Genomic DNA, 69,521 nt, shown 5'->3' with positions numbered 1-69,521 from the left:
AGACAAAGAAGGACATTTCATATTAGAAATCCATCAAGAGGAAGTCTCAATAATGAACATCTATGCCCCGAATACAGGGACACCCTCATATGTAAAACAAACACTTCTAAAGATTAAATCACACATAAAACCCTACACACTAATAATGGAGACTTCAATGCTCCACTTTCACCACTGGACAATTGTCATATGAACGCAATCATAAGTAGCTTTCAAACATAAAGCAAAGAAAAACCAGCCCACTAATCACAATCTCAGAGAACCTAGACAACAATGAGGACCCTAAGAGAGACATACATGAATCTAATCTACATGGGAAGTAGAAAAAGACAAGATCTACTGAGTAAATTTGGAGTATGGGGACCATGGGAAATGGTTTAAGGGGAGGGGAGAGGAAGGAAGGAAGTAAAGAAAAATGTATAGCTCAATAAAGTCAATTTAAAAAGATTTAAAAGAAAAAAAGGAAATGCTACAAATAAACCATAACTGTGTTCTTCAGATTCCTGACACTTTTAGTCATCAAGAAAAAGCAATGAGAGCTCCCACAAGAGCCAGGTTGCGCTGGCAGTACAGCCCAGAAAGCAGGCATTTAAAAATAACCAGGGCTTTTTTCCTGCTATGGCTGAATCAGGAAAATCTCTCATAAAGGAGCTGCGGCATGCCACCAGTAAACAGCAAGACGCTGTGTTAAACTCTGTGTTCTTGTGTCTAGAATTCCTTTTCAAACTCTCTCAGGTTTTAAGTGGATTTAGCTGGCCATGTGGGTACCAATATGTAGGAGGAAAAGGTGGTGGAGGCAGGATGTCCATTGCGTTCTGAAGTAGAGCTAAGAGCTAATAGCTGGCTGCTTTGCTTTTCTGATCTTCAGCTGGAGCCCCAATATTTATCCCTGGATTATTATTATTTGTGCTACAACTGGCAACCAACTTTTAGGACTTTACAACCACCAGCACAGGCCAGAATGTTATCATTTTGCTGACTTTCCCTGTCACCTGGGTACCCTGTCCCTTTAAGAGACAAGCTCCACCTACCCCCCAATCATCCCAACCCACCCCCACTCCCCCACTTCCCACCCCCACTCCACTTCTTGCCAAGGCAAGCTGATCTCCTGCCTTCTCTGCTCCTCACTCTTTCTTTCTTTCCCTCTTCTAAAGAGGTAATTACTGCCTCTCTCCCTTCCCCCCTTCTTCTCTCTACCCTCTCTTTCCTCTTTCTCTGACCCCCTTCTCTCTCCCCCCATCTCCTTTCCCCTCCATAACCCCTTACTCTCAGACCATTCCCAATACCCACTAAATAAACTCTATATCCCAGCTCTCTCCATGGCCTATCTGTCTGTCTCACACCCACCAGGGAACCTGCCAGGGTTGGACCACTGAATGTCCTTCACTGGTCCAGCTAAGGACTTCTAGGGACCCTGTAACCTCTATCCTTCAATATGGTTGCTTCTTCTCTACTAACTACATCAAATGCTAAGCTTGTCCAGAAACACCGCAGCGGACATACTGAGAAATGGTATCTTGAAATGTATGTGGCATCTGCATAAAATTAACTGTCAACTATGTGGCACATAACCTAGGACGGAATCACAATTATGATGTCCCTAAGGAAACAAGTGTGGACTGCCTCGGATCCATTGTTCAAATTTCTCCAGGAAATGACTAGCAATGGGTAGAAAATTAATAAACAGTTTTATTCAGGGAGATTCACAGACTTTGCTTCCTCAGGTGGAAGCATTGTTGAGCAATAATTTACCAAAGGCCGGGCAAACATTCCAAAGCATTATGAAATGATGAGAGTGAGCTGGGCGTGGTGGTGCACACCTTTGATCCCAGGATTTGGGAGGCAGAGGTGGGTGGATCTATGAGTTCAAGGCCAGCCTGGTCTACAAAGTGAGTTCCAAAGAATGAAAGTATGAAATGAAACTGCTGTGCTGGCCACCAGGTGCCTATGTAATTGAGACAGTGGTGAACGTTATTTACTGTGGTCACCAACAGATTAAATGATTCTACTGGAAGAACAAAGGATAATATGAAGTACTAAACTAATTTTACCTTGAACATTTACTTGTTGAATTATACAATTAAAATGTTCCAGAGAACAATTAGTTAAGAGATGATCATGATCCTGGCTAGAAGATTTTAAGTTATTGAAATCCATATATCTAAAGCATGAAGATGACTAGACAAAGTGTCCTAGGATTATATTAATCGCACCTGCACAAAGAAGTGAGTATCTATACAAATCAAACGAGAGTCTGGAATGAGACAAACACCTGCCTGCAAACTGAACAACTTGTTTCCGTGCCGCTAAGAGGGCTCGCTCTGCTGCGGGAAAACTTGGAGCCTCCTGAAGCTCATTCTAAGTGTGATTTTAAATCTCTTCAGGTGGATATCACGCAGATGAAGGATTGGTGAGTCATGAATCTGACAAATGTTCCAATTATTGCACAAATTCACCAACTGTTGTCACCCATTGTATGTGAACCACTCTGCAGGGAATACGCTAGAATCTTGCAGGTTAGTCGCTGTTCCACTAACTAATGCTTTGTCATGGTTCTACAGGCTAAGTGACTGGATGCTCACTTTGGGGCTATGACTTCCCTAGTCACGGGCAACAGACTAGGTTTCCTATTCCAGGGATGTTTTTCCTCTTGTTGAGCAGGCCTTAAGTCCAATGAGAAAACTGTTGGTTACCATCAAGGTATGTATACCACTACTGCACCGTAAGGGTTGCCACAACATGGCGGCCATTGCTGTGGTTCACAGGCATCACAGCTGAGGGCTACTGTTGCCTGCCTCCTTTGGTAGCTTACATGGTACCTTCTTCCACCATGAAAGGGAATTCTCAGAGGGAGGGTTTCATGTCAGATCCACAGCCTCTGGGCCCTGTGTCTGAAGTATGTAGCATCTTCAGCAATAGGAGAGGGCAACCAATGCCAGTGTTATAGCCTATAATGTTCTGACAGACTCTCGGACAGCCCTGACCCGCAACTCAAAAAGAGGGTTGCTCATGACTGGTGTGAGTTTTGTTCAGCAGCTTTTGGCTCTTGGAGACAGCATTGTCAGCCCAGAGAAACTTCATTTTAGATCTGAGCGGGAGAAGCCTGAGCTAGGGAAGTTTGCAAAAGGGGGTGAAGAAGAACCAGGCGGGGTATGGATCCCTTCAAACGCTCTGACTTGGAGATCTCAAGCCAAAGGAGGTCATCTGGAGTGTTGAAGTAGAGCATGTACAAATGACTCCTGGTCAGAAAGACTGGATTCTTCTTAGCAGAAACACTCATTTCTGGGGGAGGCTGGCTGGGGCATATCTGAAATGAAATGTTCATGCTACAATTCTATGCCTATCCAAAGAATGCTGATATAAATGGTATGAAAAGACACCTGAAATTATGAAAGCATGAAGAAATTTATTTCACAGCGGCTCATAGAAATAGGGGATTAACCATGTTTTTCCCCATCCCTGGTGACCCAGACAGGAAACTCCAGAGGCATCAGGGACAGAGGAGACAGGGTCCTGGTGACACATGGATATTACTGTTCCATACTAATGCGGGGCAGAGAGGATTCCGGCTTCCTCCTGGAGACTCCCCAGGCCTGGGTCCTCACCCCTGAGACCCGTATAAAGCCCGAGCAGTGCTAGAGCATAGGCGATCCCAAGCCACCAAAGGCTCCCTTTGAGCTCCACAGAGCCTCCTGCAGCTGCCTGGTGAGAGGCTATCAGATGGCCTCAGGAAGTCCAACCCCTGCTTATCCAACCAGAATCCTTGCAAAACTCTGCCAGGTCAAGAGGCAGTCTTTGGAGGCAGCAGAGATAGCTAACAGTGTAACAGCCAGGGCCAGGGTAGTCCAGGGCTAACAGTGGTACCTGACATAGTCCAGAGAGACCTCATACATCAGCATCTCTAGATTAGTAGCTCGCTAGAAGGCCCAGGCTGAGCTCTGAGTCCCAACTTTTCATGACATCACAGCAACTGACAGGTAAGACTGTCGGTCAAGTGGGTGCAGACAGCCACACTAGAAGGGCACTTTGCTGAAGGAAACTTAAGGCTTTAAAGGGCTTGAAAGGGCCAAGACTGGGTGAAAGAAAAGAAGACCCAAAACACTCTGGGGTCAGCAAGGGGACAGAAATAAGAAGAAAGTGCCAGGGCTACAGGAAGCTCAAAGTTGCCAGAGCCCCAGGTCCCTCATCCCACCTCTTGCCCTGTTAAGGCTCTACTTATTCCCCCACGTGGCCCATCTTGAAAACAGAGGTCTTGAAATGAAGCTGCTACTCTTCATGTAGGCAGAGATCTTCTTCAGTCCCTGAGAGTTAGAAAAAAAAAAGAAAACCAAGATTTAGGTTTGCTCAGGCCCAGAGAGGGCAATCAACTTCCTCTTGCTCATACTGCTAGTCATTAGCACACATTTGGGATCAGCCTGGCCTCTGTCTCTCCAATGCTGTACTCTCTCCTGGCACTCCCTTCCTGCCCTCCCTAACAGGCCTTATCACACCATCTATACAGACCTGCTCATTGCACACATAAACTCTATATTTCCTGAATAGGAATCTGGATGGAAAGGGGAATGGCTGGCAGATAACCCCTATCTTATCTAGTGACTTGGTAAAACCGGGGTCAAAGTTTATAGATTATAGTAGACCAGAAAAGTAAAGCCAGGCTTGCCCTAATCATTCCCTAAGGAGAAGGTCAACTTTTTGCACCTTGTATTGAGCCTCAACCAATCCTGTCTCCAGTCGTGATAGAGGGACCAGGGTCAATGACAGTTACATGTGCTATTTGTCTTCTACCAAGAGAGCGAGCCTCCAGAAAATCTCTAAAGAGTTCAGATGTCCGGAGCTGCCTATGATCAAGAGACCAAGTTCACACTGAGCCTAAAGCTGCAGCCTTCAACACTCCCCAGCCTCTTCCTCTCAAACTCACGCAGTTCAGACCAAATGACAAGAACTGGCTGAGAAATCACATCACTTGGTAAGGAATGAGACAGGAAAATGAGTTCCAGACTGAAAAGCCCATTGGACCTAGGTCTCCAACCCCCAATTTCTAATACAGAAGATGGCATAGATATCAAACAAGTAGTCTCCAGCGAAACAGGACTCCCCAGCACCCTGGTGGTACCACACACACACACACACACACACATCCCAGTCTGGTTTGCCTGATATTATCTAATACACATGGTCCCCAGGAGGGTCTAAGAACCACCTTTTCCTTTAATATTGGGCATAACTTATGCCTCATACAGAAATCAGGAAACAGAAAAATAAAGTGGCGAATCTCACAAAAGGAACAGCTGGGATCACCATCTTGCCTTTGTGTAGGATGGTCAGACCCAGCATGCTACTATAATTAAAATAATAATTAAAAAAAAAAGGAACAGCTGGACACTCAAAAGGAAAAAATGAAAGGCCTGAGGGAGGAGAGCCCATGACACACACCTTAGGATTCAATTCTCTAACAGGAGCCTCACAAAGGTCTCGGCAAAGCATTCAGCAGACCAAGCACAAGTATCCTTTACATCCTGGTACCTCACGTAACCCAGTCTGCAGCAGCTACCCGCTGCCCTGAGGAGCAGGAGCCAACAGCAACTGCAGCCCAGTTCTACTGCTGCAGAAATCTTGAGTGGGTAGGTAACCCTCCAGAGTTTCACATTTCCTTATCTGAGCTGTGGGACAGATGACTTCCCCACCCTCGTGGAAGGCTGTAAAGATGAACTTTGACAACAGAGACCAGGTGCTGAGCACAGATTCTGGGAGAAAGAGAGCGCTCAACTCATGCTACCTGCTCTTCACTTCATCTCCAAGACCAAGAAAACATTAGGGAAAAGTTGACAGCCAAGAGGAAGGAGGATAAGGGCATCACCTCAAAGCATGCCATGAAGTCCTTCAGGTTTGGGAATGCATCCAGACACTTAGGTTCGAATATACGGTTTAGGTCCAGGATATCATAAGCAAGGAAATCCACAAAAGTTATCTGCAAAAGGCCAAGAACGAGGGGGCATGAAATTCTGTGCCCCTGGAAAAATGACAACCCCCAGCTTCTTCTCTTTTACCTTTTCACCGACAAACCATGTCTGCTTCCCCAGGAATTGTGAGAAGAGCTTCATCATCCCAGGGAGCTGCTCCAGGTATTCTCCCTTCAGTTTCTCCTGAAGCAGAAACAGCTATCACCACAGAGTTCCCTGACAGAGCGACCAGGTCAGCAGTACCAGGCATGGTCCTACATGGGGTAGGAAGCCATCTCCACTAAGATGGCCCCAGGCTTTGATTCCACATATCAACACTTATTTACCGGATTCCATGGTAGCTCATGCCACCCTACAAATGCAATGGAAAAGCCAGAGAAGAAAAGGACACTGTGCACAATGGGAAATCATCATTCCTGATGTCTAAACCCATGAGTGCCCAGAGCACTGGCAGACTCTGGGGCTGATGAGAGGAAGCACCAAAGAAGCAAGAACTGAAAGTAGGCAGAGAAGATGGGAGTTCCATATCATAGGTTCCAGAAGAATGAAATATATTTGAGTTTCCCCCATAAACTGAGGAGGATTTGAGGCTGAAGGAAAGGAGAGAAAGACCTTCAGGCTCTTCCTGGGTCACCTATAGAAAAACATGCTACCCCCCTTCCCGTGGGTGTGAAGGAAGCACTGGGAGGGGCTGGGAAGGGTTCCCTGTGAGTCTTCATCCTGGACTTCTTTTTCTGATCCATTGAGTGTACTTGTATTTAATGGACAGCAATGATGAGGGCCTAAGCAGAGGGCATAGGTGCAGAACACTTGGGAAACATGACGTCACTATCTAGGGTTTCGGTGGACCCTCCAGTTTGCCCCTGCATGATCCAGAAAGCCCCAGTCCTGTCTCTCTCTCTCCAAGCCCTGCCCAGAGACTCAGAACTAAAAAAAAGGTACCAGGGCTGGAGAGATGGCTCAGTGGTTAAGAGCATTGCCTGCTCTTCCAAAGGTCCTGAGTTCAATTCCCAGCAACCACATGGTGGCTCACAACCATCTGTAATGAGGTCTGGTACCTTCTTCTGGCCTTCAGGAATACACACAGACAGAACATTGTATACATAATAAATAAATAAATAAATATTTAAAAAAAATAAAAAAATAAGAAAAAGGTACCAAAAAGCCCAGTTCCATCTGCATTTCTGGTGAGCATTGCAGCTTCCTCTCCTGTTTCTGCCAGCAGCCCAAGTCCCTGTCTAAGCATTCAGCTCTTGATCATATCTGGGCACAAGCACAGCTTATAGTGGAGACATCATCACCCCGCACCTACAATCTATGTAATCTCCCTGCTTTCTTTTTGGCACATGACTCCTTTGGCCTCAATCTCTGGGAGTGGAGAGTCCACCCAGGAGTTGCTTTGCTCAAATAAACCTATTCTAGGACTTTTTCAATTCAGCTTGATCTGGTTTACTGTGTTGGCAGGGAAACCTATTATGGGGGTACAGAAGATATATTTTTTTAATATTTATTTATTTATTATGCATACAATATTCTGTCTGTGTGTATGCTGCAGGCCAGAATAGGGCACCAGACCTCATTACAGATGGTTGTGAGCCACCATGTGGTTGCTGGGAATTGAACTCAGGACCTTTGGAAGAGCAGGCAATGCTCTTAACCACTGAGCCATTTTTCCAGCCCAGAAGATCTATTATTGAGAAACTTAATGTCTGCTCTGGGAAGTCTGGACTAAGACAGGTAGGGCCTAAGTAAGAGTGTTCATTTGATATTTCAGTGTACTGGGGACTGCTGGTGATAACACAGAACACATCCTGGAGAATAAGTGGCTAAGGAAATCAGAAGGTAAATAAGACCTATGCAGATGGGAATCTGAAAGAGCTGACTCCTGACCCAAACACTGTGTGACCAGCCCAGCACGGGAGCAGGATGAGACTCACAAAGTCTGGGCTGTAACAGATTCTGGCAAGGTGATTGGTGACATCCATAACCTGGTTCTCCAAAATGTCCACACGAATCTTTTCTTCCTCTGTCTCTCCACCTGCAGCACACACAGCACAGACTCATCTTTAGCCTCTCACCCCAGTCCAGACAAGGAGGTTGTCCCCCATGCCCCACCCTGCAGCCAGCCCCACTCACACAGGTTGTGCTTGCGGGCAATGTAGCGCAGGATGGCATTGCTCTGGGTGATCTTGTGGGGCCCGTCAATTAAGTAGGGCAGCTGGAAAGACAAGCAGGGACAGTCAGATGGGATATAAGGTCCCAGCCTCACTTCCCTGGGTTAGGACAGACATGTGGCCATGTGGCCTGGCATTCAGCGAGGCTAGCATGGGAAGTCCTCCATGAACACAGTGCACACTGAATGGAAGAGCTGGGACACAGCCCATCACCCTGTGCAACCACCAGGAATGGGAGCAGGAGAGCAGAAGCTCTGACCCCAAACCCCCTCAGCCAGTCAAGGAGATGAGGTGAGGACGCCATGCCTTCCCCAAACCTCCCTTCCCTGCACCTACATTGGGAAAGTCCAGGCCCAGCTTGAACTTCTCACTCAGCCATTGGCTTCTATCATAGTCAGGAGCTGTGGTTGATAAGGTTACATAAAAAGAAATCAGCCTAGTGTCCAACAAGCCTATTCCAGGAACCCAACCTCCTAAAGCAGGGAATTGCAACCCACACACTGAATCTCACAACATAAGGTACCAGGGATGACAAGTGCTTGGGGCTGTGGGTCCTACATCTCTAAAACTTACAAACGGTTCAGGCAAGTCTTCATGGGGAATGTGATCTAATTTCAACTGTAGTGGGGACCCACCCTCCATTACCAGGATTCCGTATTAAGATCAAGCCCACCCTATGGAGGTTTCTGGAAGAGGAAGATTCTAAGTCCACCTGGAGGAGCCCTGTCATGTAATGTAGGTCAGAAAAGGGCTGCTAAGCACCAATAGACAGGGGTAAGGAAGAAGTTTGACCAGAAGATGGCATTACCGCCGCCCATGACGTATCTCTTCTCCTCATAGCTTGTGTCTGTGTATTCCAGGAGCAGGCGAATAGCATGAGCCAGCTGTAGAGATAGGTCAGGAATGGGGTCTGGGGATTTCTATGTGACTTCACCTCCCGCCAAGTGAGTACACACAGGCGCACGCACCAGCAAGCACGTGTGCAGGATTCTGAGCCAGACAAGCAAAGGAATTCCTCTAGGATCCGCCCCCTCACCGCTTCCCTCATTCTAGCCCCGCGGCGATTGTTTCCACCGTCAGGTGGGCGCTCACCCCACGGATGTCCCAGTAACCCAGTGTCATCGGCATGGTGCTGGTGCTGGTGCTGTTGGTGTCAGGGATTGAGTCCACTGGTCTCCGGGATGAGCACCTTTGACTTTACTCTCCTTCTCTATGATAGCTAGGCGGGGCTGGTGCCCGGTGTGGCCCTTCCCCAACAGGTTTTGCCCCCAGCTCTAGGCCTCTTCGCCTTCCCCTACGGAAGCATAGTTAATGAGCTCCACCCCCCAAAGCCAGGAAATCATCTGTGATTCCGCCCGAAGTCCCACCCCCATCCTCCAGCCCAGGGCGTTGAAGCAGAGCGTAGGCAGAGTCGCTCACGTCCTGCTGCCCTGGGTGTGTGGCAGGGTCAGGTCACAGGGAGTCCCCAACCCGGGAGTGTTGATTAGGCACCTCATCCCTGTGGTCAAACAAGGCAGATTCCTGCAGGTTCTGCTGAGGACGGTTGTCCGGAGGTGATGTTTCTCCACTTGGCAGAGAGACGTCTCTGTTCAGAAGTACATGTGAACTGAGAGATTATTTCTATCAGAAAAATCTGATCCAAAAAAAGTTGGAAAATGCAAAATTGAAGGTTCATACATGGTCAGGATGTCTGCTTATATTATTCAAGGATTAAAACGAGTCACGTGTCTCTCAGCATGTGACCACCTGATTATAGTTACAGACCTAACACTTCCTGAAAGTTCGAAAGGTGCATAGGACCAGCGCGTGAGGAGCTCAGGGTCAGCTTCCAGCAATTGCCATCAAGAAAGAGATGCCTGAGGTGTCTATCACTGCTGTTCATAGCTGGGTATACTGTTCCCAACACCAGTTTTTGTATGTGTACAAAGACTGTGTCTGGAGGTGGGGGAAGTGGGCTCTTCTTTTGTACAGCAGGGATCACTTAGTCACTTGCATTTTGCTATGGCTTTTGGACTCCTGCACAGTCATCAAATAATAACTTTAACTCCACTGGAATTCTATGGGACTTCCTAAATATATAGGGTCCATCTTTAACCAAATGTGCTAGGTGACAGGTGACTATACCTAAAATTTTTACTACTTTTAAGACTGTATCGTGGCAATGCAATATGCTAAAAATATCTCATATTCTAAGAGACTGAGATTTTTTTCTGGCCCTCACTGCCAGAGGTAACAATGCTCCTTGAAGTCATTTTACCGCTATCCTTCTCAGCCTATTTGTGAGTTAAGCTATAAACAGGATGTTGTTTGCTTGGTTGTGGGTTTTTTTTTTGTTTGTTTGTTGTTTCTTATTTTGTTTTTAGATAGGGAGAGGGTCTCTCTACATAGTCCTGTCTTTTCTGGAACTCACTCTGTAGACCAGGCTGACCTCAGACTCACAGAATCTGCTTGCCTCTGCCTCCTGAGTGCTGAAATTAAAGATGTGTGCCACCCAATGGAAAAAAAAAAAAAAAACGGATATGTGGTACCATACCTGGTCCTATAATCTTAAAGTCTGGACTTGTCTTAGCCACTTTTCTATTGTGTGGAAACACATCATTACCAAGGCAATTTATAGAAGAAAGCGTCCTGCATGTTGGTTCACAGCAGTTTTTAAGTGATTGCTGTCCTTCCTCAGCTTCTGCTTCCTACCCATTATCAAAGGTAGAACTGTTTCTTCATGTTTCCCAATGTTTCTGATTATTTGATGTTTGTTTTTTGAGGCTTCATTATGTAGCATTGGCTAGGCAGGAACTCATTATGTAGTCTTGGGTACCCTCAACTCAGAGATCTACCTTCTGCAAAGTTTTGCTGTATGTATTTTGTTCCAGTCCCACTATGGAAGTCGACCTTTATAGAAAAGAACCCATTATTCCTCCCTGGACTTCTCCCAAATTAACTGTGCTTGCCTCATTTTTGGAGGTTTCTGGTTATCCTTACATAAGCCTGATTTCTTGGTAGATGATAGTTTAATTATCTAGAACATTCTAAGGACTGGTTGGAATCAGAGTAAGTTAGTGTGCAGAAAAAGAGGTCGGCCTCATCTCCCATGGCAGCTAAGGGAGCACAGAGGACCCCTGAAGAGTGAGTATCTTCGTTGTCATAAGAGTCTGTTACTTTGTGTCTCAAGATGGACAAAGCTCAGGGGTTGGGCTTTTGTTTTGTCTTGTTGTTTCTTAAAATTTTTAATTTTTGATTATTTAATACCTCAGTGCAAGACAGACATTATTGAATAGAATTAAATGGTTCCTGCTAAACAGGTCCAGATAGCCCCAAGGAAAGCAAACAGCTGTGACAACCAGAGTAGCCCCAATATAAATTAAAATTGATTGGCCTTGCTTATAGGCTTGTAATGACCTCAGGAGGAGCCTAAAGTTTTGTGAGACTGGAGATTGGAATGGATGATGTGAGAGAAGGTAAGTACCCAAGGGGCCTCTTAAAGGGAACTTTCCTTCCAAAGTTATTTGAAAGAAGCAGCTGTGAGATTTTTGTTGCCAGGGTCAGGTGAAGGTCACTAAGTCAGCAGTCAGCAGCAGCAGAACTTCGGAGTGACCTGGGAGAAATGCAGGGCAGTGTGACAGTCTCTTAAGTGACAGGTGGAGGGTCCATGGGGTCAGACACAGAAGAGGAAAGCTAGGAGAAGTAATGCTTTAGACTTTAGAGGGCTTCAGAGTGGAATGAAGACAAGACCTAATAGTTAGGAAAGAGCCTTGAATTCGTGTTAATCTTTATGGGGGGAGGAAGCTGTGACTCAGCATCTTCTGAAACATCCCTAGGAACCTCATTCTAAGATTTCCATGGAAGGCTGGGTGGTGGTTTGAAGAAAATGGCCTCCAAAGGGCGTGGCTCTATCAGGAGGCATGGCTTTGTTGGAGTAGGTATGGCCTTGGAGGAGGCGGGCCTTGAGGTCTCATATATGCTCAAGCATGCTCAGTGTTTGAGACCACTTCCTGCTGCCTGCAAGATGTAGGACTCTCAGCTCCTTCTCCATCAGCATGTCTGCCCGTATGCAGTCACGTCCCACCATGATGGTAATGGACGGCCCCTCTGAACTGTAAGCCACTCCCATTAAATATTTTCTTTTCTAAGAGTTGCCATGGTCATGGCATCTCTTCACAGCAATAGAAACTCAAAGACAGCTAGAAAGATGACTCAGCAATGAAGAACACTTAATTCTCTTACTGAGAACCTGGGTTCAGTTTCAAGCATCTACATCAGGTAACTCACAACCTCCTGACCAATGCCCCCTTCTGGCTGCCATCGGCACCTGCACATATGTGGTACACACATACATAGCTGTAAAGCAATAAATAAGTCTTTAAAAAGTATATGCAATTTTTAAATTTATTTATTTATTAAGGATTTCTGCCTCGTCCCCGCAACCGCTTCCCATTTCCCTCCCCCTCCCCCGATCAAGTCCCCCTCCCTCATCTGCTCGAGGAGCAATCAGGGTTCCCTGACCTGTGGGAAGCCCAAGGACTGCCCACCTCTATCCAGGTCTCATAAGGTGAGCATCCAAACTGCCTAGGCTCCCACAAAGTCAGTACGTGCAGTAGGATCAAAAACCCACTGACCTGCCATACAGGGGGGAAAAAAAAAAGTATATGCAATATAATAGCTCAGTGCTTTGGAGAAAATATGTATCCTTTGAGCTGACCAGTACTAACCTACAGATCAATACTTTGGAGGTTCATGAAATCCTTTTTATATTGGCTCAAGGGAAACTTTTCTTGGCCCTATTAGAACAGTTCCAGACTGCTGGTGATAGGTAGGTGGGATCACAGTGCTCTTAACCCCTAGTCCATCTCTCCAGCTTCTGTCATAACATTTTAAAATACAATAAAATAAAGTCAGGCCTGAGCTTTACAGGTGACTCTCTAACCAAAAAAAAAAAAAAAAAAAAGTAAAAGATTTAAGAGTGAAAGAAAAGTACAGAGAATTAACAGAACAATTTCATGAAGAAAAGCTCTAGGAATCCAGTATAAAATAACTAAGTCACATAGCATGCAAATCCAGATCCTAAGTCCATTCCTTTACTATGAAATTTTGTGACAGGTTATAGTTGATTTTCACATGTAAACTTAAAAAAAATAGTGATATACTAAAGCTTACTGTCTTTGTGTTTGAGACAGGGTCTCTGCAAGTAGCCCAGGTTGGACTCCGAGTCTCCCCCTTCTGCTAGAATTCCACAGTGTACCACCATGGCCAGCTTAAAGCTTTAAATAAGTCTTTAAGTGCACGGTTTAGTTCTGTTAACTGTAAGCGTGATGTCCTAGAGCAGATTCGTACAGCATGTTCACCCTGAGCGGCGTTCACCCTGCTAAGTAAATGTAACACGTTTTCTTTATCCATTAACCCACTGATGAGCACTTGGGTCGCTTGTTGCTTGGGCTGTGGTTGGTTGTGCTGCAATAAACAGAAGAATGGCCATATCCCTGGATGTGGGAGTGTTGGGATCATGAGGTAGGGTCTTTTTTAACTCCCCCCTTACTCTTACACCATTTTCTATTCCTGCCAACAGTATGCGGGCATTCCAGTTTCTCTGCTTGTTCTGTGGGGATAGCGGCTCTGTGAGGTGTGAGACGATACTTCACTGTGCTCTTGATTGCCTTCCCCTCGTGCCTGTTACCATCTACATCTTCTTTGGAGAGATGTCTATCGTGGTCCTTGGCAAAGATGGTTCAACAAATGCAAACCAAATGGACACGTTATGGTAACAGAATGCAAGATAGAAATCCTATGTCCTTCTATAGATATAGAAGTAGCATCTTGTAAAATTCAGCCACTCTTGTTGGAACATGGTCAAAAGACAGAGGAGTGGAGAACAATGCCTTGGGGAGCTATGAGAGAGGCTCCAGGGAAAAAGTCAGAGCCTTTACTTTGGGTGCATTGTGTTCCCTGGATTGTTCTTGCATGTGATCGTGCCTCCTGTGTTAAACACTTACATTGCATGTACAAGATGTGTTCATTGTATGTTGGATGTGGGAACATAGCTATAGAACACAGTCTGGTAAAAGGATTGCTGAGTGCTGTCCCCATTGTCTTCCCTGAATCTGCATATGGGCTCTGCCTTGCTTTTGTTCTTTCTCAGATATAATGTATAGACTGTGCCAGGCAATGGTGTTTAAACTGGTGCGTCCTGAGGACATCCTGGGAAACGGCTGCTCTGTTAATATTTACTATGTGATTATTGGCTTTTATTTACACTTTTTATCATGTTCTTCTGAACTCAAACAACCTCACCTGGATCATCGCTGTCTTTGTTTCAAGTGAGATAAAAGCACAGTGACCTTGAAGGAAGGCTGTCTGCAGCAGTGGACTGTAGTCCGTCCCATTCTTTCAGACCCTGAGGTCCCAGGTTTCAAACTACATAGTAAGGTGAAAGTCAACAACTCTCATGATTCAAAACTCAAAAACTAGATGACAAGGTTTTGAGTTTTTAATACTCATAAGTCAACTAGATATGTCAACATAATAAAAGCATATGTAAGAACCCTCCATCATAATTAGCTGTAAAAACTGGAACTTGCTAGGCGGTGGTGGCGCACGCCTTTAATTCCAGCACTCGGGAGAAAGAGGTATGCGGATCCCTGTGAGTTCGAGGCCAGCCTGGTCTACAAGAGCTAGCTCCAGGACAGTAACCAAAGCTACAGAGAAACCCTGTCTCAAAAACCAAAAAAACAAAAATACTGGAACTTTTTTCCCTCAAAGATTATACATGTGGTGTTTAACCTGCACAGGCGTCTGTGCCCACCCTGTTCTTGGTACCCAAGAAGGTCAAGAGAGGGCACTAGATACCCTGGAACGGAGTTGTGGGCAGTTGTGAGCCACCATGAGGGTACTAGAAATCAACCCTGGGTCTTCTGGCAAGAGCAACCACTGCTCTTAACCACTATGCCATCTCTCCAGCCCCTACCCCAAAGCTCATAACCAAGATAAACAATGATAACTCTTGTGGTTTCTGTTCAACACAGCGCTCAAAGTTGTGGCACAGCAACCAGGCGAGCAGGAGGAATAAAGGCACCCACATTGCAAAGAAGGAAGAAAGTTTACCTTGATTTGCAAATTTCATAATCTCTCACACAGAAAGCCTTGCTCTGTGCTTTAGTGGTAGAGCACATTCCTAGCATGTGCAGGGCCCTGAGTTCAATCCCTAACAGCAGTAAAAATAAATCATCAAGGTGTAGGAGCCCGTATGTGACTCAGCTTCCATCTGGAGTCAATTGTGACTTAAGCTTGCCTGCTCCTTCTGCATCCTTGAGGACTGTGAGAAAGTTCTAATTGAGCCCACGGGAAAGAGCATTTTGCCATTGAGAAAGAACACATTATCTACTAAGACACGGGCTGGTGAATGCCAGCTGAGGGCACATCCAGATAGAAGGAGAAATGCTTGTCCAAGGACAGGAATGGTCTTGTGATTGGATACTGACTGACTGACTGTCTCTGCGGTGCTCTGTGCTGCCTTTGCGTGTAAGCAGGCTCTGAAATAAACTCTGGACTGGTTGGTATTTTACCAACAGAACTCCCGAATCTACCCTGTGTTTTCTGTCTCAGTTTCTTTCATCTGACATTTCCTTAGCCTTAATGCCCCCCCCCCCCCCATATCCTAGCTGATTATTGGAGTGGGCTCCATCATGAAGGTCTGGAGGAATTGCTCTGCAGTTAAGAGCACAGACTGCTCTTGCAGATGACCCAAGTTTGGTTCCCAGCACCTAGGTTGAATGCCTCACAGGTGTTTCAACCGCAGCCCTGAAAGATGCAATGCCCTCTCATGTCTTCCTGCAGTCACATACATATACCCTCAGACAGGCACTCGGAATTTTTAAAATTTTGGGCAAGTTCAAAGCACATACTCTTCCAGAGGACCCAAGTTCAGTTCCCAGCACCCATATCAAGGGGCTCATGGTCATTTTCTTCTTTTTTTGTAGTGTGGGGCACTACTTCAAGGTAAGATTAGTGTAGTCCTTTATAAGAGATTATTTTTTGCTCTTCTAGCAGAATCATTTAATCTGTTGGTGACAACAGTAAATGATGTTCACCTCTGTCTCAATTACATAGGCACCTGGTGGCCAGCACAGCAGTTTTCTTCCTTCCTTCCTTCCTTCCTTCCTTCCTTTCTTCCTTTCTTCCCTCCCTCCCTCCTTTCTTTCTTTCTTTCTTTCTTTCTTTCTTTCTTGTTTGTTTTACTGTGTCCTGGAACTCACTTTGTAGACCAGGCTAGCCTTGAACTCAGATCCACCCACCTCTGCCTCCCAAATACTGGGATCAAAGGTGTGCATCACCACGCCCAGCTCACTCTCATCATTTCATAATGCTTTGGAATGTTTGCCTGTCCTCTTGGTAAATTATTGCTCAAAGAAGATCCCACCTGAGGAACCAAAGTCTGTGAATCTCCCTGAATAAAAGTGCTTATTAATTTTATACCTGTTGCTTAGTCATTTCTGGAGATTTTTGAACGATGGATCCGATGCAGTCCACACTTGTTGTTGGACCCTAGAGTCCAAACACCAAGGAGGAGTCGTCTCCCAGAGAATGTCTCTCACCACCACAGCTGATGTAAAAGCATGAGGATTTTATTAGTTCTGTCAGTCAGGGTCTTCCAGCATTTGGGAGGCTAGGAAAGACCCTGAATGGCTAGTACAGTCTACTTTTAAAGGGAAAAACCACAGAAAAATGGGGTGTCTGGGTGTTGTTCTTTAACTATTACGATTGGCTTATTCAAAAGGGCTATTACCAATAATTGCCTGGAGAGTGGTTGCCAGATCAGATGAGGTAAAGGGAAACTTCTGAGGGTCACTTTGCCTCTTCCCAGGGACTAAGTCAAAACATCAGTAACTGAGTCAACACTTAATGGTTATCTTGCCCCTATTCAGGGAGATGGAAAGTTTCCAAAATCTCAGTACGTGCATGTTTAGCTGTTATGTCCTTGGTTCCCAAGGGAGGAGGGGAAGTACTGAGAGGGTTCAGAAATGGCTTCAGAATTGTCTTAAAGTTTTACATTATTTCCTTAGGGATGTTGTAATTGTGATTCCATTCTAGGTTACGTTCCACATAGTGTGATAGTTAATTTTATGCAGATGCTACATACATTTCAAGATACCATTTCCCATTATGTCCGTTGTGGTATTTCTAGAAAAGCTTAGCATTTGATTTCGTAGAGAAGATAGTGCTCACTTGGGACTTGGCACCAGTCAATCTCTCAGGGCTTGAAAAATTCCAACACAGAAGGTGAATTTACTCCCTCATCTAGGATACAGGTTCTCTACCTTAAAACTTGGCAGAGACTATTAGCGTTTCTGCAAGTGCAATAATAGTTTCTCTGCAGTAAGAACACAGTAAGCCAGATCAAGCAGAACTGAAAAAGTAAAAGAACAGATTTAATTGAGCAAAGGAACCTCGGGTGAGTTCTTCAGTACCAGAGATTGAGGCTGGAGAAGTCTCACTCCTGAACTAAAGCAGGGAGCTCCTATATCATGTAGGTGAGAGGTGATGCTGTGTCTGGCCCATGCTGAGTTTGTACCCAAGTATGGGGAAAAGCTGAATGCTTAGGCAGGGACTTGGGCTGCTGGCAACTTCAGGGGAGGAGCTGCCGTAGATGCCAAGAATATGGAACTGGGCCTTGTGGCACCTTTTGTTTCTTAGAGATTCTCTGAATGGATAGGATCTGGAGAGAAAGAAATGGGACTTTCTGGATCATGCAGAGGTAAGCTGAAGGTTCCAATTGCACAGAGACTTACAGCATTGCCCTCCATCCAACTTGACTGAGTTACGCCACTGACTCACATGTTTTTCTGATTTGCAATTTTTCTCTCTTTCTCTAGTAAATGTATAGTGAAGAAACAATCTTTTAAATCACTAGCTGTAAGAGGCCATCCTTTAGGCAATAAGAGAAAGCAAAGGCATTCCAGACTGTAGAGAGCCCATTGGCTGACACACCTTTTTGACGGCTCTTAGATCTGCTACCATTCTTCATTTTCTAGATTTCTTTTTAACAATAAATACATGAGAATTACAGGCCTGGTTGATTCTTCAATATGCTGAGAATCTAGTTGCTCCTGTACCAGCTGTTCTAAAGCCTGCAGTTTCTCTATTGTTAAAGGTCAACCATTTTAAAGGTGGGGCTGTTGGTGCCTTTGAAATACCAGCTACATACCCAGAACTGGCATTGCTGGGTCACATGGCAATGAAGAGTGGACAAAAGCACTTGGCCTAAATACAGCCATTGTGACTTCAGACTCCATTTCACCTGTAGGATAAACTTCAACTTGAATTTTGGTTCACGTTTCCATAGAATTCCCATGGGGACTGCAGAGAAGCTGCCCAACTTCCTCTCTAAGCAACAATCCCCCAAACGTGTCTGTTCCTAACAATAAAACCTAATGACAAAAAGAACAAATGAGTCTAATTGGTTGAATGCTGTGTGAAGATGTGTCACTGTGATTGGTTTAATAAAGAACTGAATGGCCAATAGCAAGGCTGGAAAAGGTTAGGTGGGAATTCCAGGGACAGAGAGGACTCTGGGAGAAAGAAAGGTGGAGAGGAAGCAGGAGGTGCAAGTTGAAAGAGAGGCAACAATATATAACAAAACGTAGATTAATATAAAGGGATTAATTTAAGTTAGAGGAGCTAGAAGGACAAGCCCAAGCTAAGACCAGTTCGCCCCAAGAGCCTCTCAGTGTGACTCACTGTCTGGCGTTGAAACTGCCGACAAAGGAACCCCACCACTGCCAAGTGAAAACGCCCAGTCATGGCTCCTAAGTCTTAAGATCCAGTCCAGACTCTCCACAGTGGGGCTCCAGCCCCTGACAGTACAGACAGAGCTCAGACTGCTCCAGTGCCAGCTGCTGGTTCTGCCATAAACCTTGTCCTGCAGTTGCCTTAAAGTGTTGCCGCTTCAGCAGGATAGACCCTCACACTATGAGACTAGGAAATGGGGGCTGGGAGGGACACTCTTTTCCCGAGTGGCCTCTCTGAGCTGTGTTCTTGATACCTGCAGAGATAAACAGATTTTCCCAATAGACAACTCAGTAGGCCAAAGGCCTTTGATCCTCTTCCTGTTTCCTTTGTCCTCTTAAATTCATGTCATCTCTTTGGAAACTGTACCAAAGCAAACCCTCACCCCACACCCCAGTAGGCAGAATACTGACTCTTTTCTGGGTATTTTCAGTTGTTTGCTTATTTGCTTCTGCCTACTGTAAGTTCAGAGACAGGTGCCCACAGGCATCTTGGGTCTGATGCACAGTGGTTCTGACAACAATGGTAGAGACTGGGGGTGAGGATGGGGGACTAGGGACTGGGGAGGTTGGAAGAGCAGAGTTGTATAGTTGTATCCTGTTGGGCTGCTACCTAACCGCAGCCTGATCATGGGGATGCTGTAAGTACATGCCCGGACACCACTGAAGGGTATAGCAGGCCCAGGTTGGCAAACAAGGTGCTAGCAAGCTTTGCCCTTTCCCTTCCTTCTCTCTTGTAAACCATAGATCACATCAAGGTCTGTTTCCTTATTTGGACATTTTCTTGGGCCAGACCCATTCCTGAGGCTGATTACCAACATCCAGCAATCAACCCCTCCCTTTTCATTCACCTGATTACCATGCCATTAAAATATACAACCGCAGCCTAGCCCATTCTAACACAGACCTCCTCTGTTAAAATTACACCTGCAAGATCATTTACTGCTGTTTCTCTGCCAGAGTCAAAAAGCAGCCACCTTAACTTTTCTTCCCTGCTTAATAAAGAATCTCCCTGTGAAAACAGGTGTTTGTGTGCGGTTTGTGCCTAATCCAGGGTAGGGGGGGAGCCCCGGCTGTGTGGGAGTCCCCTCTGAGATACCTGTCTGAGGATAAAGACACTGTGCTACAGAAGAAATGGAAGCCAGAGTCCTTAGAGAGCATCCCTGAGAAGACAACATTCTACAAACCAGTGGTTTGCAGGGGATGAGGGAAAGGCGAGAGAGGTGAGGCTGAGGAGGTTTCCATGTTTCCCAATTTTCAGCCCCTGCACCCTCAGCTTTTTGCAGAGGAACTATGTGGATTTCCTCACCTGTAATACCTTTGACCAGCACTGTGTATTTGAGTGCCTGGACACATTCCCAAACGCAAAGGACTTCATGCCCATTTTGAAGCAGTCTCTCACTGACCCTCCTTCACTCTGAATAGTCTTTCCCTTCCCCTTTTGGACGATGCCTTCCTTGGAATGGAAATGGAGAACTGTTGGCCTTTATCGAAGGCTGGGCTTGTGTTCAAGTCTTCCATCTACTAAAAGAAGTTGGTCATTGAAGCAACCTATATCGGGGACAGCAATGCCAGTGTCATTGGACAGGTATGGAGGGTGAATGCAGCCTCCAGTGGTGCTGGGTCCTGCAGCAAATGACAGTCACTACATCCTGTTTCTTCCTTGTTCCTTATTTATGCAGCTGGCATCCCGAGGATGAGGTACTTTCTCAGCCCCTTCTTCTCATCACACTGATCCAGGATGCTCACATAGTGATTATGTGAGCAATCTGTACGCACTGTACAAACTGTCTGCACAGTGCAGGAGGACAGTGTGGGAGGCTGCAGTTCCAGGCCTCTTGGAGACAGGTAGCCCAGGAGCTATGATCTATTCCAGCTTATCTGGGCACTCAGCTGGAAAGATGGCGCACATCACAGTGTCTTTCTGTAGGGTCTTCACTAGCGGGGCTGGCGACAATAGGGTGGAACAATGGCTATACATTCCTCCACCAGGGTTCAAAGTTTAGATCTTCTGCATCAGAAGAATGACCAAGGCCACTCCGTTATCTCTGTGCTGGTTCACCTATCCCTATCCTCATTAAGTATCCGGGTGAGGTCTTTGCTCTCTTCCAAAGTATGCTGGCCTGTTACTGATGCCTTTGCCCTGCTTGGTCCCTCCTCCATGGAAATACAGGCAAGAGGGAGAAGAAATTTCCTTCTTAGAGAGTGAACTGAGAGAGCCAGGATGGAAGATCTGAGCCCTCCCTTGTAGACAGGGGTATAGACTGTTCCTGTCCAGCTGTGTGAGGAGGAGGGAAGCCCTTAGCCTCTGTGTGCTGCTCACACAGAGAAAGAGCAACTGCTTCCTTCCTAGACCAATCTTTGCAAAGACAACCTTTATACATTTTTTTTTATCTTTTGTGGGTTTTTTTAAATATTTATTTATTTATTATGTATACAATATTCTGTCTGTGTGTATGCCTGCAGGCCAGAAGACGGCACCAGACCCCATTACAGATGGTTGTGAGCCACCATGTGGTTGCTGGGAATTGAACTCAGGACCTTTAGGAAGAGCAAGCAATGCTCTTAACCTCTGAGCCATCTCTCCAGCCCAAGACAACCTTTAGAACCCAAAACAGGACTGGAAAGCCTGGAACCATATTCATAGTCATCCTGCTGGTTCTGGCCCTTAGGGACAGCCTGGTCCTTGTCCCCAGACCGGTTTCCCCTCCTTTCCATTTACCTTTACTCCATGTCTTCTTCCCCCACCTTCCCTCATCCTAGATTTTATTTTCTCTGGTCCTTGGGTTCTCTATTTCATCATCATTTTCACCTTTTATTCCTTGTATGTCCTGTATCATGACAGCCCTCTACTTAGAGGAATTTATCTGACTCCAGAACCCACAGTGCGGCCTGAGAAACCAGACCTGCCTGTGTGCTGGCCCTGGTCCTCAGAGTGAGCAACTGAGCCCTGCCTGAGCCCCAGTCCAGTCTGAACCACGTTTGTTCTGTGTCATTGGCCGTGATTCCCAGGACTGACTGTTGGGGTGGGCTTCATTTTGTTCTCCACAGGATGGCCTGGGTGATGGGATGCAGGAACTGTGGGCCATTTAAGATCACTGATGTCCCTGGTCCACGTCCCTATGTTCCTTCTCCTGGATTCTCACAGAAGAGGTTTCTTTCTTTGGACTGTTCTATCTTTGGTGTGACTGGCAGGGCTCGTCAGGTGATTGATGTTTGGGAAATGTGGAATATGAATGGATCATCCCCAGAGAAGTCTGGCCAGTCCATGCAACCAGCGGCAGGGCTTAGAGCTCTGGAAATCATCTTATACAGAGGCTCACAGCAGCACGTCCCTGCAGTGGTGCTGGAGTCCGAGTCAGAACTCTCAGCCCAGCAGCTCAATAAGAGGCTGCAGCTGCCTGAGGAGGAGCATGGCTGGGGAGGGGCCAGACTAGGGTGCTGGGCCCCAGAGCCACAGCAGATGGTCACAAAGCTGTGGGCATTTTGTATCAAGTCACCCATGAAGGACTTGGGCACACTGCAGGAGCACGTACTGAGCAGGTTCCTATGCCAGTGGCTGCATCATAGATCCTGGCCTTTGTCAGGCAGTGCCCATGACCTCCCTGTACCAGGCAGCACCTCTGGATGAGGGCCCTGATGGGTGGTGTCTTCATACTCACTGCCTGCTGCAGTTAAAAAAACAGCAAGTACAGGATTGCAGGAAGAAATGAGGAATCAAAAGATAAAGGTCAGGGGGCTGGAGAGATGGCTCAGAGGTTAAGAGCATTGCTTGCTCTTCCAAAGGTCCTGAGTTCAATTCCCAGCAGCCACATGGTGGCTCACAACCATCTGTAATGAGGTCTGGTGCCCTCTTCTGGCCTGCAGGCATACATACAGACAGAATATTGTATACATAATAAATAAATACATATTTAAAAAAAGAGAAGTTAAAAGATAAAGGTCGGAAGATAAAAGTTGATAGAAGTGAAATGTTCGTGAATCTGGTAGCCAACGTTAAATTGTAACTAAGAGACAAAGAAGAAAGGTGGCAGAGGATGGAATGAGGCCAGGAGTGGCTTTGATAAGGGCAGTGGGGAGAATAAAGTGACTGCACTGTACTACAGTGTCCATGGGTCTGGAATAGCGCTGGCAAAGGCTCCCCAGGTGGAGCCAGTACTGAGGCCTTGCAGGCCATGGTCTTTCCTGTGTAGCTCTTCCCTCTGCAGTCAGAATGGAGAAGCAACAATAAAGCCTTGTCCAGGGAGGTGCAAGTCTTCAATCCTGGTGCTCCAGAGGCCGAGGCAGGAGGGTCTCTGTGAGTTTGAGGCCAGCCTGGTCTACTGCTGTGGTATAATGCTTTGTACACTGTCAAGATCTGTCACTAGTGTTGGTTTAATACGACACTGATTAGCCAGTAGACAGGTAGGAAGAATAGATGGGGCAACTAGACTAGGAGAATTCTGGGAACAGGAAAGGCAGAGACACAGTCCTTACCCAGAGGAAGAGGAAGCAAGGTGAGAATGCCTTACTGAGAAAAGGTACCAAGCCACAAGGCTAAACATCGTAAGAATTATAAGTTAAACTGAGTTGTAAGAGGTAGTTAGTAATAATCTGCAACAATAGGCCAAAATAGTTTATAATTAATATAAACCTGTGTGTATTTCTTTGGGACTGAACAACTGTGGGACAGGGAGGGACAGAAACCTCTGTCAACATGTTGATAGGAGTTTCTCTCTTGCCTGGTCCCACAGCTGTTCAGTCTCAAAGAAACCCACAGAGGCCTACATTAATTAAAATCTGGTTGGCCTAGTAGCTTAGGCTACTTATTAACTCTTATAACTTCTATTAGCCCGTAATTCTTGTCTGTGTTAGCCACATGGCTTGGTACCTTTCATCAGCGAGGCATTCTCATCCGTGTCCTCTATGTCTGGGTGACAACTGCAGACGAATCTTTCCTCTTCCCAGAATTCTCCTCTTCTGGTTGATCCACCTCTACTTCCTGCTGGTCACCCCACCTCTACTTCCTGCCTGGCTACTGGCCAATGAGCATTTTATTAAAATACAGGTGACAGGGTACAGACCATTGTCTCACAGAATCAACATACTGTAGGACGAGTACTAATTGGTCTTAATCATAAAAACCCAGAGTCAGTTATAGAGGTTAATGCTGAAAGATCAGAGAAGCAGAACAGCCAGCCACTAGTTCTTACCTCTACTAAATCCTCTGACCAAAGGAGCAATCCTGTCTCTATGAATCCTCAGAATGAATTCCCTGAGCTCTTATGTCCTCCCACCTTATAATCCTCTCTCCACCCAGCCATATCCCTTCCTGTCTTCACCTTCCTGGTTCTGGGATTGATGGTATGGGCCACCACGGTCTGGCTCTGTTTCTGTTTGAGCTTGGATCAATCTAGTGTATCCTAAGGTGGCCTTAAACTCCCAGAGATCTGTCTGCCTCTGTTTTCTGAGTGGTGGGATAAAAGGTTTATGCCACCACTGCTTGGCCTCTATGGCTAAGTAGTGGTTTAGCTCTGTACTCTGATTTTCAGGCAAGTTTTATCTGTTAAATCACAAACAAAATATCACCATAGACTATTTAATGAGTCCCAGTACAGCCGTTGCTATGTAGAGAGACCCCTTCTGAAATACAACCAACTAATCAACCAACCAACTAACCAACCAACCAAACAACAAAACCCTAAGAACAACAAAAACAATAAAGCACAGGAAAATTAATGTGTCTCAAAAATGTTATTCACAAACAGTTACAACATTAGAAAATCATTGGATTTAAATGTGGACAATAGACCTGAGTAGACATTTATCAAGATATTATAGATGAATAGCCAGTAAGCATGTAAAATTTGTTCAGCATCACTAATTACTAGGGAATTGTGAATCAAAAGCACAAGGCTATTTCAGTCCACTCATTGTTTTACTTAGTTTCTAGTTCCATGATAAACCACCATGACCAAAAGCATCTTGGTTGTGGAGAAGGGCTTATTTGGCTTATACTTCCATACTACGGCTCAGGGCATCAGGGCAGGAACTCAAGACAGAAACCTGGCCATAGCAACTGGAGCAGTAGCTGTGGAGGAGTAGTGCTTACTGGCTTGCCTCTCATGGATTGTTCATCTTGCTTTCTTATATCATCTAGGACCATCTTCCCAGGAGGTGGTACCAACCACAGTAAGTTGGGCACACCCGCACCAATTATTAATCAAGCAAATGCATTGCAGACTTGCCAATAGGCAAATCTCATGAAGGCATTCTCTGAATTGAGAGTCCTTTTCTCATGAATCTAGCTTGCATCAAAATGACAATGTGCTAGCCAAATCACTCACTTCACTGTGTGTGTGCATGTGTATGTGTGTGTGTGTATGCGTGTGTGTATGTGTGTGTGCATGCGTGTATGTGTGTATGCATGTGTGCATACAAGGGCTGTGGTGGTCAATGGTGGAGTCCTCCTCAGTAGCTGCCCATCTTCTTTCCTTGTTAATCTTATAAATTTGAGATAATATTTATACCTTAAGAAAAGTTTTAAAGAGTCAAAATAGAACCAAAAGTTCATGAAATTAGTGGCAATAAAATAGTCCTTTAATTTTTGTTTTTCTTCTGTCCCATATCAGATTGTCTCCTGAGCAATCTTGACTGGACATTGTCCTTAAGGCCTCAGGTTATTTTCTGAGCTTGGTCATTTCAGGAACCTGAAGTGGGCAGATGGACGTGTTCTAACGTTAAAGCAGCATTTGCCACAGGCATTGCCAGCTCCAGGGACGTGGTCTCTGAGCCTGCACCCTCACTGAGACCTGCGAAGCGTGTGGCTTCCCTCATTTCACAGACTGAAGCCAGCCTCTGCCTGTCCCCTACACCCTCACTGCCAATCCACCCTCTGAGGGCAAACCTTTGTGGAAATGTTGGCTTCAGATCCTGGATCTAGTAAAGGGTGACTTAATCCCAAAATGCACTTTGTGCAGAGCACAGGCCTTGTCCTTTGACTTGCAAACCCATTTTAGTCTCCACTTCCGTCATTTGTTTTTCACTGTTTCCAACAAGTTCTGTAAACAAGGTGATGTCACCCTCTGGTCCACTAAAATTGCAAGCCTCTTGATTTTGAAAGAGTCTCTCTCCATCAAGTGAAAAAGCAGACAGGTGGGACCCTGCTGTTGGTAGGACATTGTCCTTATGAAGGTTACCCCAGGATGCTTACTTACCCCAGGCCATTTGAGCTACCCTGTCATATCCAGACACTCATGTGTCAGGAGCCTGGGCAAGGTCCAGAATCAGGGATCCACACAGATGAGGGTCTAGCTTTGGACTTCTAGTGTCCTGTGAGAGTGTTCCAGGCTCGTGTGTGGACAGCATCCTGTTGTCCCTTGACAGCAAGCTTCTTGGAACACATGCTCTCCCACTCCATCACCCCTGACCTGTGAGCTCTTTGCTTCTTTGCACTGTGCTGGTTCTGATATCTGACTGCAAACATGGCTGTGACTCCCCTCAGATTTCTGACTCTCTGTGTTCTTGAAATTAAATTCATAAACACTGCCAAAACACTGATTAATTTATGATTGATGACCAGAAGGACTGGGTTCCCAAATCTCCTAAAGGAAAATACAGAGACCGTTTACTCTTCTGTTTGTCCCTGCCCTGGGGTTGTTTCCAGGTCACCAACTGTTTCTGTCACTGGAGTCTGTGTGAACAATTGGTAGCTGTGCAACCAACTGGCAGAGCCCTTTCTTCAAGGATAGTGCTAGATTAAGGTTTCAAATTGGGGGCGCGTCTTTTTGTACTTAAACTGAGAGTCGAGCCTACCAGAATGACAGATTCCCACAGTCTGAGTATGAAAACTGAGCTCTGCCAAGCAAAGGAAGAACATCCTTGTTCTTTAACTATCTGGCCAGTCTCCAGGGAAAGTGCCAGTTTCCGGAGCATCCAGCAAGTGGCGATGGCGGTAGTTGTTAAGAGGGTTTGGGGCAAGAGAACAGATTTTGCTTTTAGGGTGCACAGGACAGAATCTTGGGGCAGAGGCTGCTGAGGATCTTAATCCCTCCTCTCTCGGAGAGGGTGTGACTTTCTTGCCTTCCGGGTCAGGATCTGTAGCTCTGGCTACACAAGAGAGGAAGAAGAATGCCGAACTGGGATTGGTGCAGAGTGGGGCGGGACCGCTGCTTTGTCCCTCCTCCTTCTCTTTGGGAGTCTGCGTACTCTCACAGTTTGTCCAAAGGCCCAGATCAACCCCGTTAAAGCTAGTTTGAGAAGGCTACCGCCAGCACTATGCCTATGATCCTGGGATATTGGAATGTCCGTGGTGTAAGCGAGGGGGACTGGGACTTGAAGCAGGAAGTTCATAACAGCGGGGGGGCCTTTCTAGCAGAAGGGTACTCCTCGGCACTCACCCTCCCTCTAGGGTCTTCTGCCTGTAGTTCCCAGAGCTCAGGAGCATGCATGCTAGGGAGGCTGTGTGTGTGTAACGGTGCACATGTGCATGTATATGCACACTGCACGGTGTCTGTATTTGTGCAGTGTGTGGTCTCTATTGGAGAAGATGAAGTCATACGGTCCCCACAGTTTCTCACCTCTGTTTCTGATCTTCTCTCCCAGCTGACACAATCCATCCGCATGCTCCTGGAATACACAGACTCAAGTTATGAGGAGAAGAAATACAAAATGGGGGACGGTAATGACACCTTCCTGGCCAGTCACCTGTTTCCCTCTTGCCCGGTGATGTCCACCAACTCATGCCTCGCCCCTTATTCCTCAGACTGCAGCCCTCCTACCATAGTAGCTAGAGCCTGTTGCTTCCAAAAACCTCTTTGGGGGCTGAGTTAGGCTTTTCATGTAGATCACCAAGAATGGAGCTCCTGGTCCATCTGTATTTATAACCAGACTGGGTGCAGAATTGGGGTCCTATTGGGTCCAGGCTCTTCTTATTATCACTTGTTTATCTGCCTCTCCTCCATATTGGGCAGTGACTCTGTGGGAGGTTGCAGACACCCTACCCGCCCACCTCAGGGGTTCTTGCTCCTGGTCTAATAGCAGGAGTAGGGTGGGCACTGGCTGACTTCTTTTCTCATTCTCACCACAGCTCCTGATTGTGACCAAAGCCAGTGGCTGAATGACAAATTCAAGCTGGGCCTGGACTTTCCCAATGTAGGTGCAGGGAAGGGAGGTTCGGGGAAGGCAGGGCATCCTCACCTCATCTCCTTGACTGGCTGAGGGGGTTTGGGGTCAGAGCTTCTGCTCTCCTGCTCCCATTCCTGGTGGCTGCACAGGGTGATGGGCTGTGTCCCAGCTCTTCCATTCAGTGTGCACTGTGTTCATGGAGGACTTCCCATGCTAGCCTCGCTGAATGCCAGGCCACATGGCCACGTGTCTGCCCTAACCCAGGGAAGTGAGGCTGGGACCTCATATCCCATTTGACTGTCCCTGCTTGTCTTTCCAGCTGCCCTACTTAATTGACGGGCCCCACAAGATCACCCAGAGCAATGCTATCCTGCGCTACATTGCCCGCAAGCACAACCTGTGTGAGTGGGGCTGGCTGCAGGGTGGGGCATGGGGGACAACCTCCATGTCTGGACTGGGGTGAGAGGCTAAGGGTGAGTCTGTGCTGTGTGTGCTGCAGGTGGGGAGACAGAGCAAGAGAGGATTCGTGCCGACATTGTGGAGAACCAGGTCATGGACCACCGCATGGAGCTCATCAGGCTCTGTTACAACCCTGACTTTGTGAGTTGCCCCTGGTGGAGCGGGCAGGGTTGGCAGCAGGACTGAAAGGCTTGCATTCAGATCTGCAGCCTCCTCCTTCAGTTAGTGAGTCTCCAAGCTCTCCTGTCTTACCAGCAGAGTGACCCTCATAACCCAGCAAGATAGCACATCGATATTGTGAAAATATTATTACTAGAGTAACCCTGCGAGATATGGTTGAGTTTCTGCGGGTGAGCAGTGGATCTAAGTCCATTATGTAGTTGTAAATCTGCGCCATGTCTGTGCTTGACGATTCCATGTTCATCTTACCCAGTGTTCATATAGCCTTCAGGATAAAGTTGGAGGATATGAGGATGCCCTGGTGGTTAAAATTACTTGTGGATCCTTAGTACCACATAATACCATAATCATAATAAATAAATCATAATCATAGTGGTTTGGGGGAGAAACAGGAGGATTTCTGGGGGCTTGCTGGCCAATGAGTCCAGCCGGTCTGTGAGCTCCAGATTCAATGAGAGGCTCTGTCTCAAAAAATAAGGTGGATGACAGTGATTGAGAAAGACCCCTGACATCAATATTGGACCTCCCACACCAACAGGCAGCAGTGTATCCCCAAATGATGCAAGGAGGTCATATATGCACACTGGTCTCACACATCTATCTCCCCATAGTTTTGCCTTAGGTATCAATAGAAACCAGAACATCTTCATAATGGCCGCTCAGGGTCAGCCAGAGGACTGCTTAACCTTCTTCCTTTCAGTATTAGTCACTGCTCAACACTGATGCAAGCTCCTCACTCGTGTGATGTGTTCTCATGGCCCCCCCAACCCCCAACCTAGTGTAACTGTCATCTCTTTATGTCCTTTGTGTCTGTGGCTCCACAGGATCTCTGAGCCCAGGATATGCAGGATACCCAGGAGGCCCTGGGTGTCACTCACAGCACCGGGTGTGGACTTCAGATTTCAGGGACAGTGAAATTCCTGTCTGACTTTCCATCACCTCTGACGTGAATTCTGCCACCAATAAAATAGTGATGCGTTAACTGGAAGCCCAGGCGCAGACCTGGCCCATTGTTGGGAAGGTGGTTCTTCTCTTGCACGGTGCTGGGAGCCCGAGCTCTCTGCTGGGACTCTGATCCTAAGGGTGGTGACAGCCGTTTTCTGTCTCAGGAGAAGCAGAAGCCAGAGTTCTTGAAGACCATCCCTGAGAAGATGAAGCTCTACTCAGAGTTCCTGGGCAAGCGGCCATGGTGTGCAGGGGACAAGGTAAAGAGAGGGAGGGAGGAGGGAAGGAGGAGTTGCTGTTCTTCCCAGGCATCACATTCCAGCACATTTACCCTTGGCTTCTTGCAGATTACCTATGTGGATTTCCTCCTCTATGATATTCTTGACCAGCACCGTATATTTCAGCCCCACTCCCTGGATGCCTTCCCAAACCTGAACGACTACATGGCCCGCTTTGAGGTGATGCTCTGATCTTGCTTCCCAGTGGATGTCCTATTTCCCTTCCCCTTTCCTGGATGCTTTTTTGTCTTAGTTAGGGTTTGTATTGCTGTGAAAAGACACTGTGACTTTGGCAACTCTTGTAAGAACAACATTTAATTCTTGGTGGCTTATCATTTTAGAGGTTTAGTCCATTATCATCATGGCGGGGGGCATAATGGCTGGGAGTATGGTGGCGTTCATGCAGACTTAGTGTTGAAGTAGTTGAGAATTCTACATCTTGATCTGAAGGCAACCAGAAGTGGTCTGACACACTAGGCAGTATCTTGAGCAAAGAAAACCTCCAAACCTACCCGCACAGGGACACACTGCCTCCAACCCCACCTCACCTACTCCAAACAGGCCACACCTTCTAATAGTGCCACTGCCTTTTGGAGTTTTTTTTTTTTTTTTTCAAACCAGTACTTTCCACTTCCTGGCCCCCAAAGGCTGGTAGCCATATATCATAATGCAAAAAATACGTTCAGTCTGACTTCAAGAGTCCTCATTTAAAAGTCTAAAATTCAGACTCTCTTCTGAGAGTCGTACAGTCTCTTAACTTTAATCTCCTATAAAATCAAAATCAGAAAACAGATCACACGCTTCCAAAGTGTAATGGCACAGGATATACATTACCATTCTAAAACACAGGGAAGGGAGCATAGGAGGAAATACTGGACCAAAGCAAGACCGAAAACCAGCTGGGCAAACTCAAAACTCTGCCTCCCCTTGTCTGATGTCAAAGCACTCTTCAGATTTCCAGTAAGACCGCCCTGCTCCAAAAAGTCCACACATCCTAATAGTGTCACTCCCTTTGGGGGCCATTTTCTTTCAGACCACCACACCTTTCTACTCCTTGGAATGGAAATGAAGAATAGTTGGCATTTGTTGAGCACTGAACTGTGTTGAGTTCTTAGATCTACTGCGTGAAATTTATCTACAGCCTACATGTTGTGTAGAAATATCAGCTCCAGTGGACTGTTAAGACAGCTAACTGTAGAGGCTGTCTTTTCTCAGGGAACCAGTTCCATTGGAGGAGGTTGTGTTTGTTACCGTGTGTGCGTCTAGCTCCCAAGGACAGAGGACTGTAGATCTCACTGATGCCAAAGGAAAGAAGTCATGGTTGCCATGGAGCCTGGATTTTCCAGCCCTGAGGCCTATGGTGTTTCATGACATGCCAGCAGTGTATAGCAAATGCCATTCAGACTGGGAAATACGGCAGGACTGATGTGTAGTGCCAAGACACAGTCTGCATGTCTGGCCTGTCCAACTCTTTGCCCGATCAGATCCCTGACTGGGGAAGCCCTGGGACCCAGGGCTACAGCTGGTGCCCTGCTGCGTGGACAGTTTGCTGCTGTTGGAGGCTGATATCGTGAATTGTTCAGTGTTTAGGTATCCTGTTTCTTTCCCTTCATCTTTCTTCTCAGCAGCAGCTTGATGCTTTACTGTGAAAGGGGATTTTGCTGTCATTTTCTTTTCACCTTCTCTAGTGTCTCTATATGTGGCACTGTTTTCATCTCCGTGGTACTTGGAAGGATGCATCTCCACCCAGGGATGCTGAGTGGCAGATGTGCCTGACTATGAGGTACATGTGATAGCCACAGACCCCACTTTACTAGAGATTTGGGGGAGCTAGGCTGTAGTCCACTGGGAATCTTCGCATGGGATCTTTTTTTCTGTCTTCACTGCCCAACAAGCGATAGCGATGTGTTTTGTTAGTGTCCATCAGGCTGCTCAGTTCTGGAGACTGTGGAAGAACTGACTGTATAGCACAGTGGGAGAATGTGGGAGGCTGCAGTACAAGGCCAGCGAGGCCTGCTCACTTGGGTACAGGCAGCCTGAATGCTTCACAGCTTATGTAGGCTGTGTGCTGGGAAGATGGCACACAGCACGGTACCCTCTGCGGCCCTTCTCTAGTGGGGCTGGGGACAGTAGGATGGACACACTGAGTATGCATTCGACTGCCAGGTTTTAACGTTTGGATTTTCCTACTTCAAGAGAATGACCGAGGTCACTCCATTCTCTCCTTACTGGCTCAGGCATCCCTACTCTCATTAAGTCAGGATTTGCTGAGATACTGGGTATTCTTTGTTCTCTTCCAAACTACACAGGCATGTTACTGGTGCCTTTGCCTTTCTTGGTCTTTCCTCTATGTGGAATAACAGGCAAGAAGGAGCCTGCTAGAAAAAAGAAAAGAAAAGAAGCCGGGCGGTGGTGGCGCACGCCTTTAATCCCAGCACTCGGGAGGCAGAGGCAGGCGGATCTCTGTGAGTTCGAGGCCAGCCTGGTCTACAAGAGCTAGTTCCAGGACAGGAACCAAAAGCTACGGTGAAACCCTGTCTCGGAAAAAAAAAAAAAAAAAAAAAAAAAAAAAAAAAAAGGCAGCAGGGTGCAGGGGCGGGGGAGGGGGAAGGAGTATTTATATAAACAGAGACTGACAAGGGATATCCTGCTTGGGGAGTGAGCCAAAAGAGCCTGGATGGAAGATGCAGGGAAGATGCAGAGGTCCTCCCGCTCAGACAGGGTTATAGACCACTGTCTTTCCAGCTGTGTGAGCTGGAGGGAAGCACTTGGCCTCTGAGTGTGTCCCTCCTGTTGAAGGCAGAGCAGACGCTGTTCCATGGGATTTTGTGGATCGCTCCCTCTCTATCTGCCCCACAACTGCAGATGGACACACAGCTGACAGCGGTGTTCGGTTTCTCCTTCCCTGCTGGAAGTCGAAGCTTCCCTTACCAGCGCTGGGCACCTGGGCAGCTCGTGCTGTGCTTGGGTTCTTAGAGGAAAACCTGTGCACCCAGTGGGCTACAGATCCTGAATTTCTGCCTTCTCCTCCCCTACAGGGCCTGAAGAAGATATCTGACTACATGAAAAGCAGCCGCTTTATCTACAAACCATTCTATGTATCGCTGGCCTATTGGAACCCAAAATAGGACTACAAAACCCAGACCTCTGGGAATATTCATGACCACCCTGCTGGCTCTGGCTCTTGGCCATGGCTGTGTGTCCCCACCAAATATTGTTTCCGTCTACTTTTTGTTTCTTTTTTTTTGTTGTTTGATTTTTCGAGACAGGGTTTCTCCATAGCTTTTGGTTCTTGTCCTGGATCTAGCTCTTGTAGACCAGGCTGGCCTCGAACTCACAGAGATCCGCCTGCCTCTGCCTCCCGAGTGCTGGGATTAAAGGCGTGCGCCACCACCGCCCGGCTTCCGTCTACTTTTTACTCCCGATTCCTCCATTTCTTCTTACAAGCCCTTCCTTCAGTCAAGCCTCTGGATCCTTGGACTCCCCATTTCTTCATCGGTCTCCTGCTCCTATTCCTTTGCCCTGCCCTGCATCCAGCCTTTCCTCCTTGCTGCTTGGAGGAATGTACCAGACCCCAGAATCCCCAGTAAGGCCTGAGAGATCAGACCTGCCTGTGTGCTGGCCCTGGTCTTCAGAGTGAGCAACTGAGCCCTGTCTCATCCCCAGTAAAGTCTGAATGACATTTGTTCTGTGTCTTGTTTTGCTGACTGTGACTGACTCTCAGGACCAACCCTGTTGACTTTTGGGTGGTCTCTCTTTCTGTCGCACTCATCAGCTTTCCTAAGCTGATCACACAACCCTTGTTTGCGTTCTCAGCCTTCCTGTCCATAAACATCCCCTACTGCCTGCAACTGATGTAGGAGTCTTTCCCTCCACTCAAGCCAAAGTGAACTGAAGAATTGCTTTCTTTCTCCTTCTCCATTTTAAATTGCTTTTTAAAGATCTATTTCTTTCTATTTTATGTGTGTGAGCACTACACGGGTACCTGGTGCCTGCAGATGCCGGAAGAGGCCATCAGACTCCTGGAGCTGGATGGACAGATGTGCACGTGGGCGCTGGGGCAGAACCACTCAATGAGCAGGGGACTCTTAACCTCTGACCCACGTCTCCAGCCTCTGGCTGTCCGGGGTTTTGGTCCAGGATCTCATGTCCCCCACACTGACTGAGTTCTCACTCACTATGTGGCTGAGATGGCCCTTAATCTCATAATTCTCCTTTTTATGCTTCCCGAATACTGGGACCACAGGTGTGTACCACAGTGCCAACTCTGGATTGTTCATCTTTGATATGCATGGCCAGGCTTGGCACATGGTTGATGAATCTGAAAATTTGGAATTTGAATCAGTTATCTTCATAGAAGTTTGGTCCTCCTTGTAGTTTGAAGGCGGTGGAAGGAAAAATCACACTATACAACAGAACTCATGTGGGAGTTTTATTGGGTGGAAGGGAGGGGGCGCAGACATGGCCTTTGTGGTAAGAGTGGAAGAGAGAGCAGGAGGCAGGGGGAGCATGTCTTTTATAAGGGGACCTAGGTCATGAGCACAGGATATGGCTGTAGCTGATGATGCATCCTGCCAGGTCCCCAAGGACAAGCCAGTGCAAATTGTTGAGTGCTAACATTCTTCCCTGCCGTTTATTATAAAAGGTAAGGAGATAGAAAGGGATAACAGGTAAGGGAGGAGTGAGGGCATTGTGTTCTTGAGACCTTGGGGCGTCAGCATTTTTTGGGGAGACTTGAGGAAGCTGGTACGCTTGCCAAGTCCTGGGTTAGCTGGTTGTTTCACTGCTGTCTAGGCTTTGTAGGACTGTCCAGTGCCAGGAAAGAGCAGGTCTAGCTGAAGCAGTCTGCATGGTTGAACCGCTTGGGATTAGCCACTTTGAAGCTGTCCTGGATACAGATTAGGGGGACACCTGGACCTGGTAAAATTCTGGGAGATCAGAAGAGAAAGTTAAGTTTAGAGGGATTTTTCTCCCTTAGTGTAATGGTAAAAATAAAATGGTGCTGTTCCCTGAGGGGTGGCAGTAGGCAGCCGGCAGCTATGAGGAGCAGTAGGTCCCAGGCAGGGAGCCAGGCAGTGGTTGAGAGACCTGCAGCGAGTGAGAGACAGAGACCAATAGACATGCCATGCATAGCGAGGTTGGATATTTATTTAGTGGGTTATGGAAGGGGAAAGGGAAGAAGGGGGAGGAGGAGGAGGGCCGGTGGGAAGGAGAGGAGAAGCTACCTCTGCGGGAGAAACTTAGGCTATTGATTGGCAGTGCTTACTCTGGAGTGCATTCCCACTGTTGAACCTGTACTGAAATTCACTCAATAGAAGCAGCAGGATACTCACGCCTCCGTGCCCAGTGCAGCTGATTGCAAGAGGCTGCAGGAAATGCACAGCAGTGACTAATGCTTAGCAAGTCGACCCACCAAACATAAACTCCCTGTTGAAGCCCCATTTGGCAAAGCCGTGAACGTAAATGCCTAGCTCTTTCCGTCCATAAACAGCTCAAAAGAGGATTCTCATAAATCAGGCATGGAAAAATGAGCCCCTGAGGAGGAAGACGGCTTGGCAGAGGAGGTAATAGAGTGTCATACCCCCGACCGCCTTCCTCTTCAGCGCTTAATCATGCATCCCAAATGGACCCCTGAGAAACGTAAAGAGTAACAAAGAGGATCTCTGAGTTTCGCTGAAGTTGTAGGTCGGAATCACGGACAGACTCTAACAGGCAGATTTTACTGGCTCCTTTCAAGGGAAAACCCCACTGCTATTTCATTCAGGTTCTGTGAAAAAGACAGCAAGATACTGTAATCTTATTTAGCTTCATCAGCTATGCCTACTTGTAAATAACTCTATACAACCCCCGGAGAACGTAAATAAAAATTAATGGAATTTGCTGTGCTCTCACAGCCCCTGGAGGCTCTGATCGCTCCGCAGAGTTTTCAATGTAATGATTCGCTAGATACGAAAGAGTTAACTTCTGAACTGCTGTGGAGCTCAGAGCCGGAACAGCTGTTTATTTTCATAACAGAGCTTGGTTGCACTAGAGAGTTCCTCTCGCTAAATTACAAATGCAAAAAATGATTCACAACCCTCATTTCCACCATTCTGGACTTGTTTCTCCAACTGCCTTCTCCCTTATTGCTCTAAAAACGTCTCTTTCTTCTCTCTTTCTGAGTAAACGTAGCTAACAGTTTTCTGTTTATAAAAAGTCATGAGCACGTAAGAAAGTTTCTATCTATCTGGTCTCTTTGTGTCTCTGCGATTTTTCTCCCTGCGTGTGTTTGCAGTCTCCTGCGCCTGCGTCTCCGCCCCGCCCCCCCTCCCCATCCGTCTCTCTTTGCTCTTGGGGTTTCTTTCCCTGGCTGTCCCAGCTTCCTCTGATCCCAGCGGCCCCGCCAAAGCTCTCTGCTCTATACTTCCCTAATGCCATGCTGAAATTTTACCCATCCACAACGGGCTGCTTTATTTGAAAGTCTATTTTTCTTCTTCTTAAAATGTCCGTCTGCTCTGTAGGTATGGGTGAAAATGTGGTCACAGTGCTCGCCTAGTCTTCTGACGGGTTTTGAATGTTTGAATTTGAGTGTTCCATGATTTTGTTCGCAGCTCAGACGTACACACCGTACACACCGTTGACTACCTCCTGTGTCTGAGCGTTCCAATTCTCATTTATCCCTGAAAATCTTTCCTCATATTGTTTTGGTTTCCTTACTATGCTTATTTTATTTCACGACGCACTCGCTATAAAAGGATGTATAGGATTGCCGGTCTCCCTATATATTGTTTTTATGATTAAAAGCTTTCATTTCAATGCTAAAAGAACTTCAGTTCAGAATTATTATGTTTTTAGGCTAAGTCTATCAGGGACAAACAAAAGTCTAAATTCATAAAGACAACTAGCTTATATTATAAACTGGTAAGAATAAATTGACTTTAATTGTGAACTGTTGAGGATGATTAGGGATGCAGGGATGCAGGTTGATGAGTGGTCATCCTTTGGTTTTACACTTTCGGGTCCTTTAGATTATATTTCCCATTTCCAGGCCTAAAAATAATTTGCCTTGCAACCACATTCCAAAAAGAGGATACCTCAGCAAGCAGGTTTCAAAGTAACTTTTTACTGAAAGGATTAAAGATGTTTCAGGGTTTCTTTCTCTTGCCATTCTGCTGTTACACTGAGACTCCAGAGGTTCATAGTTTGGACAGTAATAAAATCCACTAATCTGGCTCTGACAAATACCACCACTATTTTAATAACCACAAATAGTAATAATGCTGCGGAATTTTTGTCTCTTTACAACGGTACTTAGAAGCTCCTAAGATCGACTTGAATTCAGTAACGCTTACGGGTGGAGACCCAGCTGCCATTTGTTTCCCCACCAACCTATTTCTTTAAAGGGTTCTCTCTCTGTCTCTCTCTGTCTGTATCCCCCCCACCCCCCGCCCCGAATATTGGAACCTCTCTTTCTCATCTGCTAGGACCTTGCACTAAAAATTCCAAAAGTTGTAGGTAGCCGGAAGTTGTCGAAGTTGCAGGAGCACGTCCTGAGCAGGTTCCTATGCCAGCGGCTGCGTCATAGATCCTGGCCTTTGTCAGGCAGTGCCCATGACCTCCCTGTACCAGACAGCACCTCTGGATGAGGACCCTGATGGGTGGTGTCTTCATACTCACTGCCTGTTGGCTCCTACTATAGTTAAGAAACCAGCAAGCACAGGATTGCAGGAAGAAATGAGGAATAAAAAGATAAAGGTCGGAAGATAAAAGTTGATAGAAGTGAAATGTTCGGTGAATCTGGTAGCCAACATTTGTTAAATTGTAACTAAGAGACAAAGAAGAAAGGTGGCAGAGGATGGAATGAGGCCAGGAGTGGCTGTGATAAGGGCAGTGGGGAGAATAAAGTGACTGCACTGTACTATAGTGTCCACGGGTCTGGAATAGCCGCTGGCAAAGGCTCCCCAGGTGGGGCCAGTACTGAGGCCTTGCAGGCCATGGTCTCTCCTGTGTAGCTCTTCCCTCTGCAGTTAGAATGGAGAAGCAACAATAAAGCCTTGTCCAGGGAGGTGCAAGTCTCTAATCCTGGTGCTACAGAGGCAGAGCCAGACAGATCTCTGTGAGTTAGAAATCAGCCTGGTATACAAAGTACTCACTCTCCGTCTCAGGACAGTCATTGCTATGAGAGACCCTGTCTAAAACAAAACCAACTGACTAATCAACCAAAATACCAACACCACCACCATCACCACCACCAACAACAAAATAATAAAGCAAATCTTCTGAAGGAATTTTCTGAATCGAGAGTCCATTTCTCAAGTGACAAAATACTAGCAAAATCACTCACTTCACCGTGTGTGTATGTGTGTGTGAGTGAGTGTGTGTGTGTACAAGCGCCGCGGTTGTTTGTTGGGGTCCTCCTCAGTGACTGTCCATCTTCTTTCCTTGAAACATTTCTGAATCCCCAGGACTCTGACTGGAGTGAACCAGGTTGAATCAGGACCAGGACTCTGCGGTTCCTATGAACCCATACCTGTTTCCCTTTTGATCTCCTGTAGGTACTTACAATCCAGGTCATTATCCATGTTGATGCCACTGTCCTTCCAAACTCCAACTGTATCAGGTGAACATTGTTCTGAGGGCCCACCCACCTCAAGACAGTGTCTGTTTTTCCCAAGTGGACCTTCAGTTCCCAGAGATCAAAGTCTGTCCTGAACCCTCTGTCCTGTCTGAGGTAGTTCATGCCTTGACTTGTGCCAAGGACTCTGGTCAAGTGGGTTCACACTATCTGAATTTCCAGATTGGACAGGCTCAATCAATGAAAACAAGAATTCCAGGACGAACTGTCACGGAACCCTGGATTATGAACTCTGCAAGCCTCTTCCAGTGCAATCCCTCTTACACCCCCATGAATCAGCATATTTTCCTAGCAGGTGGCTCAGACATTTGCCTTTTGGTCTGCTGCTGTGTGTAATGCTGTTCTTAGGGTCAAAAGGACCCACGTTCCTCTCCGTCCCTTCTTTAAGTCTCAATTATCCCTCTACTTTATAGGAATCTTCCCAAATGTTTATTTCATCCTCCTGAAATCTTACTCGATAAAACTCTTGGTCTTTGAGGAACAGGTTATTTCCTTGCTTTTTCAGTCTGTCCGTGACAGGATGCAGTCATGTGTGTTCACACCTCGTGAGTTCAACCCGCAGGTGAGAGTTTGCATCAGTGGGAACACACTCAGGGACAACAATTAAAATTCCTTTTAATTTTGTTATGCTGTTTTTCCTTTCTCAGATTAAAATATTGTTTCTAATTTTTGTTAAAAAAATTTGTATTGTGTGTGTCTGTGTGGGTGTGCATGAATGCTTATGTGAACCCCAAAGGCAAGAAGAGGTGGTTAGCTCCTCTGGAGCTTCTGTTACAGGTGTCTGTGAGCCATCCCAGGTGGGTGGAGCCAAACTCTGGTCGTCTTCAATAGCAGCAGGTGTCTTAATGGCTGAGCCATCTCTTTGGTCATATAGTTTGTTCAAACTCACTATATCCCATGCTGGTCTCCAACCAATATGGAGCCCTGGCTGACCTCAACCTCACGGCAATGTCTCTAGATCATTCACCCAAGTGCTGGAAAAGGTCATGGTAGGGTTCTAAGCTTGGGGTCACTACTTCCTTAGACTTTAGTCTATGGGGAGTCATGCCTCTAGACTAGAGCTTACTACTTCCCTACTCAGGGATTGGTCCGTTTTTCCTGCTCAGGGATTGGCTGGTTTCATGTCAGGGGCAGAGATAGCTCTGATTTCTTTCTTTCTATCTTTTTGGTTCCAATTTTAGGGTCAGGGTGAATTTCTTTAACAGGCTCTGATTCTAGGGGCAAAATGTGTTCTTTTGGCTCTGGTTAGGGACTTGGGGTGTTTTTGCTCTGACTCTGGGTTCAGGAATAAAGTGTTTCTTTTGCTGTCTAGGGTCCCAAATCCAGGGTGTGTTTGTTTCATTGGCTCTGGTCTCAGAACCTGGGATGCTCACGGATTGTGCTAGGGCTATGGATGACAGATCTGCTGGGTTCTGGGTCGTTTACAGGAACATGTCTAGGTATGTAGAGAGAGATAGATTGGGCCACCTGCAGGAGGGCAGGACCTCCTTGAGCCCAGGGACCCCACAGAGGGGCACCCACAGAGCCACACTAACCTGGGTCCTGTCCCACTGCCGAGCTGTGTCAAAGAAGGAAGTTAATTAAGCGTTCTTGAACCCCCACGTTCCCTGCTGATAAGAGGACACAGTCAGACAGATTTTGCAGGATTTCTGAGGGGGCCCCATGTCTGTATTTAGCTCTCTAGTGTGTAGAAAGTGTCTTGCAGAGGGTCTAACCTGCCCTTTGGACACAGCCATTCTGTTGATCTCTGTGCCCTTCCCCTCCCTCCAACTCTACCTTCTCACTGCTGTTGCTCCCATGCTCTGTCTGAACAGTTTTTATGAAGACACAGTATGCTTTCTCTGTGGTGCCTAGGTGGGGACTTAGGCACAGACCAGTGATTGACAGCCATCCTCATCTTGCTGCCTCCCAGGTGACCTTTCACCAGACCTGAGAGAAGCTCACGACAACCGATGCGCCATGTAAGTTTTAGGCAAACTTTGTAATTCCGTAGAGCCAGTTTCTGAAAAACAGTCCGTGCAAGAGAAAATCGCTATTTAATATGCATTTTTGCCTCATTTAAGCCTTAAATTTTGAAATCCCTATTTTGCTGTATTTGTTAGATGCAGTTGATTGTAGCATTAACATGCATCTATGAAAAAAATGGATCCTTGATTTTGAAATTATTTGTTTAGATTTATATATCTTTTTTTTTCTGTCTCCCGATATATATTAATGTGGAATCTTCCCCACCTTCATGTAGAGGCAAGGTCTTACATCCCAGGCCTGACTCAGAGCTGCTGTGGAGCTGAAGGTGATCTTGAGCATCTTTCTGTCTTCTCCATACCATGAGCACGAGGACTACAGGTGGGCATCACCATGCCTGTTCTCTGATTTTCTTGGGATTGAACACAGGCCATTGTGCAAGCCAGGCAAGCTCTGTACACTTGGGCCACTTCTTCAGCACCTGGAATTTCTGTCTCTGTTTTTTTTTCTCTTGTTGGAATTATGCTCTATCAATTTTGCTAACATTTTATGGTATGATTACTGGGTTCTTGTGAATATTGAAGAAAGTTTCAGTATTTTCCTTCTCTGCACAATTTTGTTTCCTACAGTTTTATTTTACTGTAAACTTGGCTGCTTTTCTGCCACTTTGAAACCTTAATACTTTTAAACTCAAGTTTTCTCTCTTTCTCTTTCATTTCTATCTGTCCCCTCTTCCCTCTCTTTTTCCTCTATCCCACCAGCCTCCCTCCCTCCCTCTGTCTCTTCCTGCCTTCCCTCCCTCCTTCCTATCTTCTTCATGGATCTGGGATTATACACAGGGACACCTCCCTGCCACAGTTGTACCTCCCCCCTACATCTAACGCTATAAAAACCCAATGGGTGGAGACAAGATGCCAAGATGGTTTCTGTTTCTTAGGGGATTAATTTGTCATCATCTCAGATTGCCTGCTCTCTGATGAAAGTACACCATGAAAATTCAATTCCTGTCTCTGCTCAGTGGTGCCAGCAGCACGGGCTCCCTTATTCTGGTTTTACATCCCCAACCCTTTACCCATTCTTACTATCATAAGGATGGAGGACAGTCTTTGTCTCAGCTCTGAGCTGCCCATGTCTGGGACACGGTGATAGTTGTTTCCTTATTTCCTACAGAAAAGAGAAAGTATTTCCTTCATTTCCTGAGTTTTCTGGACAGTCAGCAAGTCAGAGACTTTCAGGAAGTTTCCACGTGGCAGAGATCCCTAAACTGGTTTACTGGTACCCATTTCTCTTTTGTCTTTAAAAATCAGGAAGCCAGTGTAGGTATAATTTTGTGAATTTGCGTTGACAATGTTAGAATGTCACCCACGTGGCTTTCCTAATTTCACAGACTGAAGACAGCCAGCCTCTGCCTGTCCCCTGCACCCGCACCACACTCTGCACACTCCCCAGGGCAAGCCTTCATATCCTGTGGACCAAGTAAAAGGTAACTTGATCCCGAAATGCTCTTTGTGCAGAGCACAGGCCTTGTCCTTTGACTTGCAAACCCATTTTAGTCTCCACTTCCGTCATTTGTTTTTCATTGTTTCTGATAAGTTTCTGTAAACAAGGTGATGTCACCCTTTGGTCCACTAAAATCAAGCCTCTTGATTTTGAAAGCTGCGCCTTCAAGTGAAAAAGCAGACAGGTGGGACCCTGCTGTTGGTAGGACATTGTCCTTATGAAGGTTACCGCAGGATGCTTACTTACCCCAGGCCATTTGAGCTACCCTGTCATATCCAGACACTCATGTGTCAGGAGCCTGGGCAAGGTCCAGAATCAGGGATCCACACAGATGAGGGTCTAGCTTTGGACTTCTAGTGTCCTGTGAGAGTGTTCCAGGCTCGTGTGTGGACAGCATCCTGTTGTCCCTTGACAGCAAGCTTCTTGGAACACATGCTCTCCCACTCCATCACCCCTGACCTGTGAGCTCTTTGCTTCTTTGCACTGTGCTGGTTCTGATATCTGACTGTTGCTCATGGCTGTGACTTTCCTCAGGTTTCTGACTCTCTGTGTTCTTGAAATTAAATTCATAAACACTGCCAAAACACTGATTAATTTATGATTGATGACCAGAAGGAGTGGGTTCCCAAATCTCCTAAAGGAAAATACAGAGACTGTTTACTCTTCTGTTTGTCCCTGCCCTGAGGTTGTTTCCAGGTCACCAACTGTTTCTGTCACTGGAGTCTGTGTGAACAATTGGTAGCTGTGTAACCAACTGGCAGAGCCCTTTCTTCGAGGATACGTGCTAGGTTAAGGTTTCAAATTTGGGTCTCTTCTTTTTCTCCTTAAGCCTCCCAGAATGACAGATTCCCACAGTCTGAGTTTAAAAACCTAGCTCTGCCAAGCAAAGGAAGAACATCCTTGCCCTTTAATTATCTGGTTAGTCTCCAGGGAAAGTGCCAGTTTCTGGAGCATCCAGCAGGTGGCGATGGCGGCAGTTGCTAAGAGAGTTTGGAGCAGCAGAACAGATTTTGCTTTTAGGGTGCACGGGACACAATCTTGGGGCAGAGGCTGCTGAGGATCTTAATCCCTCCTCTCTTGGAGAGGGTGTGACTTTCTTGCCTTCCGGGTCAGGTACTGTAGCTCTGGCTACTCCAGGGGAGAAGGGAAGTGCCGAACTGGGATTGGTGCAGAGTGGGGCGGGACCACTGCTTTGTCTTCCTCAGTCTCCCTGGGAGTCTGCATAAAGTCACAGCTTGTCCAAAGACCCAAGTCTACCTTACTGAAGACAGTTTGAGAAAGCTACCACCAGCACCATGCCTATGCTCCTGGGATACTGGAATATCCGCGGTGTAAGAGAGGGGATTGGGATGTGAAGCAGGAAGTTCACAACAGCGAGGTCTTTCTAGCTGAGTGGTACTCCTCAGCACTCTCCTCCTCCCCCTAGAATCTTCTGCCTGTAGCTCTTGGCGCTCAGGCTGTGTGTGTGGCGGGGGTGAGAGGGGGGGTGAGGGGGGTGGAGCGTGGTGGGTGGTGGTGGTGGTGGGTGGTGGTGGCGGTGGTGGTGGTGGTGGAGTGGTGGTGGTGAAGGCGCGCGTAGGTATGCACGTTGCATGGTGGCTGCATTTGTGCAGTGTGTGGTCTCAATTGAAGAAGATGAAGCCATACAGCAAGGTCCCCACTATTTCTCACCACTGTCTCTGGTCTCTCCCAGCTGACACACCCCATCCGCCTGCTCCTGGAATACACAGACTCAAGTTATGAGGAGAAGAGATACACCATGGGGGACGGTAATGACACCTTCCTGGTCTATCACCTGCTTCCTCTGAGCTGCAGCCCTCCTACTGCTAAAGCTAGAGACTGCTGCTTCCAGAAACCTCTTTGGGGGTGCAGTTTGGTTTTTCAATATAAAACCCTGAGAATGGAACTCTTGGTCCATCTGTATTCATAATTAGGCTGGGTGCAGTATTGGGGTCCTATTGCGTTCAGGCTCCTCTTATTACCCGTTGTTTGTATCCCTCTCCTCCATCTTGGGCAGTGACTCTGTGGGAGGTTGTGGATTCCCCTGCCTCAGGGGTTCTTACTCCTGGTCGAATACCAGGAGTAGGGTGGGCACTGGGCTGACTTCTTTTCACATCCTCTTGTCTACAGCTCCTGATTATGATAGAAGCCAATGGCTGAATGAGAAGTTCAAGCTGGGCCTGGACTTTCCCAATGTAGGTGCAGAGAAGGGAGGTTTGGGGGAGGCATGGCGTCCTCACGTCATCTCCTTGACTGGCTGAGGGGGTTTGGGGTCAGAGCTTCTCTCCTGCTCCCATTTTTGGTGCCTGCACAGGGTGATGGACTGTGTCCCAGCTCTTCCATTCAGTGTGTACTGTGCTCGGAGGGCCTCCCATGACAGACACAGAGTGCCAGGTCCCATGGCTGTCCTTACCCAGAGAAGGAATGCCGGGTCCTCATATCCCACCTGGCTGTCCCTGCTTGTCTTTCCAGCTGCCCTACTTAATTGATGGATCGACCAAGATCACTCAGAGCAATGCCATCCTGCACTACCTTGCCCGCAAGCACAACCTGTGTGAGTGGGGCTGGCTGCAGGGTGGGGAATGGGGGACAATCTCCTTGTCTTTTCTGGTGCGGGATTCTGATGGTGAATGTCCTGTGTGTTTTGCAGGTGGGGAGACAGAGCAGGAGAGGATTCGTGTCGACATTGTGGAGAATCAGGTCATAGACAACCGCACGCAGTTTATCATGCTCTGTACCAAGCCTGACTTTGTGAGTTGCCCCTGGTGGAGCGGGCAGGGTTGGTAGCAGGACTGAAAGACTTCCATTCAGATCTGCAGCCTCCTCCTTCAGTGGATGAACTGGTTCTCCAAGCTCTCCTATCTTACCAGCAGAATGACCCTCATAACCCAGCGAGATAGCACATCGATATTGTGAAACTATTATTACTAGAGTAACCCTGCGAGATATGGTTGAGATTCTGCGGGTGAGCAGTGGATCTAAGTCCATTATGTAGTTGTAAATCTGCGCCATGTCTGTCATTTGCCGATTCCATGTTCATCTTACCCAGAGTTCATAAAGTCTTCAGGATAAAGTTGGACGATATGAGGATGTCCTGGTGGTTTAAAGTACTTGCTGTGAGGTCTTTAGCATAGACCCTTAGCACCACATAAAAACCTGTGTGTGGCAGCATGCTCTTACAGTCATAGTGTTCTGGGAGAAAAAAGGATTTCTGGGGCCTTGCCTGCCAATGAATCCAGCCAGTCTGTTAGCTCCAGATTCAACGGGAGGCCCTGACTCAAAAAAATAAGGTGGACAGTGATTGGGAAAGACGCTGAACATCAATAAGCCCTCCTCAACAGGCAGCAGTATACTCCCCAAATGATGCAAGTAGGTCATTTATGCACACTGGTCTCACACATCTCTCCAGTCCATTCCCCATCGTTCTGTCTTAGGTATCAGTAGAAGTCAGGACATCTTTCTATATCAGGGTCACCTCAGGGTCAGTCAGGGGACTGCTTAACCTTCTTCCTTTCAGTATTAGTCACTGCTCAACACTGATGCACGCTCCTCACATGTGTGGTCTGTTCTCATGGCCCCCCAACCCCAACCTAGTGTCATTGTCTTGTCTTTATGTCCTTTGTGTCTGTGGTTCCACATGATCTCTGAGCCAGGACATGCAGGATACCCAGGAGGCCCTGGGTGTCACTCACAGCACCTGGTGTGGACTTCAGATTTCAGGGACATTGAAATTCCTGTCTGACTTTCCATTGCCTCTGACGTGAATTCTGCCACCAATAAAATGGATGTGTTAACTGGAAGCCCAGGCGCAGACCTGGCCCATTGTTGGGAAGGTGGCTCTTCTCTTGCACAGTGCTGGGAGCCCAAGCTCTCTGCTGGGACCTGGAGCCTAAGGGTGGTGACAGCCGTTTTCTGTCTCAGGAGAAGCAGAAGCCAGAGTTCTTGAAGACCATCCCTGAGAAGATGAAGCTCTACTCTGAGTTTCTGGGCAAGCGGCCATGGTTTGCAGGGGACAAGGTAAAGAGAGGGAGGTTGGGGGAAGGAGCTGCTTTTTTTCCCAGGTTTCAGATCCTATATCACCGGCCCTCAATTCCTGCAGCTCACCTATGTGGATTTCCTCGTCTATGATGTCCTAGACATGCACCGTTTATTTGAGCCCAAATGCCTGGATGCCTTCCCCAACCTGAAGGACTACATGGCCCGCTTTGAGGTGATGCCCTGATCCTGCTTCCTTTGAGCGGTCTTCTTCCTCTCTTCCACAATGCTCTTCTATTTCTGAGGCAAAAGGACAATAACTAGGGCTTTTTGAGCTTTTTAACAGACTCATATGGGGCAACATTTATCACTTCAAAATCCCCAAATGATGATGCGATTCTGAGTCCCATCGCACAGATGCGGGGTCTGACTCTGTAGAGGGTATTCACTTATTTATGGTCTCCGTACCAGCAGCAGCTGCAGTGGGCTCCATATCTGTCTCTGGGTCAGCATTCGGTCACCGTCCCTGCTCTGTGTCAAAGGAAAAAGCTTCAGCCCCACTCACCCCCACCTATGCAGCCTCAGTTTCCTGTTTAGGATCCTTGGCTGGGAAGAGCATGTCGATGGTATGTGTGCCTTGGCATTAGGAGCGTGCGACAGGCAGGGCCGAGGTGACACGAGAGGCCAGACCTCATCTGCCGACCATTGAGAGCCCAGGGTCGCAGTTGGTGCCTCACTGGGTGGACATGTGTGTGCCCAACCTGTTGGGGACACTTATCGTGAGTGTGAGCTACTGCTGCGCCATTCTGGTTTCCTCCCTTCCAATCTCCTCTTTCACATCACAGGTCCTGTCTGAAATGGGGTCAAATTCTATCTCTCCACTATTATTCTCTGGCAGCCTCCTCTATATGAGGCTCATGTTGGGCCCCAGGGGACATGCAAACTACCTCCCTCTGGGGACCCAGTAGGCAGAGAGCTGTAGGAAGCCAGGCTGTGAGATGCTCTTGATACTCCCCAGGGCTGCTGAGCCCAGCCTGGACAGCACCTACATCAGACTTGGGTCATTCAGACATCTGGGAATTGGAGACATTGATCCAAGGATTTTGTTTAATCCTTGCAGTTTGTTGACCCTTGCCCATTCCTTATCAAGGGATGTGCTTTCTCAGTTAACTCTTTCTCTTTCCCCTGAGCTGAGGGCTGAACCCCAGGCCTTGCTAGGCAAATGGCCTACCACTGAGCTAAATCTCCAGTCTCTCTCAGCCAGCTCTCATAAGCTTTGGTTCTGGTCCAGGCTGGGTACTCTTGGGTACTTAGCAATAACTGGAATGGCTCTATAGGTTTGTGGAGAAATGCAGGCCCCTTAGCCCAGCTTGTGTCTAGTTGGTCGTGGATGTATTTACACCCCCTAGAATTGTCTGTGTATTCTCTAACTTGGATTGTGGTTTATAGCATATTATACAGTCACACAGGGCGGTCCCTGTATTAGCAAAGGAGATGAGGACATTCAGGGTGCAGTAACATTGTACTGAGCTCCAGATAGTTAATTCTGCTCTCAGGACGCTGATTAGAATCTTGTTCAGCTTTCTCTGTGGGCTGTCATCTTGATGTTCCTTTTCTTGCATGATTTGCTGAGTCACTGTGTGCTTGGCTGTCTTCCTAAATACATACAGTCAAGTTTTTCAGTTCCTTTATCCTGTAGATCACTCCCCCGTGTGTAAGTACAGGTTAAAAAGAGTGACCACAGGAATAGGATCATGTTCATGCAGAGATTGGGACAGGGTCTCCTCTGGAGGGCAGCTGAGTAGAGAGATGAGAGGGATGAAGGAGGGAGAGCAAGAGGAGAAAGAGAGGGAGGGAGGGAGAGAGGTAGGGAGGGAGGGAGGGAGGGGACGAGTGAGGGAGGAGGAGGTGGAGGAGGAGGAGGAGAAAGATAGAGAGGGAGAGAGAGAGAGAGAGAGAGAGAGAGAGAGACAGAGCAAGGGAGAAAGCAAGCAAGAGAGCACGAGAGAGCACACAGGAGAGAGTGTCTGTGAAGCAGCCCTGTTTCACCAGCTGTGTGAGCCTAGGAAGCTGCACGCCCTCCCTGGACCTCAGGTTCCTCCCTGATAACTTTCTTGCAGCATTGATGGGTGGGTTTTCTGAACCTATACTGTAATTTTTAGTGGCTATAAAACCACTTACACAGGCCGGGCCGTGGTGGCGCACGCCTTTAATCCCAGCACTCGGGAGGCAGAGGCAGGCGGATCTCTGTGAGTTCGAGACCAGCCTGTTCTACAAGAGCTAGTTCCAGGACAGGCTCCAAAACCACAGAGAAACCCTGTCTCGAAAAACCAAAAAAAAAAAAAAAAAAAAAAAAAACCACTTACACAGGATCCAGTCTCCCCTTCAATAGGGCTATGATAGAGCCCTTTTGCCAGGGTTGGGAGCTAAGCAGTCTGCATGGTGTTGCAGCCTGAGGCCAGGACAAAGGCTGCTCCTGGCATGGGGCTGCTCATCTCAGTGGGCTGTAGACTGAGCTCCCGCTATGTCCTTCCCATTCTGCAGGCCCTGAAGAAGATCTCTGCCTACATGAAGACGGGTCGCTACCTTCCAACACCTATCTTCCCAAAAATGGCGCACTGGTGTAACAAGTAGACCCCTGCTGTGCTGGCTGTTATATGGGGAAGCTGTCTATGCTAAGGGTCCTCCAGGCCCTGGGGACAGCTGGCCTTCTACACTGCTGCCTCCCTGTTATTCCCACACCCTTCTCCGGCTTTGTCTCCTCAGTTCTTAACCTAGTCAAACCCATGCAGTCTTCAAATCCCTGCTTCCTTTGCTAAACGCCCCTTCTTCATTTGTGCCCCAACCGACCACAGATTTCTCTTCTGTGATTTGATGTGTGCCCTGCACTCTGTTCCTGAGAATTACCCTCCAGGTCAATACTGTCTCAAGTTCCCCAGTTGCCGGGCTCCCCAAGGCCCATCTCATCTCCAATAAAGCCTGAAAAACACTTCCTCTGTGTTGTGTTTTTTTTTTCTTTTTTCTTTTTGGAATTGCCAGGTGTCACAGCTGCTTCCAAGAGTCTGAGCTCTGAGCCTGTAGTGCCCGTTTCTGAAGAGTCTATGAAACTGGAGGGTCTTTGAAATATCTTGCTTCTAATCTAAGACCCTCACAGTGGGCACAAAGCTCTCTAGACAGCTGTTCTTGACCTGTGTGTTGTGACTCCTTTGGGTACTCAAGCAACCCTTTCACAGGGGTCACCTATCAGATATCCTGAATATCATTTACATTATGAATCGTAAGAGTAGCAAAATTATTGTTTTGAGGTAGCAATGAAATACTTTTATGGTTGGTGTTCACCACAGCAGGAGGAACTGTATTAAAGGGTCACAGTGTTAGGGAGGTTGAGAACCACTGTGTTAGAGGTTAAAGTGTGTTTACCTAGTATCTCCTCTACTGCAGCACACTGGGACTTTGAACTGTGAACACAGATATGGGTCTCAGTGAGTGATGATGAGGCTTGTGGGAGTGCCTAGCAGGGACCCAGAATGTTCTCTCTACCTCACAATTGACCGTGTCAATATTAGGTGTCTATTATATTGTCTTTACTGAGTCCTCTTGAAGCTGGCGTGAAGCTCTGCTGATATGGGGACACTTATCCTTTGTTAATCCTTTTTTATCTATCTATGGAAACCAAATTGAATATACCATAACTCTCATAATTATTATTTATACTTCCTCTAATGTCGATGACTCTCCCTGTCAGTGGAGCTGTTTAACATTGGATACTTCATTCACTTCATGGAGAACTGATTAAGAGCCAAGCCTGCTTTAATCAGATTCTAGTTTGGGGGCTGCAGAGATGGCTCAGAGGTTCAGAACTCAGGTTCCTCTTCCGGAGGACCCTGGTTTGGTTTCTAGTAGCCACATGGTAGCTAACCATGGACTGTGTCTCAAGTTTGGGGATCTGCCTCTCTGTGTATTGCATGCATATGGTGCATATATGCAGGCAAAATGTCTATACACATAAAACAAAATTAAAAACATCCATAATGCAAAATAAAATAAAAAGTAAGCCATATGATAAGTGGATTCCTTCTGTCATTTCCAGGTGCCCATCATCTCCTGGCCTGGTCCTCTGCTTTCCTTTTGCTCTGTCATGACCTGGGACTTTCCCAGTGCCTCCTGTCCAGTCAGGTCTGAACTGGGTACATCATGGGCTTTCTGACTTTTTCCTCTTGTAATGGGAAGATCATGGGGTGACAGTCACAGGAACATCTTCCCATGACATATAGCACATGCACACTCACATAACCCCTTAAACATGATTAATAAAAACTCAGAGAGAGAAACTGGGGTTCAACCTGAAGGCCAGAAAAGCAAAACAGCCAGCCACTGATCTTCAGGTAAGCTTTATTATTAAAATACAAATGAAATGCTACTACAAGTCCCCCAAATAATTAGTCTCTCTAGAATATAGTGTCTATGTGCTATTGATTCTGTCTCTTGAGTACCCTTACCACTGCGCATAGCAAAAACCAATCACGTCCATCATGAGTAAGTCTTGGAGGTGTGCAGGAAAGGAAGTACATTAACTTCCCCTGTCTTTGTGGATCTCTCAATGTGTTCTGGGTCTCAAAGGAGATAAGGATCTGTCTGCTTGTACATTGCCTCCAGCTGATCATCAGGGGGAGCTTTGGAAGTTTGCAAGAGTGTATAAGCATTTGTAAGGAACTGTTGCCATGGCTACCTCTGTCCCTAGGCAGGGTCCTAGTGAAGCCACTGGCAGTGACGTGTGGGGAGTGGCTGAACATTGTTTTCCTCACAGTGCATTTGTATAGGAAGCTCAGTGAATCCTTCATGGCCCTCCCCTGCAGTTCTGGAAGAATTAATGTGTGGGGGTGGATCTAGATGCTTGTTCCTGAGTGCTGCCTCACCCAGAGACCCACTTGTTCACGTACTAAACTAAAAAGCTGTAATATGTTTGCTGAGGGCCTAGTGAGGACCCGTGTAGACCCTGCACTTGCTTCAGTCTCTGAGAGTTCATATGAGCCTTGGACTGTTTATTCAGAGGGCCTTTTTCTTTTTGTTTCCTCCCTCCTCTCTGGCTCTGACACTCTTTCTGCCCCCTCTTCTGTGGTTCCCTTAGCTCTGAGGGAAGAAATTTGATGGAGACATCCCATATAGAGCTGCGTGATTCCAAGGACTCTCCGTGTCGACTCTGCATCTATTCCTGTGTGCTGCAGGAGGAAGCCTTTCTGATGATGTGCCTCAGCAGACAGGAAGATGCCATGTAGCATGTAGCCGCCAGAGGGGAAAGATGCAAGCTGCCAGTTGGAACCTTGCCCGTAGGCCACAAACCTTGTGGTATAATACAAAATAATGGAAATGGGCTAATTCTAGATGTAAGATCTAACTAGCAATATGCTCAAGCTATTGGCAAAACAGTATTGCCAATAATATAGTTTCTGAGTGATTATTTTTGGGAGTCTGTGCGGTCAGGAGATGAACAAGCAGCCTCCAACAACAGCTGAGAATGACTCCAGCCTCCAACAACAGCTGAGTATGACTCCATCACATTTCCTTTACCTGTTTTTTGGTTGAGGACATCCAGATTCTAGTTCCTGGATATTCTGAACAAGCCCACAGTGAACATGACTGAGCAAGTGTCTTTGTGGTAGGATGAAGTGTCCTTGGGTCTGCGCCATAGCGGTATAGCTGGATCTTGAGGCAGATTGGTTCCTAAATTTCTGAGGAACCATCATATCAATTTCCATATTGGTTGCACAAGTTTACACTTCCACCAGCAATGGAGAAGTGTTTCTTTTACCCCACATCCTCACCAGCATGAACTGTCACTTGGGTTATTAATTTGGGCAATCTGACAGGTACAAGATAGTCCCATTTTATTACTTGTTGGCCTTAATTTCCGAGTGATGGGAGTCCTTTTCTGCCCCTGTCTTTTGTAGGGTGCTGCCTATGTTTTCCTCTAGCAGTTTACACGATCTATTTTTCCCTCATTGAGATCTTTGATTCATTTGGAGTTGAATTTTGTTCAGGGTGCTAGATACGGGTCTAATCCATTCTCCTACATGAGGACATCTAGTTTTCCTAGCACTCTTTGCTGTAGACGCTGCCTTTCCTCCAGGATTCATCTGTGGCAGTGTTGACAGATATCAGATGCACTCACGCTTGGGTCTTCTGTTTTGGTCATTGGTCACGTGTTCACTGTTGTGACAGTGTCAGTCTGTTTGTGTTGTCACAGTTCCGAAATAGAACTTGAGGTCTGCAGTTGGAGCCCTTCCAGCGTTGTGCTTTTTGCTGAGGATTCCTTTGGCTACCTGGTGGCTTTTGTGCTTCCGTATGAATTTCAGGATTTCTATTTCTGTTCCTGGGAAGAATGTCATATGTGAACTGCTTTTGATAAAACAGCCCTTTTCACAATATTAATTCTGCACTGCATGAGCATGGAAAGTCTTTCCATCTTCTAGTGTCTTCTTGCATCTGTATTTTTCAGTGATTTAAAGTTTCCATTGTAGAGGTCTTCCATGTCCTTGTTAAATTTCATTCACAACACACACACACATACACACACTACTCTGTCATTGTGAACGGTATTGTTTCCACGATGTTTTCAATTTCCTTGCTTTTGATATATAGAAATGCTACTATTTTTTTTGGGTTTTTTTTTCTTTTTTTGGTTTTTTGAGACAGGGTTTCTCTGTGGTTTTGGAGCCTGTCTTTGAACTAGCTCTTGTAGACCAGGCTGGTCTCGAACTCACAGAGATCCGCCTGCCTCTGCCTCCCGAGTGCTGGGATTAAAGGCTTGGGCCACCACTGCACTGCAGGCTACTACGTTTTATAAGCTCTTTTTTTTTTTTTTTTTAAATCTTGCCACTTGGCTGAATGTCTTGATCGCTTCTACAAGTTTGCTGGTTGAACTTTTTTGGATCTCTTATCTATAACATTTTATCTGAAAAAAAAATGAATTATTTTACTTCTTTTCCTGCATGGATGCCTTTAATTTCCTTCTCTTGTCTGATTGCTGTAGCCAAAGTCCACCGATTACATTGAAAAAGAGGGGACTAGTGGATATCTCCATTCATTCCTGACTTTAATGGAATTGCTCTGAGCTTTTTAACACTTAGCATGATGCTGGCTGTGGTTTTGTCATATACTTTTATGTTGAGGTGTGTTGCCTCCAGTCATATTCATTCTAGGAATTTTATCATGGAGGGATGTTGCATGTATTGAGATAATCATGTGATGTTTTCATTAGCTATTTTATTTTATTTTTATTGCTTTTTTTTAACTATACATTTTTCTCTTTTCCCCTCCCTTCCTCCCCTCTCTCCTCTTAATCTTTTACCCATCCCACCCACTTCTGACCCCCCTCCTTTCTTTTGCTCTCTCTCTCTCTCTCTCTCTCTCTCTCTCTCTCACACACACACACACACACACACACACACACACACACACACCTCCTATCATGGCCCAGTTCAGTCTGGACTTTCCCACACACCCCTAGCTGTCCTATTCCTTTATATCTACCTTCCTCTCAACTATACCTAGAAGCAGTCATGACCTCATTTTCAATCAATAAGGAGATAGAAACAGTAACAAACAGGTTTCTGACTAAAAAAGAAAAGCTCAGGCTCTGATGGACCTCCGAAGGAGAATTATAAACAATACTCTTTAAATTATACAAATGACATAGAATCAGAATGAACACTTTTAAACTCCTTCTACAAAGTCTGTAGTACTTTAATATCAAACCAGAGAAAAATACAACAACAACAAAGAAAACTACTGACCAATATTCCTGATAAACACATGCAAAGTTCTTAGTAAAATGCTTACAAACTGAACATAGGCATATAGCAAAAAGATCATCCACCACAATTGAGTTGACTTTTTCCTGGAGCAGCAGAGAGAGTTCAAAATATATAAGTTAATGAATGTAATAAATTAAAAAAATAAATTTAAAGATAAAAATTACATGATCAATCAGCCTACGGTCCACAACAACGGAGAACCTAGTCAACAAAGAGGACACTAAGGGAGACATACATGGATCTATATAGAAAGGAGAAAAAGACAAGATCTCATGAGTAATTTGAGAGGTATCAATTTATTTTTTAACAACACAAAACACAAAAGTCATACATTTTGGGGGCATACCATGTGACTTCTTTTTATATACACGTCACTTCTTCATGGTGGAAACACTGAATGTCCTTTCTTTCTGTTATTTGGGAAGATGGACCACATCGTCAGGGTGCAGTCACCTGAGGTGCAGTGTCATATCGGAGCCTCCTCCTAACTGCAACCCAGGACCCATGAGCTCCCTCTCTCCAGTCTCTTCTCTCTGGCACTTCTCAGCTTCGAACACTCACCATTTCCACTGAGCTCCCATCACCTCCTCGCCCCTCCTTCTCATCTTCCTCTGTCTTTGAGACAGAATCTCGCTATGTAGCCCAGGCTGCCCTCAAAGTCCTAATGATTTTCCTGACCCAGTGCTGGGACTATGGGCAGTGTCATTACATTTGGCCAGGAGTTTGTGTTCTTTCCGTATTTGTGTAGTAACCCTCTGTTAGAGGAACAGCTGGCAGAGATTTTCTCCCATTCCTCAGGAGCGCTCCCTTTGCTGTGTAGAAGCTTTTTCCTTTAATGCATTCTTGCTTGTCAAATATTTTATTTATTTTCTGAACTATTGAACCCTAATACAGTAAAAAAATATCAATGTATGCCTATGTCTTGGAGCTCATTCCATGTGTTTCCTTCTAGAAATTTCTAAATTTCAAGTCTTTTTTTTTTTTTTTTTGACAGGATTTTTCTGTAGCTTTGTACAGCTTAGGACCCTGTCCTGGAACTAGCTTTTGTAAACCAGCCTGGCCTCGAATTCAGAGATCCGCCTGCCTCTGCCTCCCGTGAGCTGGGATTAAAGGCATGTGCCACCACTGTCCGTCTAAATTTCAAGTCTTAATTAAGGCCTTTGATTCATTTTTCAGTTTGTTTGTTTCTTTTTTCAGTATGAAATGCAGAAATCTCATTTCGCTAGTTTCTACGTGTGGATATCTGGTTTTATTCTTTCCTTTTTTAAAAATATAGTTCACAGTATTCTAGTCTCTTTCTAGGGATTTCTGGAGGCATTATCTCCATTTTGGACTTAGGTAGAAATGTGTGTGGGGATACACATTTTGGGAAGGAAACTGCATGGAAGGCCACAGAAAATAAGGGTCAGTTAATAACGACAGGCGGGACCAGGCTCGAGGCAGCAACTTCTGCAGGACCAGGACCAAGCTAGAAACCTCCATGGGAGCAGGCCTAATCCAGCAACCTCTACCACATACTTGAAAACAAAGCAAACCTCAGTAAACACACACACAGACACAAAAAAATTGAAGAAACCCCATGTATCTTATTGGATCACAATGCCTTAAAATTAGGATTCGACAGCAACACTAATGTCAGAAAGCCCATAAACACATGGAAATTAAACAATGCTCCCCTGAATCACCAATGGGTCAAAGAAGAAATAAATAAACAAATTAAAGACTTCCTAAACTTCAATGAAAATGACCACATGACATACCCAAATTTATGGAACACAATAAAAGCACTGTTAAGAGGAAAGCTCATAACACTTAATGCCTATATAAACAAGCTGGGAAAAAAATCCCACACTGATGAGTTAACAGAACACCGGAAAACTCTAGAACAAAAAGAAGCAAACTCACCCAGGAAGACTAGACAGCAGGAAATAATCAAATTGAGAGCTGAAATCAACAAAAGAGAAACAATAACAATACAAAGAATCAACTACACAAAGAGTTGATTCTTCAAGAAAATCAACAAACTAGACAAATCTTTATCTAAATTAAACCAAAAGGCAGAGAGAGAATATCCAAATTAACAAAAGAAGAAACCAAAAGGGGAACATAATAAATAACATAGGACGAAATCCAGAGAATCATTAGGTCATACTTTGAAAACCTGTACCCCACAAAATTGGAAAATTTAAAGCAAATTGACATTTTCCTGGATAAATACCATGTACTAAAATTAAATCAAGGTCAGATAAGTAAATTAAACACACCTATAAACGAAAGAAAACAGCTAAAGAAACAGTCATCAGAAGTCTACCAACCATAAAAAACCCAGGACCAGATGGTTTTAGCACAGAATTCTATAAGATTTTCAAAGAAGAACTGATACCAATACTACTCAAATGTCTCCACACAATAGAAACAGGAGGAACATTGGCAAACTTTTTTTTTTTTTTTTGTTACGAAGCTACAATTACCATGATACCCAAACCACACAAAGCCATTACTAAAACAGAGAATTGCAGACCAATCTCCCTCATGGACATTGATGCAAAAAATACCCAATAAAATACAGGAAACAGAATCCAAGAACACATCAGAAAAATCATGCACATGACCAAGTTGGCTTCATCCCAGAGATTGCAGGGATGGTTTAACATATGAAAAGCTGTCCATGTAATCCACCATATAAGCAAACTGGAAAAAAACCCCACATGATCATCCTATGAGTTGCTGAAAAGCCTTTGACAAAATCCAATACCTCTTCATGATAAAGGACTTGGAGAGAGCAGGGATACAAGGGATATACCTCTGAAACCTTTGTTTTGCTTGATAAAAAGCAATTCTTTACTGGGGAACGTGTATCTCGGTGTGGTTTTGCTTTGCATCTTCCGTGTGCTCAGTGATCCTGAGTGTTTCTCATGCATCTACAGGTCGCATACATAAGTGACTGGGAGTTGCCCAGCTCAGCAGAGTCCTGCAGGCCATCTGGGAGCACAGACAATGCCTGGGGCTGGAGGCATCCTGTTATGTTCCAGCTCAGCCACCAGGATTCAGACAGAGCCAAAGCAGGGAGGGGCTGATGGTGAAGCATTAGCAATGCCAGGAAGATAAAGGGACACAGCACACCACGGGGAGAGCAGGGAGCTGCAGACCCAGGTGCTAGCCTAGGCCTGCCTCCTGCTTAGACTTGTTTCCTGAGTCAGTCTGAGATGAAGCTAGACAGCCATTGCCATGAGAGACCCTGTCTAAAACAAAACCAACCGACTAATCAACCAAAATACCACCACCACCACCACCAACAACAACAACAAAATAATGAAGCAAATCTTCTGAAGGAATTATCTGAATCGAGAGTCCATTTCTCAAGTAACAAAATACTAGCTAAATCACTCACTTCACCGTGTGAGTGTGTGTGTGTGTGTGAGTGTGTGTGTGAGTGTGTGTGTGTGTGTGTGTACAAGGGCCACGGTGGTCATTGTTGGGGTCCTCCTCAGTGACTGTCCATCTTCTTTCCTTGAAACATTTCTGAATCCCCAGGGCTCTGACTGGAGTGAACCAGGTGGAATCAGGACCAGGACTCTGCAGTTCCTATGAACCCATACCTGTTTCCTTTTTGATCTCCTGTAGGTACTTACAATCCCGGTCATTATCCATGTTGGTGCCACTGTCCTTCCAAACTCCAACTGTATCAGGTGAACATTGTTCTGAGGGCCCACCTACCTCAAGACAGTGTCTGTTTTTCCCAAGTGGACCTTCAGTTCCCAGAGATCAAAGTCTGTCCTGAACCCTCTGTCCTGTCTGAGGTAGTTCATGCCTTGACTTGTGCCAAGGACTCTGGTCAAGTGGGTTCACACTATCTGAATTTCCAGATTGGACAGGCTCAATCAATGAAAACAAGAATTCCAGGACGAACTGTCACGGAACCCTGGATTATGAACTCTGCAAGCCTCTTCCAGTGCAATCCCTCTTACACCCCCATGAATCAGCATATTTTCCTAGCAGGTGGCTCAGACATTTGCCTTTTGGTCTGCTGCTGTGTGTAATGCTGTTCTCAGGGTCAAAAGGACCCACGTTCCTCTCCGTCCCTTCTTTAAGTCTCAATTATCCCTCTACTTTATAGGAATCTTCCCAAATGTTTATTTCATCCTCCTGAAATCTTACTCGATAAAACTCTTGGTCTTTGAGGAACAGGTTATTTCCTTGCTTTTTCAGTCTGTCTGTGACAGGATGCAGTCATGTGTGTTCACACCTCGTGAGTTCAACCCGCAGGTGAGAGTTTGCATCAGTGGGAACACACTCAGGGACAACAATTAAAATTCCTTTTAATTTTGTTATGCTGTTTTTCCTTTCTCAGATTAAAATATTGTTTCTAATTTTTGTTAAAAAAATTTGTATTGTGTGTGTCTGTGTGGGTGTGCATGAATGCTTATGTGAACCCCAAAGGCAAGAAGAGGTGGTTAGCTCCTCTGGAGCTTCTGTTACAGGTGTCTGTGAGCCATCCCAGGTGGGTGGAGCCAAACTCTGGTCGTCTTCAATAGCAGCAGGTGTCTTAATGGCTGAGCCATCTCTTTGGTCATATAGTTTGTTCAAACTCACTATATCCCATGCTGGTCTCCAACCAATATGGAGCCCTGGCTGACCTCAACCTCACGGCAATGTCTCTAGATCATTCACCCAAGTGCTGGAAAAGGTCATGGTAGGGTTCTAAGCTTGGGGTCACTACTTCCTTAGACTTTAGTCTATGGGGAGTCATGCCTCTAGACTAGAGCTTACTACTTCCCTACTCAGGGATTGGTCCGTTTTTCCTGCTCAGGGATTGGCTGGTTTCATGTCAGGGGCAGAGATAGCTCTGATTTCTTTCTTTCTATCTTTTTGGTTCCAATTTTAGGGTCAGGGTGAATTTCTTTAACAGGCTCTGATTCTAGGGGCAAAATGTGTTCTTTTGGCTCTGGTTAGGGACTTGGGGTGTTTTTGCTCTGACTCTGGGTTCAGGAATAAAGTGTTTCTTTTGCTGTCTAGGGTCCCAAATCCAGGGTGTGTTTGTTTCATTGGCTCTGGTCTCAGAACCCGGGATGCTCACGGATTGTGCTAGGGCTATGGATGACAGATCTGCTGGGTTCTGGGTTGTTTACAGGAACATGTCTAGGTATGTAGAGAGAGATAGATTGGGCCTCCTGCAGGAGGGCAGGACCTCCTTGAGCCCAGGGACCCCACAGAGGGGCACCCACAGAGCCACACTAACCTGGGTCCTGTCCCACTGCCGAGCTGTGTCAAAGAAGGAAGTTAATTAAGCGTTCTTGGACCCCCACGTTCCCTCCTGATAAGAGGACACAGTCAGACAGATTTTGCAGGATTTCTGAGGGGGCCCCATGTCTGTATTTAGCTCTCTAGTGTGTAGAAAGTGTCTTGCAGAGGGTCTTACCTGCCCTTTGGACACAGCCATTCTGTTGATCTCTGTGCCCTTCCCCTCCCTCCAACTCTACCTTCTCACTGCTGTTGCTCCCATGCTCTGTCTGAACAGTTTTTATGAAGACACAGTATGCTTTCTCTGTGGTGCCTAGGTGGGGACTTAGGCACAGACCAGTGATTGACAGCCATCCTCATCTTGCTGCCTCCCAGGTGACCGTTCACCAGACCTCAGAGAAGCTCACGACAACAGATGTGCCATGTAAGATTTAGGCAAACTTTGTAATTCCGTAGAGCCAGTTTCTGAAAAACAGTCCGTGCAAAATAAAATTGCGATTTAGTATGCATTTTTGTCTCATTGAAGCCTTAATTTTTGAAATCCCTATTTTGCTGTATTTGTTAGATACAGTTGATTGTAGCATTAACATGCATCTATGGGAAAAAATATATCCCCGATTTTGAAATCATTTCTTTAGATTTATATATCTTTTTTTTCTGGGTCCCCATATTTATTAACATGTAATCTTCCCCACTTCCATGTAGAGACAAGGTCTTTCGTCCCAGGCCTGACTCAGAGCTGCTGTGGTGCTGAAGGTGACCTTGAGCATCTTTCTGTCTTCTCCACCCCGGGAGCACGAGGACTATAGGTGGGCATCACCATGCTTGTTCTCTGATTTGCTTGTGATTGAACCCAGGGCATTGCGCATGCAAGGCAAGCTCTCTACACTTGGGCTACTTCTTCAGCACCTGGAATTTCCATTTCTGTTTTTTCTATTCTTGTTGGAGTTATGGTCTACCAATTTTGCTAACATTTTGTGATATGATTACTGGGTTCTTGTGAACATTAAAGAAAGGTTTTGGTATTTTCCTTCTTTGTACAATTTTGTTCATTTAGTACAGTTTTATTTTACTGTAAACTTGGCTGCTTTTCTGTCACTTTGAAACCTTAATGCATTTAAACTCGTTTTGTCTCTTTCTCTTTCATTTCTATCTGTCTCCTCTTCCCTCTCTCTTTTTCCTCTATCCCAACAGCCTCCTTCCCTCTCTCTGTCTCCTCCTCCCTTCCCTCCCTCCTTCCTATCTTCTTCATGGATCTGGGATTATACACAGGGACACCTCCCTGCCACAGTTGTACCTCCCCCCTACATCTAACGCTATAAAAACCCAATGGGTGGAGACAAGATGCCAAGATGGTTTCTGTTTCCTAGGGTATTGATTTGTCATCATCTCAGATTGCCTGCTCTCTGATGAAAGTACACCATGAAAATTCAATTCCTGTCTCTGCTCAGTGGTGCCAGCAGCACGGGCTCCCTTATTCTGGTTTTACATCCCCAACCCTTTACCCATTCTTACTATCATAAGGATGGAGGACAGTCTTTGTCTCAGCTCTGAGCTGCCCATGTCTGGGACACGGTGATAGTTGTTTCCTTATTTCCTACAGAAAAGAGAAAGTATTTCCTTCATTTCCTGAGTTTTCTGGACAGTCAGCAAGTCAGAAACTTTCAGAAAGTTTCCACGAGGCAGAGATCCCTTAATTGGTCTACTGATACCCATTTCTCTTTTGTCTTTAAAAATCAGGAAGCCAGTGTAGGTAGAATTTTGTGAATTTGCGTTGACAATGTTAGAATGTCACCCACGTGGCTTTCCTAATTTCACAGACTGAAGACAGCTAGCCTCTGCCTGTCCCCTGCACCCGCACCACACTCTGCACACTCCCCAGGGCAAGCCTTCATATCCCGTGGACCTAGTAAAAGGTAACTTGATCCCAAAATGCACTTTGTGCAGAGCACAGGCCTTGTCCTTTGACTTGCAAACCCATTTTAGTATCCACTTCCGTCATTTGTTTTTCATTGTTTCTGATAAGTTTCTGTAAACAAGGTGATGTCACCCTTTGGTCCACTAAAATCAAGCCTCTTGATTTTGAAAGCTGCGCCTTCAAGTGAAAAGGCAGACAGGTGGGACCCTGCTGTTGGTAGGACATTGTCCTTATGAAGGTTACCGCAGGATGCTTACTTACCCCAGGCCATTTGAGCTACCCTGTCATATCCAGACACTCATGTGTCAGGAGCCTGGGCAAGGTCCAGAATCAGGGATCCACACAGATGAGGGTCTAGCTTAGGACTTCTAGTGTCCTGTGAGAGTGTTCCAGGCTCGTGTGTGGACAGCATCCTATTGTCCCTTGACAGCAAGCTTCTTGGAACACATGCTCTCCCACTCCATCACCCCTGACCTGTGAGCTCTTTGCTTCTTTGCACTGTGCTGGTTCTGATATCTGACTGCTGCCCATGATTGTGACTCCCCTCAGCTTTCTGACTCTGTGTCTGGTTCTTGAATTTGGATTCATAAACACGGCCAATACATTGGTTAATGATTGATGACCAGGAGGGCGGGGTCCCCAAATCTCCTAAAGCAAAATACAGAGACTGTTTACTCTTCTGTTTGTCCCTGCCCTGAGGTTGTTTCCAGGTCACCAACTGTTCCTGTCACTGGAGTCTGTGTGAACAATTGGTAGCTGTGCAAAAAACTGGCAGAGCCCTTTCTTCAAGAATAGAGCTAGGCCGGGCATTGGTGGCGCATGCCTTTAATCCCAGCACTCGGGAGGCAGAGGCAGGCGGATCTCAGTGAGTTCGAGACCAGCCTGGTCTACAAGAGCTAGTTCCAGGACAGACTCCAAAACCACAGAGAAACCCTGTCTCGAAAAAACCAAAAAAAAAAAAAAAAAGGATAGTGCTAGATTATGGTTTCAAATTGGGGGCGCGTCTTTTTGTACTTAAGCTGAGAATCGAGACTCCCAGAATGATAGATTCCCACAGTCAGAGTATGAAAACTGAGCTCTGCCATGCAAAGGAAGAACATCCTTGTTCTTTAACTATCTGGCCAGTCTCCAGGGAAAGTGCCAGTTTCCGGAGCATCCAGCAGGTGGCGATGGCGGCAGTTGTTAAGAGGGTTTGAAGTGGAACAGATTTTGTTTTTAGGGTGCACAGGACAGAGGCTGCTGAGGATCTTAATCCCTCCTCTCTCGGAGAGGGAGTGGCCCTCTTGCCTTCTGGGTCAGGATCTGTAGCTCTGGTTACACAAGGGGAAAAGGGGAGTGCCGAACTGGGATTGGTGCAGAGTGGGGCGGACCGCTGCTTTGTCTTCCTCAGTCTCCCTGGGAGTCTGCATAAAGTCATAGCTTGTCCAAAGACCCAAGTCTACCTTACTGAAGACAGTTTGAGAAAGCTACCACCAGCACCATGCCTATGCTCCTGGGATACTGGAATATCCGCGGTGTAAGAGAGGGGATTGGGATGTGAAGCAGGATGTTCATAACAGCGAGGTCTTTCTAGCAGAGCAGTACTCCTCAGCACTCTTCTCCTCCCCCTAGAATCTTCTGCCTGTAGCTCTTGGCGCTCAGGAGTTTAAGGGAGGCTGTTTGTGTGGAGGGGTGGTGGTGAAGGCGCGCGTAGGTATGCACGTTGCATGGTGGCTGCATTTGTGCAGTGTGTGGTCTCAATTGAAGAAGATGAAGCCATACAGCAAGGTCCCCACTATTCCTCACCTCTGTCTCTGGTCTCTCCCAGCTGACACACCCCATCCGCCTGCTTCTGGAATACACAGACTCAAGTTATGAGGAGAAGAGATACACCATGGGGGACGGTAATGACACCTTCCTGGTCTATCACCTGCTTCCTCTGAGCTGCAGCCCTCCTACTGCTAAAGCTAGAGACTGCTGCTTCCAGAAACCTCTTTGGGGGTGCAGTTTGGTTTTTCAATATAAAACCCTGAGAATGGAACTCCTGGCCCATCTGTATTCATAATTAGGCTGGGTGCAGTATTGGGGTCCTATTGCGTTCAGGCTCCTCTTATTACCCGTTGTTTGTATCCCTCTCCTCCATCTTGGGCAGTGACTCTGTGGGAGGTTGTGGATTCCCCTGCCTCAGGGGTTCTTACTCCTGGTCGAATACCAGGAGTAGGGTGGGCACTGGGCTGACTTCTTTTCACATCCTCTTGTCTACAGCTCCTGATTATGATAGAAGCCAATGGCTGAATGAGAAGTTCAAGCTGGGCCTGGACTTTCCCAATGTAGGTGCAGGGAAGGGAGGTTCGGGGAAGGCATGGCATCCTCATGTCATCTTCTTGTCTGGCTGAGAGGGTTTGGGGTCAGAGCTTCTGCTCTCCTGCTCCCATTCCTGGTGGCTGCACAGGGTGATGGGCTGTGTCCCAGCTTTTCCATTCTGTGTGTACTATGCTCTGAGGCCCTCCCTTGCCAGACACACTGAGTGCCACGTTCCATGGCTGTCCTTACCCAGAGAAGGAATGCCGGGTCCTCATATCCCACCTGACTGTCCCTGCTTGCCTTTCCAGCTGCCCTACTTAATTGATGGGTCCCACAAGATCACCCAGAGCAACGCCATCCTGCGCTACATTGCCCGCAAGCACAACCTGTGTGAGTGGGGCTGGCTGCAGGGTGGAGCATTGGGGACAATCTCCTTGTCTTGTCTGGTGCGGGATGCTGAGGGTGAGTCTGTGTTGTGTGTTTTGCAGGTGGGGAGACAGAGCAGGAGAGGATTCGTGCCGACATTGTGGAGAACCAGGTCATGGACAACCGCATGCAGCTCATCATGCTGTGTTACAACCCTGACTTTGTGAGTTGCCCGTGGTGGAGTGGGCAGGGTTGGCAGCAGGACTGAAAGGCATGCATTCAGAACTGCAGCCTCCTCCTTCAATGAATAAACTGTTACCGATTCTCCAAGCTCTCCTATCTTACCAGCAGAATGACCCTCATAACCCAGCGAGATAGCACATCAATATTGTGAAAATATTTTTACTAGAGTAACCCTGCGAGATGTGGTTGAGATTCTGCGGGTGAACAGTGGATCAAAGTCCATTATGTAGTTGTATATCTGCGCCATGTCTGTCCTTTGCCGATTCCATGTTCATCTTACCCAGTGTTCATAAAGTCTTCAGGATAAATTTGGAGGATATGAGGATGTCCTGGTGCTTTAAAGTACTTGCTGTGAGGGCTTTAGTATAGACCCTTAGCACCACATAAAAACCTGTGTTTGGCAACATTCTCTTATAATCATAGTGGTTTGGGGGGAGAAACAGAAGGATTTCTGAGGGCATGCTGGCCAATGAATCCAGCCAGTCTGTGAGCTGCAGATTCCACGAGAGGCCCTGACTCAAAAAAATAAGGTGGACAGTGATTGGGAAAGACCCCTGATATCAATATTGGCCCCCCCTACACCAACAGGCAGCAAGCAGTATATCCCCAAATGAATCAAGTAGGTCATATATGCACTTTGGTCTCACACATCTCTCCAGTCCATTCCCCATCGTTCTGTCTTAGGTATCAGTAGAAGTCAGGACATCTTCCTAATGCCCGCTCAGGGTCACCTCAGGGTCAGCCAGAGGACCGCTTAACCTTCTTCCTTTCAGTATTAGTCACTGTTCAACACTGATGCAAGCTCCTCACTCGTGTGATGTGTTCTCATGACCCCCAACCCCAACGTAGTGTAACTATTTTCTCTTTATGTCCTGTGTGTTTGTGGTTCACACAGGATCTCTGAGCTAGGACATGCAAGATACTCAGGATGTCCTGGGTGTCACTCACAGCACCTGGTGTGGACTTCAGATTTCAGGGACAGTGTAATTCCTGTCTGACTTACCATCACCTCTGACGTGAATTCTGCCACCAATAAAATAGTAACGTGTTAACTGGAAGCCCAGGCACAGACCTGGCCCATTGTTGGGAAGGTGGCTCTTCTCTTGCACGGTTCTGGGAGCCCGAGCTCTCTGCTGGGACCTGGAGCCTAAGGGTGATGACAGACGTTTTCTGTCTCAGGAGAAGCAAAAGCCAGAGTTCTTGAAGACCATCCCTGAGAAGATGAAGCTCTATTCGGAGTTTCTGGGCAAGCGGCAATGGTTTGCAGGGGACAAGGTAAAGAGAGGGAGGTCGTGGGGGGGAGCTGCCATTGTTCTCAGGCTTCAGATCCTGTCTCACCGGCCTTCAATTCCTACAGATCACCTATGTGGATTTCCTCGCTTACGATATTCTTGACCAGTACCGTTTTTTTGAGCCCAAATGCCTGGATGCCTTCCCCAACCTGAAGGACTACATGGCCCGTTTTGAGGTGATGCCCGGATCCTGCTTCCTTTGAGCGGTCTTCCTCTCTTCCACAATGCTCTTCTATTTCTGAGGCAAAAGGACAATAACTAGGGCTTTTTGAGCTTTTTTTACAGACTCATATGGGGCAACATTTATCACTTCAAAATCCCCAAATGATGATGCGATTCTGAGTCCCATCGCACAGATGCGGGGTCTGACTCTGTAGAGGGTATTCACTTATTTATCGTCGCCATACCAGCAGCAGCTGCAGTGGGCTCCATATCTGTCTCTGGGTCAGCATTCGGTCACCGTCCCTGCTCTGTGTCAAAGGAAAAAGCTTCAGCCCCACTCACCCCCACCTATGCAGCCTCAGTTTCCTGTTTAGGATCCTTGGCTGGGAAGAGCATGTCGATGGTATGTGTGCCTTGGCATTAGGAGCGTGAGACAGGCAGGGCCGAGGTGACACGAGAGGCCAGACCTCATCTGCCGACCATTGAGAGCCCAGGGTCGCAGTTGGTGCCTCACTGAGTGGACATGTGTGTGCCCACCCTGTTGGGGACACTTATCGTGAGTGTGAGCTACCGCTGCGCCATTCTGGTTTCCTCCCTTCCAATCTCCTCTTTCACATCACAGGTCCTGTCTGAAATGGGGTCAAATTCTATCTCTCCACTATTATTCTCTGGCAGCCTCCTCTATATGAGGCTCATGTTGGGCCCCAGGGGACATGCAAACTACCTCCCTCTGGGGACCCAGTAGGCAGAGAGCTGTAGGAAGCCAGGCTGTGAGATGCTCTTGATACTCCCCAGGGCTGCTGAGCCCAGCCTGGACAGCACCTACATCAGACTTGGGTCATTCAGACATCTGGGAATTGAAGACATTGATCCAAGGATTTTGTTTAATCCTTGCAGTCTGTTGACCCTTGCCCATTCCTTATCAAGGGATGTGCTTTCTCAGTTAACTCTTTCTCTTTCCCCTGAGCTGAGGGCTGAATCCAGGGTCTTGCTAGGCAAATGGCCTACCACTGAGCTAAATCTCCAGTCTCTCTCAGCCAGCTCTCATAAGCTTTGGTTCTGGTCCAGGCTGGGTACTCTTGGGTACTTAGCAATAACTGGAATGGCTCTATAGGTTTGTGGAGAAATGCAGGCCCCTTAGCCCAGCTTGTGTCTAGTTGGTCGTGGATGTCTTTACACCCCCTGCAATTGTCTGTGTATTCTCCAACTTGGATTGTGGTTTATAGCACATTATACAGTCACACAGGGCGGTCCCTGTATTAGCAGAGGAGATGAGGACATTCAGGGTGCAGTAACATTGTACTGAGCTCCAGATAGTTAATTCTGCTCTCAGGACGCTGATTAGAATCTTGTTCAGCTTTCTTTGTGGGCTGTCATCTTGATGTTCCTTTTCTTGCATGATAGCTGAGTCACTGTGTGCTTGGCTGTCTTCCTAAATACATACAGTCAAGTTTTTCATTTCCTTTATCCTGTAGATCCCTCCCCCGTGTGTAAGTACAGGTTAAAAAGAGTGACCACAGGAATAGGATCATGTTCATGCAGAGATTGGGACAGGGTCTCCTCTGGAGGGCAGCTGAGTAGAGAGATGAGAGGGATGGAGGGAGAGAAAGAGGAGAAAGAGAGGGAGGGAGGAGGAGCAGGTGGAGGAGGAGGAGAAAGATAGAGAGAGAGGGAGAGAGAGGGAGAGAGAGAGAGAGAGAGAGAGAGAGACAGAGCAAGGGAGAAAGCAAGCAAGAGAGCAAGAGAGAGCGCACAGGAGAGAGTATCTGTGAAGCAGCCCTGTTTCAGCAGGTGTGTGAGCCTAGGAAGCTGCACGTCCTCCCTGGACCTCAGGTTCCTCCGTGATAACTTTCTTGCAGCATTGATGGGTGGGTTTTCTGAACCTATACTGTAATTTTTAGTGGCTATAAAACCACTTGCACAGGATCCAGTCTCCCCTTCAATAGGGGCTATGATAGAGCCCTTTTGCCAGCGTTGGGAGCTAAGCAGTCTGCATGGTGTTGTAGCCTGATGCCAGGACAAAGGCTCTCCTGGCTTGGGGCTGCTCATCTCAGTGGGCTGCAGACTGAGCTCCTGCTGTGTCCTTCCCATTCTGCAGGGCCTGAAGAAGATCTCTGCCTACATGAAGACGGGTCGCTTCCTTCCAACACCTATCTTCTCAAAAATGGCGCACTGGTGTAACAAGTAGACCCCTGCTGTGCTGGCTGTTATATGGGGAAGCTGTCTATGCTAAGGGTCCTCCAGGCCCTGGGGACAGCTGGCCTTCTACACTGCTGCCTCCCTGTTATTCCCACACCCTTCTCCGGCTTTGTCTCCTCAGTTCTTAACCTAGTCAAACCCATGCAGTCTTCATCTCCCTGCTTCCTTTGCTAAACGCCCCTTCTTCATTTGTGCCCCATCCGACCACAGAGTTCTCTTCTGTGATTTGATGTCTGCCCTGCACTCTGTTCCTGAGAATTACCCTACAGGTCAATACTGTCTCAAGTTCCCCAGTTGCTGGGCTCTTCAAGGCCCATTTCATCTCCAATAAAGCCTGAAACACACTTCCTCTGTGTTGTATTTTTTTCTTTTTTCTTTTTGGAATTGCCAGGTGTCACAGCTGCTTCCTAGGGTCTAAGCTGTGAGCCTGTATTTCCCGCCTCTAAAGTGTCTATGGAAATGGAGGGAATCTGAAATATCTTCTAATCTAAGACCCTCACAGTGGGCACAAAGCTCTCTAGACAGCTGTTCTCGACCTGTGTGTTGTGACTCCTTTGGGTACTCGAGCAACCCTTTCACAGGGGTCACCTATCAGATATCCTGAATATTATTTACATTATGAATCGTAAGAGTAGCAAAATTATAGTTTTGAGGTAGCAATGAAATACTTTTATGGTTGCTGGTCACCACAGCAGGAGGAACTGTATTAAAGGGTCACAGTGTTAGGGAGGTTGAGAACCACTGTGTTAGAGGATAAAGTGTGTTTGCCTAGTATCTTCTCTACTGCAGCACACTGGGACTTTGAACTGTGAACACAGATATGGGTCTCAGTGAGTGATGATGAGGCTTGTGGGAGTGCCTAGCAGGGACCCAGAATGTTCTCTCTACCTCACAATTGACCCTGTCAATATTAGGTGTCTATTATATTGTCTTTACTGAGTCCTCTTGAAGCTGGCTTGAAGCTCTGCTGATATGGGGACACTTATCCTTTGTTAATCCTTTTTTATCTATCTATGGAAACCGAATTGAATATACCATAACTCTCATAATTATTATTTATACTTTCTCTAATGTTGATGACTCTCCCTGTCAGTGGAGCTGTTTAACATTGGATACTTCATTCACTTCATGGAGAACTGATTAAGAGCTAAGTCTGCTTTAATCAGATTCTAGTTTGGGGGCTGCAGAGATGGCTCAGAGGTTCAGAACTCAGGTTCCTCTTCCGGAGGACCCTGGTTTGGTTCCTAGTAGCCACATGGTAGCTAACCATGGACTGTTTCTCAAGTTTGGGGATCTGCCTCTCTGTGTATTGCATGCATATGGTGCATATATACACATGCAGGCCAAATGTCTGTAGACATAAAACAAAATTTAAAAACATCCATAATAAAAATAAAATAAAAAGTAAGCCATATGATAAGTGGATTCCTTCTGTCATTTCCAGGTGCCCATCATCTCCTGGCCTGGTCCTCTGCTTTCCTTTTGCTCTGTCATGACCTGGGACTTTCCCAGTGCCTCCTGTCCAGTCAGGTCTGAACTGGGTACATCATGGGCTTTCTGACTTTTTCCTCTTGTAATGGGAAGATCATGGGGTGACAGTCACAGGAACATCTTCTCATGACAAATAGCCCATGCACACTCACATAACCCCTTACACATGATTAATAAAAACTCAGAGAGAGAAACTGGGGTTCAACCTGAAGGCCAGAAAAGCAAAACAGCCAGCCACTGATCTTCAGGTAAGCTTTATTATTAAAATACAAATGAAATGCTACTACAAGTCCCCCAAATAATTAGTCTCTCTAGAATATAGTGTCTATGTGCTATTGATTCTGTCTCTTGAGTACCCTTACCACTGCGCATAGCAAAAACCAATCATGTCCATCATGAGTAAGTCTTGGAGGTGTGCAGGAAAGGAAGTACATTAACTTCCCCTGTCTTTGTGGATCTCTCAATGTGTTCTGGGTCTCAAAGGAGATAAGGATCTGTCTGCTTGTACATTGCCTCCAGCTGATTGTCAGGAGGAGCTTTGGAAGTTTGCAAGAGTGTATAAGCATTTGTAAGGAACTGTTGCCA

General features: G+C 46.5%; 4 protein-coding genes across 5 annotated transcripts; 3 read left to right on the top strand and 1 right to left on the bottom strand.

Annotated features, from left to right (window-relative positions):
- Positions 1-3,386: 3,386 nt before the first annotated feature.
- LOC121437851 (glutathione S-transferase Mu 4-like) lies at positions 3,387-9,422 on the bottom strand. The gene is made up of 8 exons (XM_041637939.1): positions 9,227-9,422; positions 8,943-9,018; positions 8,471-8,535; positions 8,097-8,178; positions 7,898-7,998; positions 6,048-6,143; positions 5,858-5,968; positions 3,387-4,301 (listed from the first exon to the last, which is right to left on the bottom strand). Exons 1-8 carry the CDS (start codon positions 9,260-9,262, stop codon positions 4,212-4,214), a joined length of 657 nt encoding a protein of 218 aa, XP_041493873.1. The 5' UTR covers positions 9,263-9,422; the 3' UTR covers positions 3,387-4,211.
- Positions 9,423-26,960: 17,538 nt separating this feature from the next.
- LOC121437837 (glutathione S-transferase Mu 1-like) lies at positions 26,961-48,916 on the top strand. Of its 2 annotated transcripts, none has more exons than XM_041637904.1 (9): positions 26,961-26,979; positions 43,158-43,283; positions 43,646-43,721; positions 44,083-44,147; positions 44,425-44,506; positions 44,603-44,703; positions 45,874-45,969; positions 46,052-46,162; positions 48,472-48,916. In XM_041637904.1, exons 2-9 carry the CDS (start codon positions 43,248-43,250, stop codon positions 48,559-48,561), a joined length of 657 nt encoding a protein of 218 aa, XP_041493838.1. In that variant the 5' UTR covers positions 26,961-26,979; positions 43,158-43,247; the 3' UTR covers positions 48,562-48,916. The 2 variants fall into 2 exon arrangements, with proteins under 2 accessions (XP_041493838.1, XP_041493837.1); XM_041637903.1 differs by lacking the exon at positions 26,961-26,979 and adding an exon at positions 42,937-43,065.
- On the top strand, positions 27,083-33,555 carry LOC121437838 (glutathione S-transferase Mu 1-like). Its single transcript, XM_041637905.1, has 8 exons — positions 27,083-27,198; positions 27,490-27,565; positions 27,974-28,038; positions 28,331-28,412; positions 28,511-28,611; positions 29,760-29,855; positions 29,943-30,053; positions 32,912-33,555. The coding sequence occupies exons 1-8, from the start codon at positions 27,163-27,165 to the stop codon at positions 32,999-33,001; spliced, it is 657 nt and encodes a 218-aa protein (XP_041493839.1). The 5' UTR covers positions 27,083-27,162; the 3' UTR covers positions 33,002-33,555.
- A 13,316-nt stretch (positions 48,917-62,232) lies between the features above and the next one.
- On the top strand, positions 62,233-67,784 carry LOC121437862 (glutathione S-transferase Mu 1). Its single transcript, XM_041637966.1, has 8 exons — positions 62,233-62,416; positions 62,708-62,783; positions 63,145-63,209; positions 63,492-63,573; positions 63,672-63,772; positions 64,972-65,067; positions 65,150-65,260; positions 67,345-67,784. The coding sequence occupies exons 1-8, from the start codon at positions 62,381-62,383 to the stop codon at positions 67,432-67,434; spliced, it is 657 nt and encodes a 218-aa protein (XP_041493900.1). The 5' UTR covers positions 62,233-62,380; the 3' UTR covers positions 67,435-67,784.
- The last annotated feature ends 1,737 nt before the right edge of the window (positions 67,785-69,521 follow it).

This window comes from Microtus oregoni, unplaced genomic scaffold (assembly GCF_018167655.1).
Source record: "Microtus oregoni isolate MIOR12 unplaced genomic scaffold, Mior012 000054F_ref0000373, whole genome shotgun sequence".
Taxonomy (NCBI): Eukaryota; Metazoa; Chordata; class Mammalia; order Rodentia; family Cricetidae; genus Microtus; species Microtus oregoni.
The sequence above is the reverse complement of the archived record's forward strand: the minus strand, read 5'-3'. Positions and strand labels throughout refer to the sequence as shown.

Bases quoted from the DNA above. Each gene is read 5' to 3' on its own strand.
- LOC121437851 (XM_041637939.1), bottom strand. From the start codon at position 9,262: ATGCCGATGACACTGGGTTACTGGGACATCCGTGGG. The intron at 8,536-8,942 runs GTAATGCCATCT...TATCAACCACAG, and splicing joins GAGATACGTCATGGGCGGCG to CTCCTGACTATGATAGAAGC. The intron at 7,999-8,096 runs GTGAGTGGGGCT...TGTGTGCTGCAG, and splicing joins TGCCCGCAAGCACAACCTGT to GTGGAGAGACAGAGGAAGAA.
- LOC121437838 (XM_041637905.1), top strand. From the start codon at position 27,163: ATGCCTATGATCCTGGGATATTGGAATGTCCGTGGT. The intron at 28,039-28,330 runs GTAGGTGCAGGG...TTGTCTTTCCAG, and splicing joins TGGGCCTGGACTTTCCCAAT to CTGCCCTACTTAATTGACGG. The intron at 28,612-29,759 runs GTGAGTTGCCCC...TTTCTGTCTCAG, and splicing joins TCTGTTACAACCCTGACTTT to GAGAAGCAGAAGCCAGAGTT.
- LOC121437837 (XM_041637904.1), top strand. From the start codon at position 43,248: ATGCCTATGCTCCTGGGATACTGGAATATCCGCGGT. The intron at 44,507-44,602 runs GTGAGTGGGGCT...TGTGTTTTGCAG, and splicing joins TGCCCGCAAGCACAACCTGT to GTGGGGAGACAGAGCAGGAG. The intron at 45,970-46,051 runs GTAAAGAGAGGG...CAATTCCTGCAG, and splicing joins CATGGTTTGCAGGGGACAAG to CTCACCTATGTGGATTTCCT.
- LOC121437862 (XM_041637966.1), top strand. From the start codon at position 62,381: ATGCCTATGCTCCTGGGATACTGGAATATCCGCGGT. The intron at 62,784-63,144 runs GTAATGACACCT...TCTTGTCTACAG, and splicing joins GAGATACACCATGGGGGACG to CTCCTGATTATGATAGAAGC. The intron at 65,068-65,149 runs GTAAAGAGAGGG...CAATTCCTACAG, and splicing joins AATGGTTTGCAGGGGACAAG to ATCACCTATGTGGATTTCCT.